At 43.8% G+C, this 72,089-nt stretch overlaps 1 protein-coding gene and 1 pseudogene across 1 annotated transcript; both read left to right on the forward strand.

The window, feature by feature from the left end:
- Positions 1-34,388: 34,388 nt before the first annotated feature.
- Positions 34,389-40,656, forward strand: LOC123104547 (uncharacterized; annotated as a pseudogene).
- Positions 40,657-43,661: 3,005 nt separating this feature from the next.
- LOC123104548 (uncharacterized) lies at positions 43,662-50,543 on the forward strand. The gene is made up of 2 exons (XM_044526418.1): positions 43,662-46,579; positions 47,937-50,543. Exon 1 carries the CDS (start codon positions 43,680-43,682, stop codon positions 45,249-45,251), a length of 1,572 nt encoding a protein of 523 aa, XP_044382353.1. The 5' UTR covers positions 43,662-43,679; the 3' UTR covers positions 45,252-46,579; positions 47,937-50,543.
- Positions 50,544-72,089: the final 21,546 nt, after the last annotated feature.

Here is a 72,089-nt window from a genome sequence, read left to right on the forward strand (position 1 = left end):
TACTTGCTGCGGTAGCTGAACCCCTTTATCCTTTGCATGACCTGTCATTCCACAGTAAATAGATGAAACCCACTAGCATGGGTAGGAGTTGTTTGAGCCCTGTTGTGCCTACTCATTCTTGCTTGTTTGTCATGCCTGCTACTGCTTAGAGTTGAGTCAGGTCTGATTCATCGGGGATGAATCAGAGGCGTGTGAACATGTCCTACTGTGTGTGAGCTAAGTGTGTGAACACGTTTTGGTAAAGGTAGCGGTGAGAGGCCATGTAGGAGTACATGGTGGGTTGTCTCATTGCAGCCGTCCTCAGGAACTGAGTTCTGTGTTTGTGATCCATGATTCAGCTACTACCACGCATTGGGCCCGAAACCAATGGACCCTCTCGGCTTCTTGATCACCCTTGTCCTCTGTCCAGGAGTTGCAAGTAGTTTCTGGTGTTTGTAGTATGCTGGAGGCCGTGGGCAGCGCTGACCGTAGGGGTGGGCTGTGATGCGGTAGGCACGTGGCACGGTGTACCGGGCGCCCGTTTGGTGTCTCGAGAACCCTGTTCACATCGTTTGGGGCTGTGAGCGAAACTCTGGCCGGATCTCCTCATGGATGGAACCCGAATAGGCGATAAACCTGGACTAGAGACTTAGGTGATTAGGTAGGTCGTGGCCGACACCCACGTTGGGCTTCCGCTTGAAGGTTGCCGAGTACATGTCGTGTAAACGACGGTAAGTGGTGAGAGCGTGTATGAAGAAGTACACCCCTGCAGGGTTAACCTAATCTATTCGAATAGCCGTGTCCGCGGAAAAGGACTTCTGGATTGCTTATATCAGTTCATAGACAAGTGAAAGTGGATACTCTAAAATACGCAAGATAAGCGTGAGTGCTATGGATGGCGTTCTCGTAGGGAGACGGGAGCGGATCCATAGTGGTGTATTGATATGGTGAATATGTGGACTCGTGTGCGTCACCTCAAAAGAGTCGCTTGCAGTCGTAGTTTAGGATAGCCACCGAGTCAAAGCTGGCTTGCTGCAGTTAAACCCCACCACCCCTTTGTTGATAATGATGCATATGTAGTTAGTTCTGATGTAAGTCTTGCTGGGTACATTTGTACTCACGTTTGCCTATTTTATGTTTTTGCAGAGAGACTTCAGTCTCACTAGTAGTTCCGCTTGGACTTCGACGTTTAGCTTGTTACCTCAGCTACGATCTTGTGCCCTCGGCAGTATCTGGTAGATAGTCAGGCTTCTCAGACTTTTTCATTTATAGTTGTCTGTACTCAGACATGATAGCTTCCGCTTGTGCTTTGACTTGTATGCTCTGAATGTTGGGTCATGAGACCTATGTTTGTAATATCTCGCTCCTCGGAGCCTAATGAATAAATACTTGAGTCATAGAGTCATGTTGTGATGCCATGTTGTGTTTGCACATATCGAGCATATTGTGTGTATGTTATTGAAATGCTTGGTATGTGTGGGATCTGACTATCTAGTTGTTTATCCTTAGTAGCCTCTCTTACCGGGAAATGTCTCCTAGTGTTTCCAATGGTAGCTTGCTACTGCTCCGGAACACTTAGGCTGGCCGGCATGTGTCCTTCTTCGTTCTTGTGTCTGTCCCTTCGGGGAAATGTCACGCGATGAATACCGGAGTCCTGTTAGCCCGCTACAGCCCGGTTCACCGGAGTCCTGCTAGCCCAGTGCTACAGCCTGGATTCACTCGCTGATGACCAACACGTTCGATGCTGGGTCATGGATGCCTATCCCTGTAAGTTTGTGCCACTTTGGGTTTACGACTAGCCATGTCAGCCCGGGCTCCTTATCATATAGATGCTAGCGACACTGTCATATACGTGTGCCAAAAGGCGCAAACGGTCCCAGGTAAAGGTAGGGCGACACCCGTGGGAATACCGTGCGTGAGGCCGCAAAGTGATATGAGGTGTTACATGCTAGATCGATGTGGCATTGAGTCGGGGTCCTGACACTCCCTCATATTGATCAGATCATTGATGCAACGGTGGGTTGTGACCGTTTATGTTTTCTGGATGCTTACTCTGGTTATCATCAGATCAAAATGGCAGTTAAGGACCAGGAGAAGACAGCCTTCATCACTCCTTTTGGAGCCTTCTGTTATGTCTCCATGCCCTTTGGACTGAAGAGCGCCCAGGCAACTTATCAGCGCTGTGTTCAGAATTTCCTTCATACACAGATTGGGCGTAATGTTCATGCATATGTGGATGATATTGTGATCAAGTCCAGAAAGGAGGAAACATTGATAGATGATTTGAGAGAAACCTTTGACAACCTCTGGGTTTACAAGATGATGCTCAATCCGGAGAAGTGTGTCTTTGGTGTTCCGGAAGGCAAGCTCTTGGGTTTTTTGGTGTCAAACAGAGGCATTGAAGCTAATCCGGAAGAAATTTCAGTAATTACATCTTTGGTTAAACCGGCGTGTATCAATGATGTTCAACGCCTGGCCGGCCGGATTACAGCTTTAAGCCGGTTTATCAGTTGCCTTGGAGAGAAGGCCATCCCTTTATATCAGATGCTTAAGAAAATAGATAATTTTGTCTGGAGCGAGGCAGCTGATAAAGCGTTTGAGGATCTGAAGAGGCAGTTAGCTAAACCGCCTGTGCTTGCAGTGTCGACCGATAAAGAGCCGTTATTGCTATATGTGGCTGATAATGATCGAGCTGTTAGCGTGGCCATTGTGGTAGAGCGCAAGGAAACCAGCAAGGAATATCTGGTTCAACGGCCGGTTTATTATATCAGTGAGGTGCTCATTGAGTCAAAGCAGAGGTATCCACATTGGCAGAAGCTGGTGTATGGAGTGTTTATGGCAAGCTGAAGCTTAAACACTATTTTCAGGGCCATCCCATCACAGTGGTCAGTTTAGCCCCTCTGGGAGATATCATTCAAAACAGAGAAGCAACTGGCCGGATTGCCAGGTGGGCTATTGAGCTTGGACCTCATGGGCTCAAATATATACCCCGCACAGTAATCAAATCCCAGGCACTCGTGGACTTCATCAATGATTGGACGGAGTTACAGGCACCTGAAGAGAAACCAGGTAATACATATTGGACTATTCATTTTGATGGGTCCAGACAGTTGGAGGGCTCGGGGGCTGGAGTCATACTAACTTCCCCACGAGGTGACAAATTTTGTTATGTCCTCCGTTTAATGTTCCCTTGTACTAACAATGCAGCTGAATATGAGGCTTTTCTCCATGGTCTTCGGATGGCTAAGGAGATGAACTTAAGTCGGGTAAAGTGCTTTGGGGATTCAGATCTGGTGGCTCAACATGTGTCTGGAACTTGGGATTCTAAAGACCCACTCATGGCTGCATATCGGCGAGATGTGGACACAGTGGCTGGTCACTTCAAGGGTTATCAGGTGGACCATATAGACCGGCGAAAGAAGGAAGCGGCGGACGCTTTAAGTCGTCTTGGTTCTCAGCGTAAACTGGTTCCGCCAAATGTCTTTCTTGACGTATTGCATAATCCGTCAGTCAAGGTACCAACCGAAGAAGAGTTGGCTATTCCGGATCCGGAGGCTCAATTGCTGGCAGCTCTGCACGTCATACCGGATTGGACAATCCCATATCTGGCTTACATGAACCGGGGCGAGTTGCCAGATGATGAAATGTTGGCTCGACAGATAATCTGGTGTTCCAAGTCCATGACCATACTCAACGGGGAGTTACATCATTACAGCATTTCAGGAGCAATTCAGCGTTGTGTTTCTCCTCAAGAGGGTTGTGAGATTTTGCGAGAAATCCATGAAGGAGATTGCGGTCACCACGCCGGTTCAAAATCTTTGGTTGCTAAAGCTTTTCGCCACGGTTTTTACTGGTTGACAGCGCATGCTGATGCGGAGGATTTAGTCAAGAGATGTGACGGTTGTCAAAAATTTGCCCACCGTGCGCACATTCCGGCTCAAGAGTTGAGGATGATTCCAATAACTTGGCCGTTTGCGACTTGGGGGCTTGATATGGTTGGACCCTTCAACCGATCCAAGGACAAAAAGACCCACCTGTTAGTAGCAGTTGATAAATTTACCAAATGGGTGGAGGCAGAACCAGTCAGTAAGTGTGATGCGGCCACGGCGGTTAAGTTCATCAAAAAGGTTATATTCTGGTTTGGCTTTCCACACAGTATTATAACGGATAATGGTACTAACCTGTCAAAAGGGGAGATGGAGGAATTTTGCCAACGTGAGCACATCCGGCTCGATCTAGCATCAGTGGCTCACCCCCAGTCTAATGGTCAAGCGGAGAGGGCAAATCAAGAAATTCTATGAGGTATCAAACCCAGGCTTATGGTTCCTTTAATGCGGACACCGGGTTGTTGGGTTGAGGAGCTACCTTCTATGTTATGGAGCATCAACACCACACCCAATAGGTCTACGGGTTACACACCTTTCTTCATGGTTTATGGAGCGGAGGCAGTTCTTCCTAGTGACATCCGTCATGACTCGCCCCGTGTGACAACCTACGTTGAAGCTGATAATGAGAAGGCATGTCAAGATTCCCTGGGCCTGTTGGATGAAGAGCGTGATCTTGCAGTAGCACGTTCGGCGATTTATCAACAATATCTCCGACGTTATCACAGCCGGCGGGTTAAGACCAGAACCTTTCAAGAAGGCGATTTGGTGCTCCGGCTCATCCAGGATCAGACTGATATGCACAAGTTATCCCCACCTTGGGAAGGACCCTTTGTGGTCAGCAAGAATCTGCACAACGGGTCTTACTACCTCATTGATGTTCGAGATCACAAAGACTCACGTAAATCAGAGGAGGAGACTAGGCGGCCATGGAACATAGCTCTTCTTCGGCCATACTATACTTGAAGCCATAGGCTCTTCATATGTACATATTTATGACGATGTATATATTATATAATAAACCGGAGCCTCTGTTACAGTGGGGTATCTGTTCTTTTTACATCTTGTGTGTGCTTACAAGAGTTTACTGACAAAGCGGAGTTTTTTGTTAATCCAGACTCAGCAGCCGCATGGATATAAAGAAAATCACTAGGGGGCTTGGTCATATCTGAACCATAGCTACACCTCTTGATTGGTTTGAAGCCACAAAGGGATATCACTAGGGGGCTTGGTTGTTGTCACACCATAGCTACACCTCTTGATAGGCGTTTAAGCCACAAAATAAAAATATGTGGAGCCAAAGAGAGTGTTGCACAAATCACAAACTCAAACATGGGCACACACTGAGCACAGCTCACAAAGTTACTTGGGGGCTCTTTTTGCAAAGCAACAAAGAGTTTGAAAGGACCCTTGTAATTGGCTATCAAGCCACGGCTTGGAAGCCTGGTGTATTCACCTAAAACCCCGGGTTAACCTGCCTTCATCAAGTAAGACACTCCTATCCAGGTAATCCTGGTATGACCCGCCGAACGTTTGACAAGTCAATCTTTTCCAGACCCTGAACTTGTCAAAGTTAAAACAACGATTGGTTAATTGGAGGCCCATCTTAAAAGGATTTGCTAAATGGTTCAACTTAGAGGCCTGGCAGCCCATGAAAAGCCTCGACTTGGAGCCTGGCAGCTCATAAAAAGCCATGAATATTTCCTTTTTTAATTTTCTTTGTTAACTCTTTCGCCCTTATTGCGGTTCATCCTATGTTCTAATAATCTGGTGTCCTTGACCCAGCTTGGTTTTCAACTACAGGTTGTTCATCCATGATCAGTTATAAACCGGCATTTTGTTGCTCCGGTCTGGTTTGACTAAATCACCAGTACTATAAAGGAAACCTGGTGGTTATTATATCCCAGTGCGGTTTATTATCATAATCCGGCATAATAAGGACAGGGGTTATCAACGTTCCGGATTGGTATTAACACCTTTGTCGTATACGCCGTTGGTCAACCAATGAGGTATGATGTACATATTGCTTTTTATACAAACACTTCGATTATTCATCTAAGTATTGTATACTTGTTGGGCATCATGACCCGTCTAGCGGTAAACCGCTAGATACTTTTAAGTTGTTGTACCCAGGAACATAATTCATCATGGGCTATGCATAAATATACCCCAAAAGGTGGAACAAGTTGTCACGAGGTATTACAAAACATGCTCGATGGCATGACAGATAACGGAGTTTTGGCTATCCTATTACAAGAAGTTTTCAAAGTGGCTCCAATTACATAATTGTTTTTCAAAGTATCGGTACGTAATAGCTAGTAAACCGGCGACCGGTTTAAGACGCTTCGTCTGGACGGTTTGATGGTTGAGGGTCAGTTGGTGTGGGCACCTCTTCATCCCTCCCCACACGCTGGAAATCAACCGTTGACCAATCGATTCCCGTTAAAGCTTGAAATAGTGCCTCTTCATGGATAAGACTAGATGGATTAATATCAGGAGCATAAGTATGCTTACGAATCGGAGGCACAAGTTCTTCAACTTCATGGATTTCAGCAGGCCATCTTTTCCCTTCAACGTCATAGGCCGGTTGAAAATGGGACAAGTCTGTGTCTTCGGCCAACTTGCTGGCTATTGGCCGCATCTCTTTGGTCAGCCGCCGGAGGTCATCATTGTCGAAGTTTGAACCATCCTCCTTCACGCCTGGGTATCCTTTAATGATATCATCCGCTTCAAGGTCTGAAATCCAGGCTTTGGCTCGAATAAGTGCGGTTAAAGCTCCTGCTCTTGCGGCTGCCTTCTTCAATTCGGCAATCCGGGCTGGTAACATGGCCAGCTTCTCAAGTGTTTCTTTTATCAGGGTTGGTGCCGGTTTGTTGTAAGCCGCCGTGCAAATAGCCCACTGAGACCTAGAGTATAAATGTTCAATCAAAGTATACGCCGCTTTGAGCTTCATCCGCATGTCTGTACCAAGATGAGCAATCCGAGTGCCTGCCAAGGATTTATGTCAACATTCTGGTCAATGATAAGGTTCATTGCATTGCGCAAAACACATAAGGAGATACTTACCAAAGATAGCAAAAGTCATAGCGTTGATTTGCCGTTTCAAGCCAGCTAGTTCATCTACAATTGGTTTCAGGGCTGCCTCGGCGTCTTCAGCTCTTTTGGTTAAACCGGATTTTTCGGTTTCCCAGTCAGCACGATCTTTGTTGAAATATTCTTTCAGTTTTTCCATTACGGCCAGGGCTTGGGTCAGCTCCTCTTTGGCTTTTGCAGCTTCTGCCTGTTGTGACTTCACATTCTCTTACAAGTCAGCGGTTCGGGCATCTCTATTCCTCAGTTCAGCCTGCAACATTGAAGATATGTCAAACAACAAGATATATATGTTCTAAGTACAAAGCATATAACAAGTTATGCACTTCGTACTTGGGGGCTAATGCCTACTTGCTTTAAATTGTTACATTTTATACAAGTCTCCAGAACAATGTAAGCATTATCCTTGACACTTGGGGGCTAATGTACGTCTGTTTAAAAACAGATGCATGGATTAAAACCCGGATTAACTTGTCAAGTTAAACCGGCCTTTGGGGGCTACGCTGCGGAAAGCTCTCCAATTATTAAAGGATGAGTTTTGGTTCTTATTAGTGACCGGACATTTTGAGGATCAGTGAAGAGAAACTGAAAGTGCTACAAAGACCCGGTTTATGATTAACATCATAAAACAGCCCTTGGGGGCTACTTGGGCTCGTATTTCAGCTATGAATCAACAAACAAAGGGAGATGAAAATACCTCATATCGCTCCTTCATCAAGTTCACCAAAACGGCTTCATAGTCCCGGTTTGAGTGTAGACGGTTCAAGAAGCCAGAGTGAAGCTCTTCGGCGTTGAGATGAGTATAACTTGATAAATCGCTACTCCACTTGCCTTTTTCCCTAGTAACCCGTTCTTCTTTGGCACTATGTTGAGCCAAGACTACGGGGTGGCTAGGAGAGCTGTGGCCCATTCCGGTAATGATAACGTCCTCTCCTTGGCCTTCAATGTTTTTGGCTGGTGATAATGGAGTCTCAGCGTCTTTCACCGGACTAGCCCGGTTTGGTTCTGCCAGTTCAGCATCAGGTGCGGCAGGCTCAGTGTCTGTTGGTTCATCGGTGTTTTGGCCTTGAAGGGGCAGTTCATCATAGGCGGCTTCAGGATGAGGGCCCTCCGGTTCACAAGTCTGGTCCGGGTCACCTCTTGGTTCTTCTTCAAAAGTGGTTGGGTCCTTAGGTGGATTGTTGACCCGAGCTTTCTTGCTGGGTCTGGCTTTGGCTCTGCAGGCAAAATTAAAAATAGGGTTAACATTTTATTCCAAATTTACAACACATTAAGAGGTAAGGTTACAAAGCTTACCCAGCCACAGTTTTCAGAGGGGGGAGTTGAGTTGCTGTCGGTTCACCAGAGGATGAGGGAGGTGTCACCTGATAATTCAAATCGGACGGATTAAGAGGTTGTCTGAAATAACCTTCCTTCGGGTAAGAATTGTCAGGAGTAGGAGAGACCTCAGGCCGGTGCTTCCGAACCGGGGTGTCAGGTAAACCGGTTGAAGTAACCTGTTGGCCACTGTGCCGGGTTGTCCGGCGAGCTTCATGCTGCTGAGTCTTCAAAATAAATGTTGGATCCAAATGAGCAAGAGGATGAGAAAAGCTTACTTTCTGGACTACTTGACGGGTTTTTTGTGTTGTCTTAGAGTCTGAACTGGAGGAAAGGGTAATTACCTCTACATCATCAGCTTGACTGCCTTCTGCGTCCTCCTGAGGAAGATCATCATTAATGAGATGCATGAAAAGGGAGCCAAGTGAGTCAAGTTCTACCTCAACTTCCAGATCATCAGTATCATCATCAAGTTCCATGTTGATCCGGTCAGCCGTTTTCCGTTTTGACGTCCGTTTGACGGCTTTGGTTTTGGGGCGAGATGGTTTGACCGCTTTATCCCCAGTTGGCTTTACTGCTTTTTCTATGAATTTCCGTTTCCAGAAGGGATCATCACCCTATACATACATACACAGAAGAAGGATTACAAGTTGAACAAATTAAAGATATCAAAGATGAAAGGGAAGTATAGTACTTACAGCAGGCGGTATGTTCTTAGTATAGAAGGGGTTCAGGCCGGTTTGACTACAGACTAGTTCCGATTCATTCAAAATTTTCTTTACACCTTCAGTGACTTCTTCATCAGTCACTTGAATGTTGCAATGGCGTTTAAGGTCGTCAACCTCACCGGTGTACTCACACATTAAACTGGGATGCCGGCTTAGCGGCAAGATGCTCCAAGATATCCAACAGCGCACGAAATCAACACCTGTTAAACCGTTGTCCATAAAAGCCCGGAGTTTGGCGAGTTGAGGGGCATATTTTGCCCTTTCTGCGGAACTTAAGTGTTGCGGCATCAGATGGGTGTTGGAAAGCCGGTGATCACGAAAGCCTGGGAGGGGATTCTCATCTTCAGGAGAAGTGTCTCTGCAGTAAAACCAAGTCTGGTTCCATTCCTTTGGGTGGTTGTGCAGTTTGGCATGAGGGAATTCAACTTCTTTCCACTTCTGAATTGAGACACCACCAAGTTCGGTTTTGGGGCCATTTACAAATTTTGTGCGCCGATTTAAGTGAAAAAAGTCCCGGAACAGCTCCGCGGTTGGTTCTTCCTGTAGGTACACTTCACAGAAGACCTGGAAGTTGCATAGATTGGATACTGAGTTGGGCCCGATTTCTGGAGGATGAAGTTGGAAACTGGCAAGCACATCTCGGTAAAACTTTGACCCTGGCGGTTTGAAGCCACGGCTTGTGGTCAACAAAGACCACCACCTCACCCTGCCTTGAGGTCGGAGGATTTTCTGCTCTTGGAACTCGCCATTTAATTTCAGTTTTCTTAGGCAAGGAGCCGATGCTGACCATATCGTTCAATTGTTCCTCGGTGACCCGGGAACGAGCCCAGTTGCAAGCGGTAAATTGTTTGGCCATTGTGAAACAAACAAGATGGAAACGAAAGGCCGGTTGATAAATCACTCATGATGATATACAAGATGCAATGGAGTAAAAGATATACTGATATGTGAAATTGCATAAACCGGAGACCAATGCAATAATGGGTAAAAAGGCAATACCAGAACAGGGGTACCCAGACACTGTTAAACCTGAGTATAACTATGGAGGTAAAAGGCTCCTCCGGTTTATCAGAGGGCTAATGGTATAGATTGCTTATACAAAGTTAAACCGCCTATATTGGTGTGAGGAGTACATATCCAAAAATACCAAAGTAAGGGGAAACAGATTTCACAGAGTTATATGAAAATTTCGGATCTAAGGTATGACAGAAACTGGAATATATTCAGGTTCAAGCTTCGGATATTTAGACAGTTCAGCAGATTCAGATAAGTTGTTCTTCGTATAAAGAGAGAGTCTAATAAGGAGAATATGATTATGGCTATGGTCGCGCAAGGATAACAGATCCAACCTATCCTGGGATGCTACAGAGAAGAAAAGAGAAGAATGGCACTGAGTTTTTCGATGAACTCCGACGAGCAGTGAAACCCTAAAAACAAGATCTAGGGTGGAAGGGAAAGGGTTACCAGTATCACAGGAACGGCGGAGAGATGCCGCGGTATTCTGGTGCGTTCAGGGTGATGTAGCGGCCGGGGTCGGAGCAGAGGCGACGGTCAACGGTGGTGGCGGAGCTCTGGAGGTTGAGCAGCGCAAAGAAGACGACGCGAAGAGGCATGAGGGGGAAAAGTGAAAATGACCCCTCGGTCTTATTTATAAAGGCAAGGGATAGGTGTCAGGCGTGAAAATCGAGGAGCCAAAACATAGAAGAGAGGCGGAGCTGTCGCCTCGATTGTCGGAGGACCATTTAATGAAGATGTGTCATATGCAGTTTTACAGATGACGTCACGATAGTTTACCACGATCTGAGAAGATGACATCACGGCGGTTTACCAAAGTATGAGAAGATGTGGAAGACGAAGTTTTTACTAAGGATTGACATGAACCATGTTCAAATCAATCTGGGGCCTGATGTTGGGGATATTACTACTGGACGTAAACCGGCCAGGAGTAGCCGGATTAACTTTATGAAGATGTGAAGATGATGACGCTTTACGAAGGCCCAAGGCCCGGAAGTGAGTTAAGGCATGTAGATGTAAACCGACTTAATCATGTAACTTGCTTTGTAAGATAGGAAGTGTAGAGACCGAACCAGAAACGTTTATGATCCGGCTTCAGGACTCTATAAACCGACGGGCGCCACCCATGTATATAAGGGGAAGACCCGATAGCGGTTCAAGGGACAGACAACAACTCTAGAGCCAGACAAAGCGGATTTGCTCCCTGGCCTTTGAAACCCTAGCAATACCAATCACAACTAGACGTAGGCTTTTACCTTCCTCGAAGGGGGCGAACTAGTATAAAACTCCCCGTGTCCCCTTGTCCGGTTTAACCCCTTTAAGCTAACCCGTTGCGATGGCTCCACGACTAAGTCCTTTCACAAGGACATCTGCCGTGACAAACCCACGACAGTCATCACCGGGAGTGGTCCCGATTATTGTCACTTCGGGGTTGCCGGATCATAACACATAGTAGGTGATTATAGACTTGCAAGATAGGATCAAGAACTCACATATATTCATGAAAACATAATAGGTTCAGATCTGAAATCATGGCACTCGGGCCCTAGTGACAAGCATTAAGCATAGCAAAGTCATAGAAACATTAATCTCAGAACATAGTGGATACTACGGATCAAACCCTAACAAAACTAACTCGATTACATGATAAATCTCATCCAACCCATCACCGTCCAGCAAGCCTACGATGGAATTACTCACGCACGGTGGTGAGCATCATGAAATTGGTGATGGAGGATGGTTGATGATGATGATGGCGACATATTCCCCTCTTCGGAGCCCCGAACGGACTCCAGATCAGCCCTCCCGAGAGAGTTTAGGGCTTGGCAGCGGCTCCATATCGTAAAACGTGATGAATCTTTCTCTCTGATTTTTTCCTCCCCGAACATGAATATATGGAGTTGGAGTTGAGGTCAGTGGAGCTCCAGGGGGCCACGACGCAGGGGCGCGCCCAGGGGGCAGGCGCGCCCTCCACCCTCGTGGACATGTGGTGCGCCCCTTGGCCTTGATTCTTTCGCCAATATTTTTTATTATTTCCAAAAATAATCTCCGTGGAGTTTCAGGTCATTCTGAGAACTTTTGTTTCTGCACATAAATAACACCATGGCAATTCTGCTGAAAACAGCGTCAGTCCGGGTTAGTTCCATTCAAATCATGCAAGTTAGAGTCCAAAACAAGGGCAAAAGTGTTTGGAAAAGTAGATACGACGGAGACGTATCACCCCCCAAGTGACTTGTTGATGTAGTAGTCGTAAGGGGATCCAAAGTACATCAACCAAATCGCCGGACCGAAAGTGGTGGTGCAACGATTGAGAGCCTCATTGTGTGGCACAAAAGTGATGAGTAAATCCTCATCTTCAAGCTCAAGAGGTGTGGAAATAGCAGTGTCCCGCATGAAAGAATCGACGAAACTAAAAATCCCAACGCCAAACGGATGGTCGCTAACCTCAGTAGTGAAGAGTTGCGCTTCCTGAAGCAGACCTTGGATGGTATGGCAAATGGCCGCTCGCCGGTGTAGAGGGACATACTGGCTTGTCTCTGTGATGGCCAGATAGTCATCGTTGAGGGGCGGAATGGGCCCGATCACCATCCCGCTGCGGACGACTCGATTCGCCGGACCTGGTGCACTTAAGTAAGTTCCCCGCATTAGTTGAATAACCATCTTTAATTAATGAGCTAGTCTGGTAGAGGCTTACTAGGGACACGGTGTTTTGTCCATGTATCCACACATGTATCAAGTTTCCGGTTAATACAATTCTAGCATGAATAATAAACATTTTATCATGATATAAGAAAATATAAAATAACAACTTTATTATTGCCTTTAGGGCATATTTCCTTCAGTATTTTGTCTCTTCAAGCCCACAGGTTTGCTCGTCTCTAGTGAGTTGGAAATGAAGAGAATGAAGTGGGAGTTCGATTGAGGGAAAAAGTGAGCCAGCATGAGAAGGTATAACATATGCATAATCCCTTGTCTCGCATTATTATTGGAGAAAGAATTTTCAGTTGACTGGCTGCACTTAAGTAAGTTCCCCGCATTAGTTGAATACCATTTAGTCATAATTCCCTACTTTATATTTTGCTACCAGAACCTTGTGGTAAAGCATGTTTTTGTTCCAATAAAAAGTTAGGGAAAACTTAGGGGTTTGAATTTTCGAAGAGAACGAGCACTCAAGTAGATCAACTCCATATGCTGAATTTGATTGACTCGATGGCACCTATCAATAGAGTTACTTGGAGGAATGAATATTTAAAGTGATTGAGGTTATGACAAAACTTATTCGCAATACTAAAATCGTGGAGCTCTAGCCCTAGGTTGGTTTCATGCCCTATTGGTATATGTGAAGGAAATATGCCCTAGAGGCAATAATAAAGTTGTTATTTATATTTCCTTATATCATGATAAATTTTATTATTCATGCTAGAATTGTATTAACCGGAAAATTAGTGCATGTGTGAATACATCGACAAACAAAGTGTCACTAGTATGCCTCTACTTAACTAGCTCGTTGAATCAAAGATGGTTAAGTTTCCTAGCCATAGACATGAGTGATACGTCTCCGTCGTATCTACTTTTCCAAACACTTTTGCCCTTGTTTTGGACTCTAACTTGTATGATTTGAATGGAACTAACCCGGACTGACGCTATTTTCAGCAGAATTGCCATGATGTTGTTTTATGTGCAGAAAACAAATATTCTCGGAATGACCTGAAACTCCACGGAACATCTTAGAAAAAACAATAAAAAATCCTCGCCAAAGATGAAGACCAGGGGGCCGACACCCTTCTCATGAGGGTGGGGGGCGCCCCCCCTAGGGCGCGCGCCCCTACCTCGTGGCCCCCTGGAAACCCTCCGACGCCAACTCCAACTCTATATATTTTCTTTCGGAGAGAAAAAAATCAGAGAGAAGAAATCATCGCGTTTTACGATACGGAGCCGCCGCCAAGCCCTAAAACCTCTCGGGAGGGCTGACCTGGAGTCCGTTCGGGGCTCCGGAGAGGGGGATTCGTCGCCGTCGTCATCATCAACCATCCTCCATCACAAATTTCATGATGCTCACCGCCGTGCATGAGTAATTGCATCGTAGGCTTGCTGGACGGTGATGGGTTGGATGAGATTTATCATGTAATCGAGTTAGTTTTGTTAGGGTTTGATCCCTAGTATCCATTATGTTCTGAGATTGATGTTGCTATGACTTTGCTATGCTTAATGCTTGTCACTAGGGACCGAGTGCCATGATTTCAGATCTGAACCTATTATGTTTTCATGAATATATGTGAGTTCTTGATCCTATCTTGCAAGTCTACAGTCACCCACTATGTGTTATGATCCGGCAACCCCAAAGTGACAATAATTGGGACCACTCCCGGTGATGACCATAGTGTGAGGAGTTCATGTATTCACTATGTGCTAATGCTTTGTTCCGGTTCTCTATTAAAAGGAGGCCTTAATATCCCTTAGTTTCCAACAGGACCCCGCTGCCACGGGAGGGTAGGACAAAAGATGCCATGCAAGTTCTTTTCCATAAGCATGTATGACTATATACGGAATACATGCCTACATTACATTGATGAATTGGAGCTAGTTCTGTGTCACCCTATGTTATGACTGTTACATGATGAACCGCATCTGGCATAATTATCCATCACTGATCCGGTGCCTACGAGTTTTCCATATAGTGGTTTATGCTTATTTACTTTCCCGCTGCTACTGTTACAATCACTATAAAATACCAAAAACATTACTTTTGTTGTCTTTACTTTTGTTGCCGCTACCGCCACTATTATATTACTTTGTTACTAAACACTTTGCTGCAGATACTAAATTTCCAGGTGTGGTTAAATTGACAACTCAGCTGCTAATACTTGAGAATATTCTTTGGCTCCCCTTGTGTCGAATCAATAAATTTGGGTTGAATACTCTACCCTCGAAAGCTGTTGCGATCCCCTATACTTGTGGGTTATCAAGACCAATTTCTGGCGCCATTGTCGGGGAGCATAGCTCTATTCTTTGAGTCACTTGGGATTTATATCTACTGGACACTATGAAGAACTTGAGAGATCCAAAAACCAAGATCTATCCCTCAACTACGAGGGGAGGTAAGGAACTGCCATCTAGCTCTACACTTGATTCACCTTCTGTTATGAGTAAGTTTGCGACACCTACACCTGCTTCTGCTATTCGTTCTGACATGCCGCATGTTATTGATGATGCCACTTCTGCTATGCATGATACTTATGATGAAACTGCTTCTATGCCTGATACTACTCTGCCCCTTGGTGAATTTCTTGATGAAAAAATTGCTAGGGCTAGAGAAAAAGAAATTATTGAATCCGAATACGATGATGATAGTGATTATGAAAATATGCATGTTATTCCTGAGGGCTATCTTTTTGATATGGAATCTTCTGCCGCTATTTTAGCTTGCAAGGATAGATATGAGCTTAAGAGGCTATTAGTTAAATGGAACAAAGAATCACTTAGAGATAAAATGAGGCCCGACCCTGCTTTTGCTACTTCACCTATATGTGTTCCTGATAAGGATTATGAATTCTATGTTGATCCTGATATAATTACTTTGGTTGAATCTGATCCGTTTTATGGCTATGAATCTGAAACTGTTGTGGCACATCTTACTAAGTTAAATGATATAGCTTCCATGTTTCACTAATGATGAGAGATCGCGTTACTTCTATATACTCAAAATATTTCCGTTCTCATTAAAGGGTGATGCTCAGTTATGGTTTAATTCTCTTGATCCTGGTTGTGTGCGTAGTCCCCAGGATATGATTTATTACTTCTCTGCTAAATATTTCCCTGCTCATAAGAAACAAGCTGCTTTGAGGGAAATATAGAACTTCGTGCAAACTAAAGAAGAGAGTCTCCCACAAGCTTGGGGGAGGCTTCTCAAGTTACTTAATGCTTTGCCTGATCATCCTCTTAAGAAACCTGAAGTACTTGGTATCTTTTATAATGGACTAACCGATGCTTCCAGAGATTACCTGGATAGTTGTGCTGGTTCTCTTTTCAGGGAAAGAACACCGGATGAAGCTGAAATTCTATTGAATAATATGTTGACAAATGAAAATAATTGGGCACCTCCTGAGCCAGCTCCTGAGCCATCTCCTGCTCCAATTACTGAGTTTATTCCTAAACCAACTTCGAAGAAGAGAGGTGTTCTATTTCTCAGTCCAGAAGATATGCAAGAGGCAAAGAAATCTATGAAAGAAAAAGGTTAAGCTGAAGACATTAAGAATTTACCTCCTATTGAAGAAATACATGGTCTTAATTCACCGCCTGTTGAAGAAACATATGATCTTAATTATTTATTTACTGAAGAACCTCCTGATCCCGATATCCCGACACAGGTAGTAAAGGTAAATTCTCTCTATAGATATGATAAAGCTGAAATTCCTCTTGCTAAAATTGCTAGTCAGTGCTTGGATGGGTTTGATAACTTTATGTTTAAGCAAGACGACTTCAATGCTTATTTTGGTAGACAATTAAAAGAAAATGCTTATATGATTAGACGCTTGGGTGATTATATGGCTGATATTAAAGTTGAACTTAAACTTGTTAGCAAACATGCTTCTATGGTTACCACTCAAGTAGAACAAGTACTTAAGGCTCAAAAAGAAGTGCTTGATGGAATGAATAATAAGAAAAATGATCATGTTGTTAGAGTGGCTACTAGAACTGGTAGAATGACTCAGGAACCTTTGTATCCTGAAGGCCACCCTAAGAGAATCGAGCAAGATTCTCAAAGAAATAATATTGAGGTTCCTAGTTCTTCTAAAAAGAAGAAGAAGAAAAATGATAGAACTGTGCAAACTTCTAGTGAACCTATTGCTGAACCACCTGATAATCCAAATGATATTTCTATGTCTGATGCTGAAACACAATCTGGTAATGAACCTAGTAAAAATATTAATGATGATGTTCATGATGATGCTCAACCTAGTAATGATAAAGACGTAGAAATTGAACCTGTTGTTGATCTTGATAACCCACAATCAAAGAATCAACGTTATGATAAAAGAGACTTTGTTGCTAGGAAACATGGTAAAGGAAGGGAACCTTGGGTTCAGAAACCCATGCCTTTTCCTCCGAAACCATCCAAGAAAAAGGATGATGAGGATTTTGAGCGCTTTGCTGAAATGATTAGGCCTATCTTCTTGCGTATGAGATTAACTGATGTGCTCAAAACAAATCCTTATGCTAAATATATGAAGGATATCATTACTAATAAAAGAAAGATACCGGAAGCTGAGATTTCCACCATGCTTGCTAATTATACTTTTAAGGGTGGAATACCAAAGAAACTTGGAGACCCCGGAGTACCTACTATACCTTGCTCCATTAAAAGAAATTATATTAAAACTGCTTTATGTGATCTTGGAGCCGGTTTTAGTGTTATGCCTCTTTCTTTATATCGTAGACTTGACTTGAATAAGCTGACACCTACTGAAATATCTTTGCAAATGGCTAATAAATCAACTGCTATACCTATCGGTATTTGTGAGGATGTGCCTGTTGTGGTTGCAAACGTTACTATTTTAGCGGACTTTGTTATACTTGATATTCCCGAGGATGATAGTATGTCTATTATTCTTGGAAGACCTTTTCTTAATACTGCAGGGGCTGTTATTGATTGCAACAAAGGCAATGTCACGTTTCATGTTAATGGTAATGAGCATACGGTACACTTTCCGAGGAAACAACCTCAAGTACATAGTATCAACTCTATTGGAAAAATTCCATCGATTATATTTGGAGGTTTTGATTTTCCTCTTCCTACTGTCAAGAAGAAATATGATATTCTTATTATAGGGGATGTGCATATCCCCGTTGAGGTAACTTAGTGTTATTCGAAATTTCTCCGGTTTCACGATTATCGGAATGAGTTTGTTAACAAGACTTGATCAACCTTGTTAGTGGATTCTTTTTGATGAGCATGAGACGGATGAAACTAGAAGCACAAACTTCTATACCCCACTTTTACTTTCTGTTATTTATATTAAATAAAATAAAAATAGTATTTTTCTGTCTGTTTCCTGACTTATCCGTGCAATATAAAAATATCCCGAAAATAAAAGTCCTCAGAATGACATGCGAATTTAATATGATTTTTTCGGGAATATTTGAGGATTTACTGTGCAAAAATTACCGCGAGAGGAGCTGCCACCTAGCCACGAGGGTGGTGGGCGCCCCCCTAGGGCGTGCCCCCTGCCTCGTGGGCCCACGGTGGCCCTCCTCCACTTATCCCAGCACCCATCTTCTTCCTCTGTCTCACACAAACCCGAAAAACCAACTCAAGCACGAGTTCCAGCCACTTTTGCTGCGATTTTCGATCTCCTTGCTCAAAGCACCTCTCGCAAAACTGCTTGAGGAGATTGTTCCTTGGTACGTGACTCCTCCTTTGGTCCAATTAGTTTTTGTTCTAGTGCTTTATTCTTTGCAAATTTGTGCCGCATAGGTGACCATGTTCTTGAGCTTGCATGTCAAATTTATATAGTTCTAAGTAGTTCTAATGCTTGATATAGGCTCTAGGCACTTGTAGGAGTAGTTGTTATCAATATTATTGAAGTTGGTTCATTTTTGTTTGAAGTTACTAAAAATTTCAGATTGTTTCAGAAAAATAACGAGGAGATTTTTGAGGGGCTTGTCGAGCCAAAGCTCGAAGGAAAAGGCACCGAAGCCTAAGTATAATTTGCCGCGCACCACAGAGATTCGGGCGTGTGAATGGACTTCTGAAGACTTCTTGAGAGCAGACGGTATCTATGAAGATTTTCATGAATTGGCTCACAATGTAGGCCTCACCGCTTTCCTCCACGACCAATGCGATCAGTATCTCTTACTCACAAATACTTTGTGCAAAATTTTCATTTTCATTCTAGGAACTCACCACCTACGGTGGAGCTTCATTTATATGATGAGCATAAGGAGATGTCACTTTATGATTTCTGTCGGATTTGTTTAATCCCTTTTGAGGGCAAGACAGAAGAACCACATCATGATGATGTGGCTGGGTTTATTGATACTATCACTGTAGGAGAAACTAGAAAGGTTTCCGATGCACGAATCACTAGCATACATTTTCCTGTTTTACGCTACTTTGCATTATTTGCTAGTCGTTGTTTAATTGAACGCAGAAACAGTGGAAACCTGAGTATCCCTGATATAATTATTCTGCACCACGGTTTATACAGTGATAACACTTTTAGTATGGGCGGTATTATTGCTAGACGGTTAAGTATGAACCGTACTAAGGATCCCATCTTTGGAGGCGTCTATGCCACACGCCTAGCTGCACATTTTAACATACGTATTAGGCATGCTGAGAAGGAAGAAAAGGTGTTGTCCCGTGTTTATCTAGATCATAAAAGTATGGTGGCACATGATTTTATTGTTAAGAATAGGGCAGGAGAGCTTAAATATCAATTGTTCTTTAACAAACATCATCCTGAAACTATTACGTTGCCTGCTCCTTCTTTGTTTAATTTTGTAGGACCCTACCTCGTTACGTGGGCTGCCGTCCAAGCTTACAAGAATCCTGCACCAGCCCCAGAACAGGAGCCACAAGATGAGCCTCCATGACAATCTGTTTATTCTTGGGATCCAGAGATGACTGTCAGCCAGTGGCAGTCAGAGTCTTCTTCTTCATCACAGTATGATCCCAACTATTCCTCCTCATCACGGTACGACCCCAACAACTATTATTATGGATATCCGCCAGGCCAGCCGTGGCCATAGACCAACTTAGGCCAAAAGCCTAAGCTTGGGGGAGTACGTATTTCTCACCGACATTACATTTATGCTCACACACACTCATTGCTAGATGTCGTTGCTCATACTTTTTCACTGTAATATACATGCTAGTTTATTTTCTTTTTCCTGCTTTCTTCTTGTGTGTTTGTTAAACCTTAAGAAAAACCAAAAAAATTAGTAGTAGTTTATTTTTCTATTGTAGTAGTAATAATTAAAAAGAAAACCCAAAAATATTTCTCGTTCTTCTTTTGCTTGTTGGGAGCTTTCCCGTGTAAATAGTTTTATTTCTTTTCTTTTATTTGGGGGTCAGTAGGAGAAGACCATAATTAAATTGTTGAAGTGGCCCTTATATGCATTATTCTTGATTTAACCAAGAGCCCACATTGCCTTGTCTTCTCCTGTTTATTGAATGCTCGCAGGTTCCAGCTTAGTCCAATGCACGTACACTCTTATTATTATTCACAATGTTCGGTCGTGCAAGTGAAAGGCAATTATGATGATATATGATGGACTGACTGAGATGAGAAAAGCTGGTATGAACTCGACCTCTTTTGTTTTTGTAAATATGATGAGTCCCTCGTTCTTGATTCAGCTTATTATGAATAAACTTGTTTGCAATGACAATTAGAGATCATAGTTGCTTGTGCCATGCTTGATTAGCTATGAGTTACAATGATTTACCTTGTATGCCAACATGCTATTGAGATGATTATGATGTGGTATGATGGGGTGGTATCCTCTTTTGAACGATTTAAGTGACTTGACTTGGCACGTGTTCACGCATGTAGTTGAAACAAAATCAACATAGCCTTCACGATATTTATGTTCATGGTGGATTATATCCTACTCATGCTTGCATCCAATGTTTATTAATTTTAATGCATGTACATGGCTGCTGTCGCTCTCTAGTTGATTGCTTCCCAGTCTTTTGCTAGCCTTCACTTGTACTAAGCGAGAATACTGCTTGTGCATCCAATCCCTTAAACGCCAAAGTTATTCCAGATGAGTCCACCATACCTTCCTATATGCGATATCTACCTGCCGTTCGAAGTAAATTTGTATGTGCCAAACTCTAAACCTTCAAATAAACATTCTGTTTTGTATGCTCGAATAGCTCATGTATCAACAAAGGCTGTCCTTATTTTCCGTGTTAGGCGGGTTATTCTCAAGAGGAGTGGACTCCAATCCTCACTCACGAGAAAATGGCTAGTCACCGGGATACCCAGTCCCATGCTTTATGCAAACTAAATCAAAATTAATTGCAAACAAAACTCCCCCTGGGACCTGATGTATGTTGGAGGCACTCGTTGTTTCGAGCAAGCCATGGATTGATGCTTGTTGGAGGAGGGGGAGTATAAACTTTACCATTCTGTTTGGGAACCGCCTATAATGTGTTTAGCATGGAAGATGTCGCCATCTCTTAGTTGTTATGTTGCCAATGAAAGTATACCGCTCAAAATACAATTTATCTCTATTTCAAAACTGAGCTCTCGCACCTCTACAAATCCCTGCTTCCCTCTGCGAAGGGCCTATCCATTTACTTTTATGTTGAGTCATCACCCTCTTATTAAAAAACACTAGCTGGAGAGCACAACCGTCATTTGCATTCATCACTGTTAATTTATATTGGGCATGACTATGATTGGATCTCTTTTACCATGAATTACAATGTATAGTCAGTCCTTGATATGAGTAATTATGATCTATGCTGAAAACTTGAATGCTGGCTTGCCATAGTTACAACAACAAGAGCAAACATAGTTTGTAAAAGTTTCTCTTTCTTTCTTTCAGTTTGTCAACTGAATTGCTTGAGGACAAGCAAGGGTTTAAGCTTGGGGGAGTTGATACGTCTCCGTCGTATCTACTTTTCCAAACACTTTTGCCCTTGTTTTGGACTCTAACTTGTATGATTTGAATGGAACTAACCCGGACTGACGCTGTTTTCAGTAGAATTGCCATGATGTTGTTTTATGTGCAGAAAACAAATATTCTCGGAATGACCTGAAACTCCACGGAACATCTTAGAAAAAACAATAAAAAATCCTCGCCAAAGATGAAGACCAGGGGGCCCACACCCTTCTCACGATGGTGGGGGGCGCCCCCCCTAGGGCGCGCCCCTACCTCGTGGGCCCCCTGGAAACCCTCCGACGCCAACTCCAACTCCAACTCTATATATTTGCTTTCGGAGAGAAAAAAATCAGAGAGAAGAAATCATCGCGTTTTACGATACGGAGCCGCCGCCAAGCCCTAAAACCTCTCGGGAGGGCTGATCTGGAGTCCGTTCGGGGCTTCGGAGAGGGGGATTCGTCGCCGTCGTCATCATCAACCATCCTCCATCACCAATTTCATGATGCTCACCGCCGTGCGTGAGTAATTGCATCGTAGGCTTGCTGGACAGTGATGGGTTGGATGAGATTTATCATGTAATCGAGTTAGTTTTGTTAGGGTTTGATCCCTAGTATCCATTATGTTCTGAGATTGATGTTGCTATGACTTTGCTATGCTTAATGCTTGTCACTAGGGCCCGAGTGCCATGATTTCAGATCTGAACCTATTATGTTTTCATGAATATATGTGAGTTCTTGATCCTATCTTGCAAGTCTATAGTCACCTACTATGTGTTATGATCCGGCAACCCCGAAGTGACAATAATCGGGACCACTCCCGGTGATGACCATAGTTTGAGGAGTTCATGTAGTCACTATGTGCTAATGCTTTGTTTCGGTTCTCTATTAAAAGGAGGCCTGAATATCCCTTAGTTTCCAATAGGACCCCGCTGCCACGGGAGGGTAGGACAAAAGATGTCATGCAAGTTCTTTTCCATAAGCACGTATGACTATATACGGAATACATGCCTACATTACATTGATGAATTGGAGCTAGTTCTGTGTCACCCTATGTTATGACTGTTACATGATGAACCGCATCCGGCATAATTATCCATCACTGATCCAGTGCCTACGAGTTTTCCATATACTGGTTTACGCTTATTTACTTTCCCGCTGCTACTGTTACAATCACTATAAAATACCAAAAACATTACTTTTGCTGTCTTTACTTTTGTTGCCGCTACTGCCACTATTATATTACATTGCTACTAAACACTTTGCTGCAGATACTAAGTTTCTAGGTGTGGTTGAATTGACAACTCAGCTGCTAATACTTGAGAATATTCTTTGGCTCCCCTTGTGTCGAATCAATAAATTTGGGTTGAATACTCTACCCTCGAAAGCTGTTGCGATCCCCTATACTTGTGGGTTATCAATGAGTTGTCATTTGGTTGACGGTATCACATCATTAGAGAACGATGTGATTGACTTGACCCATTCTGTTAGCTTAGCACTTGATCGTTTAGTATGTTGCTATTGCTTTCTTCATGACTTATACATGTTCCTATGACTATGAGATTATGCAACTCCCGAATACTGGAGGAACACTTTGTGTGCTACCAAATGTCACAACATAAGTGGGTGATTATAAAGGTGCTCTACAGGTGTCTCCAATGGTGTTTGTTGAGTTGGCATAGATCGAGATTAGGATTTGTCACTCCGATTGTCGGAGAGGTATCTCTGGGCCCTCTCGGTAATGCACATCACTATAAGCCTTGCAAGCAATGTTACTAATGAGTTAGTTTTTTTGATATAGAAAGACTGTAAGGGAACCCCCTACAGTATAATTGGTGCAACAAACCCAAATTGCAAGTACTATGCCTAGAACCTGGGTGGGTGGGAAGGCATCAGCCCCTTCCCACCACTAGGTTACGCCTTAGTCTGCAACTAATGAGTTAGTTACGGGGTGATGCATTACGAAACGAGTAAAGAGACTTGCCGGTAACGAGATTGAACTAGGTATGGTGATACCGATGATCGAATCTCGGGCAAGTAACATAACGATGACAAAGGAAACAACGTATGTTGTTATGCGGTTTGATTGATAAAGATCTTCATAGAATATGTAGGAGCCAATATGAGCATCCAGGTTCCGCTATTGGTTATTGACCGGAGATGTGTCTCGGTCATGTCTACATAGTTCTCGAACCCGTAGGGTCCGCACGCTAAACGTTCGGTGACGATCGGTATTATGAGTTTATCTGTTTTGATGTACTGAAGGTAGTTCGGAGTCTCGGATATGATCACGGACATGACGAGGAGTCTCGAAATGGTCGAGACGTAAAGATCGATATATTGGAAGCCTATATTTGGACATCGGAAAGGTTTCGGGTGAATTCGGGAATTTACCGGAGTACCGGGAGGTTATCGGAACCCCCCCGGTAAGTGTATGGGCCTTAATGGGCCATAGTGGAGAGAGAGAGAGAGGAGGCCAGCGCAAGCCGCGCGCCCCCTCTCCCTCTGTCCGGATTAGACTAGGATTGGGGCAGCGCCCCCTTTCCTTCCTCCCTCTCTCCCCCTTCCTTCTCTCCTAGTCCAACTAGGGAAGGGGGAATCCTACTCCCGGTAGGAGTAGGACTCCCCTTGGGGCGCGCCTAGGAGGCCCGCCCTCTCCCCCTCCTCCACTCCTTTATATACGGGGAGGGGGCGCCCCATGGAGACACAACAATTGTCATTGATCTCTTAGCCGTGTGCGGTGCCCCCCTCCACCATAATCCACCTCGGTCATATCGTCGTAGTACTTAGGCGAAGCCCTGCATCGGTAACTTCATCATCACCGTCATCACGCCGCCGTGCTGACGGAACTCTTCCTCGACACTCTACTAGATCGTGAGTTCATGGGACCTCGCCGAGTTGAACGTGTGCAGATCACGGAGGTTCCATATGTTCGGTACTAGGATCGGTCGGGCCGTGAAGACGTACGACTACATCAACCGCGTTGTCATAATGCTTCCGCTTACGGTCTACGAGGGTACATAGACAACACTCTCCCCTCTCGTTGCTATGCATCACCATGATCTTGCGTGTGCTTAGGAATTTTTTTGAAATTACTATGTTCCCCAACAGTGGCATCCGAGCCAGGTTTATGCGTAGATGTTATATGCACGAGTAGAACACAAGTGAGTTGTGGGCGATAATAGTCATACTGCTTACCAGCATGTCATACTTTGATTCAGCGGTATTGTTGGATGAAGTGGCTCGGACCGACATTACGCGTACGCTTACGCGAGACTGGTTCTACCGACGTGCTTCGTGCACAGGTGGCTGGCGGGTGTCAGTTTCTCCAACTTTAGTTGAATCGATTGTGGCTACGCCCGGTCCTTGTTGAAGGTTAAAACAACACATACTTGATGAAAAATCATTGTGGTTTTGATGTGTAGGTAAGAACGGTTCTTGCTCGGCCCGTAGCAGCCACGTAAAACTTGCAACAACAAAGTAGAGGATGTCTAACTTGTTTTCGCAGGGCATGTTGTGATGTGATATAGTCAAGACGTGATGAGATATAAATTGTTGTATAAGATGGTCATGTTTTTGTTAAAGTTATCGGCAACTAGCAGGAGCCTTATGGTTGTCTCTTTATTGCATAAGATGCAAGTGCCATGTAATTGCTTTACTTTATCGCTATGCGATAGCAATAGTTGCAAAAGCAATAGCTGGTGAGACGACCATGTGACGACACGTTGATAAAATATCAAGATGATGGAGATCATGGTGTCATGCCGGTAACAATGGAGATCATGACAGTACTTTGGAGATGGAGATCAAAAGCACAAGATGATGATGGCCATATCATATCACATATTTTGATTGCATGTGATGTTTATCTTTTATACATCTTGCTTAGTTCGACAGTAGCTTTATAAGATGATCCCTTACTAAAATTTCAAGGTATAAGTGTTCTCCCTGAGTATGCACCGTTGCGACAGTTCTTCGTGCTAAGACACCACGTGATGATCGGGTGTGATAAGCTATACGTTCACATACAACGGGTCCAAGCCAGTTTTGCACGTGCAGAATACTCGGGTTAAACTTGATGAGCCTAGCATATGCAGGTATGGCCTCGGAACACTGGAGACCAAAATGTCGAACGTGAATCATATAGTAGATATGGTCAACATAGTGATGTTCACCATTGAAAACTACTCCATCTCACGTGATGATCAGACATGGTTTAGTTGATATGGATCACGTGATCATTTAGATGACTCGAGGGATGTCTATCTAAGTGGGAGTTCTTAAGTAATATGATTAATTGAACTTAAATTTATCATGACTTAGTCCTGATAGTATTTGCATATCTATGTTGTAGATCAATTGCTCACGATGTAGCTCCCTGTTTATTTTTTGATATGTTCCTAGAGAAAACTAAGTTGAAAGATGATAGTAGTAATGATGCGGACTTGGTCCATGATCTGAGGATTATCCTCATTGCTGCACAGAAGAATTATGTCCTTGATGCACCGCTAGGTGACAGACCTATTGTAGGAGCAGATGCAGACGTTATGAACGTTTCACAAAGCTCGGTATGATGACTACTTGATAGTTTAGTGCACCATGCTTTACGGCTTAGAACCGGGACTTCAAAAATGTTTTGAACGCCACGGAGCATATAAGATGTTCCAAGACTTGAAATTGGTATTTCACACTCATGCCCATGTCGAGAGGTGTGAGACCTTTGACAGTACTTTGCCTACAAGATGGAGGAGAATAGCTCAACCAGTGAGCATGTGCTCAGATTGTCTAGGTACTACAATTGCTTGAATCAAGTGGGAGTTAATCTTCCATATAAGATAGTGATTGACAAAGTTCTCTAGTCACTATCACCAAGTTACTAGAACTTCGTGATGAACTATAATATGCAAGGGATGACGAAAGTAATTCCCGAGCTCTTTGCGATGCTGAAATCGGCAAAGGTAGAAATCAAGAAAAGAGCATGAAGTGTTGATGGTTAACAAGACCACTAGTTTCAAGAAAATGGGCAAAGGAATAGAAAGGGAACTTCAAGAAGAATGGCAAACAAGTTGTCACTCCCATGAAGAAGCCCAAAGCTAGACCCAAGCCTGAAACTGAGTGCTTCTACTGCAAAAGAAATGATCACTGGAAGTGGAACTGCCCCTAGATACTTGGCGGGTAAGAAGGATGGCAAAGTGAACAAAGGTATATTTGATATACATGTTATTGATATGTACTTTACTAGTGTTTATAGCAACCCCTCGGGATTTGATACTAATTCAGTTGCTAAGAGTAGTAACTCGAAACAGGAGTTGCAAAATAAACAGAAACTAGTTAAGGGCGAGGTGAAGATGAGTGTTGGAAGTGATTCCAAGGTTGATAAGATCACCATCGCACACTCCCTTTACCTTCGAGATTACTGTTGAACCTAAAATAAATGTTATTTGGTGTTTGTGTTAAGCATGAATATGATTGGATCATGTTTATTGCAATACGGTTATTCATTTAAGTCAAAGAATAATTGTTTTTCTGTTTACATGAATAAAACCTTCTATGGTCATACACTTAATATAAATGGTTTATTGAATCTCGATCGTAGTGATACACATATTCATAATATTGATGCCAAAAGATACAAAGTTGATAATGATAGTGCAACATACTTGTGGAACTGCCGTTCAGGTCATATTGGTGTAAAGCGCATGAAGAAACTCCATGTGGATGGACTTTTGGAATCACTTGATGCTTGCGAACCATGCTTCATGGGCAAGATGACTAAGACTCTGTTCTCCGGAACAATGGAGCGAGCCACTGACTTATTGGAAATAATACATACCGATGTATGCGGTCCAATGAGTGTTGAGGCTCTCGGTGGGTATCATTGTTTTTTGACCTTCACAAATGATGAGCAGATATGTGTATATCTACTTGATGAAACACAAGTCTGAAACACTTGAAAAGTTCAAAGATTTTCAGAGTGAAGTAGAGAATCATCGTAACAAGAAAATAAAGTTTCTACGATCTGATCGCAGAGGTGAATATTTGAGTTACGATTTTGGCCTTCAATTAAAACAATGTGGAATAGTTTCACAAACTCATGCCACCTAGAACACCACATCATAATGGTGTGTCCGAACGTCATAATCATACTTTATTAAATATGGTGTGATCTATGATGTCTCTTACCGGTTTACCACTATCGTTTTGGGGTTATGCATTAGAGACAGCTGCATTCGCGTTAAATAGGGCACCATCTAAATCTGTTGAGACGACACCGTATGAACTGTGGTTTAGTAAGAAACCTAAGTTGTCGTTTCTTGAAGTTTGGGGTTGCGATGCTTATGTGAAAAAGTTTCAACCTGATAAGCATGAACCCAAATCGAAGAAATGCGTCTTCATAGAATACCCAAAAGAAACTGTTGGGTAGACCTTCTATCACAGATCCGAAGGCAAGACATTTGTTGCTAAGAATGGATCCTTTCTAGAGAAGGAGTTTCTCTCAAAAGAAGTGAGTGGGAGGAAAGTAGAACTTGATGAGGTAACTGTACATGCTCCCTTATTGAAAATTAGTACATCACAGAAAATCAGTTCCGATGATTCCTACACCAATTAGTGAGGAAGCTAATGATAATGATCATGAAACTTCAGACCAAGTTACTACGAAACCTCGTAGGTCAACCAGAGTAAGATCCGCACCAGAGTAGTACGGTAATCCTGTTCTGGAGGTCATGTTACTTGACCATGATGAACCTACGAACTATGAGGAAGCGATGATGAGCCCAGATTCCGTGAAATGGCTTGAGGCCATGAAATCTGAGATGGGATCCATGTATGAGAACAAAGTGTGGACTTTGGTGGACTTGCCCAATGATTGGCAAGCCATAGAGAATAAATGGATCTTCGAGAGGAAGACGGACGTTGATAGTAGTGTTACTATCTACAAAGCTCGAATTGTCGCAAAAATGTTTTTGACAAGTTCAAGGTGTTGACTACAATGAGATTTTCTCACTTGTATCGATGCTTAAAAGTATGTCCGAATCATGTTAGCAATTGCCGCATTTTACGAAATCTGGCAAATGGGTGTCAAAACTACATTCCTTAATGGATTTATTAAAGAAGAGTTGTATATGATGCAACCAGAAGGTTTTGTCGATCCTAAAGATGCTAACAAAGTGTGCAAGCTCCAGCGATCCATCTATGGACTGGTGCAAGCATCTCAGAGTTGGAATATACGCTTTGATAAGTTGATCAAAGCATATGGTTTTATACAGACTTGCGGTGAAGCCTGTATTTACAAGAAAGTGAGTGGGAGCACTACAACCTTTCTGATAAGTATATGTGAATGACATATTGTTGATCGGAAATGATGTAGAATTTTCTAGAAAGCATAAACGAGTGTTTGAAAGGAGTTTTCCAAGGAAAGACCTCAGTGAAGCTGCTTACATATTGAGCATCAAGATCTATAGAGATAAGTCAAGATGCTTGATAAGATTTTTCAATAAGTACATACCTTGACAAGATTTTGAAGTAGTTCAAAATGGAACAATCAAAGAAGGAGTTCTTGCCTGTGTTGAAAGGTGTGAAGTTGAGTAAGACTCAAAGCCTATCCATGGCAGAAGATAGAGAGAGAATGGAAGTCATTCCCTATGCCTCAGCCATAGGTTCTATAAAGTATGCCATGCTGTGTACCGGACTTATTGTATACCCTACCCTGAGTTTGGCAAGGGAGTACAATAGTGGCCTAGGAGTAGATCACTAGACAGCGGTCAAAATTATCCTTACTGGAATAAGGAAATATTTCTCGATTATGGAGGTGATAAAGAGTTCGTCGTAAAGAGTTACGTCGATGCAAGCTTTGACACCGATCTGGATGACTCTAAGTCACAATCCGGATACATATTAAAAGTGGGAGCAATTAGCTAGAGTAGTTCCGTGCAGAGCATTATAGACATAGAAATTTGCAAAATACATACGGATCTAAATGTGGCAGACCCATTGACTAAACATCTCTCACAAGCAAAACATGATCACACCTTCGTACTCTTTGGGTGTTAATCACATGGCGATGTGAACTACATTATTGACTCTAGTAAACCCTTTGGGTATTGGTCACATGATGATGTGAACTATTAGTGTTAAATCACATGGCGATGTGAACTAGATTATTGACTCTAGTAAACCCTTTGGGTATTGGTCACATGATGATGTGAACTATTGGTGTTAAATCACATAGCGATGTGAACTAGATTATTGACTCTACTACAGACTGAAGGAAATATGCCCTAGAGGCAATAATAAAGTTGTTATTTATATTTCCTTATATCATGATAAATGTTTATTATTCATGCTAGAATGTATTAACCGGAAACTTAGTACATGTGTGAATACATAGACAAACAGAGTGTCACTAGTATGCCTCTACTTAACTAGCTCGTTGAATCAAAGATGGTTAAGTTTCCTAGCCATAGACATGAGTTGTCATTTGATTAACGGGATCACATCATTAGAGAATGATGTGATTGACTTGACCCATTCCGTTAGCTTAGCACTTGATCGTTTAGTATGTTGCTATTACTTTCTTCATGACTTATACATGTTCCTATGACTATGAGATTATGCAACTCCCGAATACCGGAGGAACACTTTGTGTGCTACCAAACGTCACAACGTAACTGGGTGATTATAAAGGTGCGCTACAGGTGTCTCCAATGGTGTTTGTTGAGTTGGCATAGATCGAAATTAGGATTTTCACTCTGATTATCGGAGAGGTATCTCGGGGCCCTCTCGGTAATGCACCTCACTATAAGCCTTGCAAGCAATGTGACTAATGAGTTAGTTACGGGATGATGCATTACAGAACGAGTAAAGAGACTTGCCGGTAACGAGATTGAACTAGGTATGGTGATACCGACGATCGAATCTCGGGCAAGTAACACACCGATGACAAAGGGAACAACGTATGTTGTTATGCGGTTTGACCGATAAAGATCTTCGTAGAATATGTAGGAGCCAATATAAGCATCCAGTTTCCGCTATTGGTTATTGCCCGGAGATGTGTCTCGGTCATGTCTACATAGTTCTCGAACCCGTAGGGTCCGCACGCTTAACATTCGGTATTATGAGTTTATGTGTTTTGATGTACCAAAGGTAGTTTGGAGTCCCGGATATGATCACGAACATGATGAGGAGTCTCGAAATGGTCGAGACGTAAAGATCGATATATTGGAAGCCTATATTTGGACATCGGAAAGGTTCTGGGTGAATTCGGGAATTTACCGGAGTACCGGGAGGTTACCGGAACCACCCGGTAAGTGTATCGGCCATAGTGGAGAGAGAGAGAGGAGACCAGGGCAGGCCGCGTGCCCCCTCTCCCTCTGGTCTGAATTGGACTAGGAGGGGGTGGCGCCCCCCTTTCCTTCCTCCCTCTCTCCCCCTTCCTTCTCTCCTAGTCCAACTAGGGAAGGGGGGAATCCTACTCCCGGTAGGAGTAGGACTCCCCTTGGGGCGCGCCTAGGAGGCCGGCCCTCTCCCCCTCCTCCACTCCATTATATACGGGAAGGGGGGCACCCCATGGAGACACAACAATTGATCATTGATCTCTTAGCCGTGTGCGGTGCCCCCCTCCACCATAATCCACCTCGGTCATATCGTCGTAGTACTTAGGCAAAGCCCTGCGCCGATAACTTCATCATGACCGTCATCACGCCGTCGTGCTGACGGAACTCTCCCTCGACACTCTACTAGATCATGAGTTCATGGGACGTCGCTGAGCTGAACGTGTGCAGATCGCGGAGGTGCCGTACATTTGGTACTAGGATTGGTCGGGCCATGAAGACGTATGACTACATCAACCGCGTTGTCATAACGCTTCCGCTTACGGTCTACGAGGGTACATAGACAACACTCTCCCCTCTCGTTGCTATGCATCACCATGATCTTGCATGTGCGTAGGAATTTTTTTGAAATTACTACGTTCCCCAACAATATGTTGAGATAATTCGCGTAACTGCGACATCATCACAAACTTGGAGATTGAGTGGTAGATGATCGACCTTATCAAAGAGAGTGTGTATGTGGTAAATAAGAGCACTGATCACTAAGCTCGAAAGAGAAAACCCATTCTGATCCATAGTGCACAAAATTAAGCCACAACGGAACCAACTGCTTCTTGTTTGTTCCAAAGAATTGAAGTTCCAAGGAGTAGCGATAAAGAGAAGTGTTTGGAAGCCATGACTAGGAGGTATTAGTGGTGGTCAATGAAAATTTTGAGTTCTCTGTTGTCTTTACATTCTAAACTCCCTGATGCTTTTGAATAATGAGTTTGAATTGAAATGTCCATCTAAAGATAAATGCTCTCGCTTGCCTAAACACTTGGTTAGCAAAGAAAAATTGGTTTGAGAAATTATAGCTAGTGATAAGAGACTACACGTGGATAGGCAACGAGCTTAAGTGCAGTTATTCAATTGCCAATACTCTCTTGAATGATATTGCATGATAAGAGAAGATGCATATGATGTATCCTCTCGAGCCGATAAAACTTCTTTCTATCCAATCAAGCTCCTGTTCACTCTCTTGATTTCTTTTTTGTTTGAGGATGAGCAATTTCTAAGCTTGGGAGAGTTGATGGCTCGAGAATTTGTGATGTTTTAGTAGTGATTTTTGCTCGGTTTCACTTGAATTCTTATTACTCTTCGGATATTCCTAAGACTAATCCCTCATAAGAGAAGAAAATCCACTTCATCAATGTTTGGCAGGAAATATCATCTATGGAAGGAAAAAAGGAAGATTGCTGCAAATCAAGCCAAATGGAGCAACTTTCGTGAAGAAACTGGAGTCATCTAACAAACCAGAGTAAAAGACGGCGTTCCATACGACCGCAAGCGCTCGCATGGGCGGTCCTATGGACTGCCATAAGCTTCACCACGTCTATACAAGCAACTTTCGTAAAGGGCCCGAGGGAAGAGGAGAACCCTAGCCCCGCCACACCACCAGAACAGAAGGAGGGAGGATCTGAAGAACTTTCGAAGATCTTCTTAGTCTTTGGTTCTTTCATCTCCATCACCATGATCACCCATTTCATTATTGTAAGAGGAATTCCAATATGGAGAACAATTGTAATATTACTCAATCTTGTTTGGAGATCAAGACTATTTGAATTATCCATTTCATCTTATTATGGACCTTCATGGTATTATCGATATGGTTTTCATTGGATCTATCTTTTTGGTGATTGATTCCCCTCTTATGATGCATGAGTAATTCCTCCTAGGTGTGGGAGAAGTAGGTGAGTGGTAAGATTAATTTGTGCCTAATCTATATGTCGTCATTTGCATTCATAGTAGTATGATCTACTTAGTAGATTGTTATGTTGTGGTGAACTCTATGCGTGTTGTTTAATTTAAGGGCCGATGCAACATGATTTCAAGACCTACACAGGGTAACACATATTGTTTAGAAAATCTGTAACCTCTGACATGACAGGTGGAGATATCTAGGAGGACCGAAGACAATATGAGATAATAGTGATCCATTGAACTTAATGTCTGGTTCCGGTCTAAGGACATTAATTGTGGACATGACCACTCTGTGGCAACCAAGAAGCAAGACTAGAGAATGAGATACAATCCCTAGAGGAGGAGTTTCGTTATCTTAGGGAGAACCGTCTACAGAACCCTTATATCAAATGCTATGAGTACAATACGAGGTAAATGGTATTACCGTCGCACTAGCACACTTTATAAACTCTTACCATGAGCTGAAATATCTCCGCACCTAATCTCTTCATTGCAGGAAACACAAACGTAGCTTTTATTCATGCTATTTACTTTTATTAGCTCTCTTAGTTGTTATTACAATTCTCTTTATATTTGTCAAACTGGTTTATTCGTGATTTAGGATAGTAATGATATTTGCAGAAGCTCCAACAGTTACTTCACATAAGAACTGTGACACGTTGTGTGTAACAGAAAAGTTACCTATAAATACTCTCCTCCGGTCTTTGTTGGGATGATTACTCATTAGGATACTTCTGCGGAAGTGCTACACCACCCTGTTTGACTTGCAGACATCAGTGTTGCACGAGGGAGGAAGGGGGATTCCGACATGAGGGAGGAAAGCTTCTCTGTGGAGCGACGAAAGAGTCGCACGAGGGAGGAAGGGGGGCAATGAGAGGTAATAAAAAAGCCGGCCCAAATCGGGTCGAGGGGTGTGCGGCGCCTCGACAGTTCGACCCAGAATACTTTCAAATACGAGTAGGATATTCCTAAACATATCACAAAATAGTGGAGGTCTTGGTCTTGGGCTGTTACAACTCAGCTCACGCGACCCAATGAAAATAAATGTGGCCCACGCGCTAGCGGCCCACGCGGCCCAACGAAAGCAAAAACTGATCTATCGGGCCGCAGAGGTCCTTCTGCTGGATTCTCCGGGATTCTGCTGGATTCTGCAGAGGTCCTTCCGTCGACGAATCCAGCGGCGGCCGGTCAGCTTGTTTCGAAGGTATACCTTCTCCACCTCCGGTGGAATTTTTGGTTGATTGGATTGTCCGAGATCTAATTCAATATCTTTCTTCCTTGGTTGTATTTGGATTCTTCAACCCGCCCAGTTTCCTAGAGCGATTCCGGCCCCGTTTCTAGGTTTTTTTTTTGTGTCGATCTATTGTATATGGATAGCCCTCCGTTTATTTAGCAACCATATCGATCCACTATTTCTTTGAGCAGATCAATCAGTGTTAGTTGAATTTTGTTCCTTGCTGTTCAGGCTGGCTTGGAAAGATCAATGACGAAAAACAAGCGACGGCTGATGAGAGGCGATGAAGAGCAACAACGCCCTTACAAAAGAGCAACTAGACCAAGTGAGAACATGCTGTTTCCCTTTTCCTGCAGCCACACATTCATAATAATAAAAACTGCGGTTATGTTAGCTCTATCACATATGATTTTATTTCAATTAACTAGCTTTGAATGGTCTCTCATTAGCAGGAGCCTTGAGTGAACTCAGTGAGCAAGTGGTTTCAAGATTGCGGAGGAGTGTTGTGTCGCTCGCTTCATTTGATGGTTGGTGATTATACTTACCGTTAATACTTGCTCATATTGCCTTTTTTCTAGTGACCAGCTATTCAGTCTACCTGTGCGACTCTCTCTCTCTCTGTCGTAGGTGACACCAAGTTACGCGAATGCACAGGCATATGCATTGAAACCTCGTGTTCAGATTCCGAAGCTACAATCCTGACATCGAGACGGTTGGTTCCACCTACTTGGCCTGCAAGTTTGACGGTAATTAACTATTTTCTCTGCTCCTTTGCTGCATTATTAATATATGCCAATATATACATGCTGCACTTGTAAAATCATTAATTCACCTTGCACCCATTTCAGATTAAAGTAGCCTTCCAAATGATCAGATTGTCACTGGGTGGATTGAGGATCCTGGGATATATGTTGATTTTTTCATTGTCAACATCAAGGAGGTGTCTAGAGTTGATGCCACAAGTCTTGACCGTGACATACAGTTTGAGCCTCATACGAAGGCAGCAGCTGTATGCCGCTGTTTCAGTTCTGGATTTTTAACAGTCACAAGCGGACTAAATCTTGCTTCCCAACCAGTGAGACAATCGTAAGCACGTGCTGGATCCACAAGGTTAGCTGCTTTTGTACAGTTCAAATAACCAACTGTATGATGGTGTCTGTGTGTCATTGTATGTATGCACTGACGCATTTATAGTTTCGGGCAATTATGAATTGCATTTTCTCTGTGTAACTTCATTGTCACTTTTGTGCTAGGCGGGGATTGGAGGTCCCCTTGTTGACTTTGATGGGAACTTTGTTGGGATGAACTCCTCCCGTACCAAAATGGAAAAGACTGCCTACGTGCGAAGGAAGCAAATTCTTCGATTCTTGGTGTTTCACAGGATGGTCAGGTATGTACACTTTCAGTATTGATGAATTGCCCTTCTCTCTTTGGCTTACTATATGCGTCTCTCTTACTGCATCCTATTCTACATATCCCTCCTATCTTTATTTGAGTTTGTGTGCAAGGTGTACCGTTCTCAAAGCCAAACAGCAGTCTGAGGTTTACGAGTTTATCCCAAAAACTGTCCCATTAGCTATTTTTGTACCCATATTTTTAGTTTCTTAAATTGTTTAGATCTGCACTTTACTAGATTAAGGTTGTTATTTCCATGCCTGTGCTATCTACGCTCGAACTTACAATTAAGAAGACTCATGGGGATTTTTTATAAAGATTTTCTTAAATTTCTCTGCTGTGAAATACCTGCACCTACTTCCTCCGTTTCTCATATAAGTCCTTTTAGAGATTTCAATACAAACTACATATGGATGTATATAGACATATTTTAGAGTGTAGATTCACTCATTTTGCTCTGTATGTAGTGTATATTGGAATGTCTAAAATGACATATTTAGGAATGGAGTATTTAATTTGGCTCTTGTTTAATAGCTCATCTTGTGTATGTGGTCTGCAATATCTTGCCTTTGTGGATTTATCACGGTGAGTTTTCTACGTTGAGCTGCAGTGTTAAGGAAGGGGTTGATGATGCTACACAAGCAAGAATCAACAGTGAGATGAAAGCAATTAGGCCAAGTGAGTCCATTTTTGCTTCCCTTTTCCTGAGTATTCATACTTGAACCGTTCTACTAACTATATCACACATGATTTTATCTCAATTAACTAGGTTTGGACGCTACCTCCATAGCGAGATTGAGTGAATCCAGAAAAGGTGCCTTGAGTGAGCAAGTACTTGCCAGATTAAGTAAGAGTGTTGCAGCGCTGGCCTCATTCCATGGTTGGTGATTATACTGCTAATAATTCCTCATGTTACCTTGTTTCTGATGATCAGCTATTCAGTTTGCACGTATACTCTCCCTCTGCAGGTGATACCAAGTTACAAGTTTCCTCACATCGATAAATTTGATTCAGTACAGCCGTGCTCATTTCAGATTAAAGTACGCCTTCCGAATGATGAGACTGTCACTGGGTGGATAGCGGATCCTGAGATATATGTTGATTTTTTCATTGTCAACGTCGCTGGTGTTAATGCCACACATGTCAGTCTTGACCGTGACATACAGTTTGAGCCTTATAGGAAGGTAGCAGCTGTATGTCGCAATTTCAATTCAGGACTATTAATGGACACAAGCGGAGTAGATCTTGCCTCTCCAAGTGCTCGACCTGATCAGACAATGTTCAGCACATACCAGATCGACAAGGTGAGCTAGCGCTTTAGTTTGTATAGTGCATGTATTGCTTAATCTGCATTCTATCATTGTTGTGATGATGCATATTCTTAGTATCAGGCATTATAAATTGCATTTTTCATGCTTAACTTCATCCTCAATTTTGTGCTAGGTGGGGATTGGAGGCCCCCTTGTTGATTTTGATGGCAACTTCGTTGGGATGAACTGCTCCTGTACCAAAGAAAGAAAGACCCCCTATGTACGAAGGGCTGCAATTCTTCGATTCTTGGGGGTTAACGGGATGGTCAGGTATGCGCACTCTCATTATTGATGAAGCACACACTATGTTTGGCTTGTCAATGCTTCTCTCTTACTGCATCATATACTGCATCTCCCTCCCCTATTTCTATTTGACATTGTGTAAGGTGTATCATTCTCAAAGCCAAACAGCAGCTTCCGTGGTTTATGAATTTATCCTAAGAAGTGTCCCATTAGCTATTCTGTACTTGTGTGTTTTTTGGCATCTCTTGTTGCCCTGCATCTGTGACAATCTCTTCCTGTAGCCCAACAAGCTGCAGTTGCACTGTACTAGATTAAAGGTTGTTATTTCAATCCTGGCGCTAATACATATTTCTGCTACACTGTAAACCTAGATTTAAGATGACCAATGGAGAAATTGTTTAAGATTTTCTTAAATTTCTCTGCTGTGAAATATCTGCAACTATTTTGCTCCCTTCTTGTTCTATATTTCCCTTGTTATAGCTCATTTTGTGTATGGTCGATTTATCACAGTGAGTTTTCCACATTGTGCTGCAGTGTTAAGGACGTGGTCGATGATGCTACAAGAGCATTCCTCAAAACAATGGCAGGAGCACCATGTTACAATATTCGAGGAGGTGAGCGAAATTATCTCATAGGATGTTGGCTGTAAGGCTAGCATGGTGCAGCCCTGGACCAAAGAGGCGTGGCTGTGCCTTTGAGACAGACGTCGAACCCCAAAGTCTCAATAGTGGTTCCTCCTTGTGTGGAGGTCTAACAATCCAAGCAAAAGACCAATCGAAGGTCTCAGCTCTAATTGGCTACATGGCCAAGCTGAACGACATCATCCAATTTTATGAGATATAAACGACCTAGCTGTTTGTACATAGCAAAAACATACTGACTAATTAGTAGTTTAGTACTAACATATGGTTCACTTATGTCCTCACCTTGCATTAGGCAGCAATTTTTTTTTGGATAAACTAGGTGAATGCCCACTTGTTGGTATGGAACTCATAAAAATAAATGTAATCATGCATGTGGCACATCAGTTTCAGTCTCTGCAAATCCGCTGCCACAAAATTGACTTGGAGTTAGCAAAACAAGACAACGTAGTAGCATCAAAACTGTGAGGAATACTCATATGACATAATTAGCAAACAATAAAACAAGATGTGGAAATGGTGGATTGATGACCCCACTAGTCAGGAAGTTACTTTTTAGTGGAGGGCAGGTGTCGTGGAAGGAAGATGGACCGTCACCATCTAGTCTAATATGTCTAGGATTACAGATTGAAACTACAAGTGTACCCGTTACCCCTTGGCAGCCAATGTACATTGCACCCGTTTTGCTGAGTAGTTCCTTATGTTGCACATGCACACTTGAAAAACCCTGTTTATTTACCGAGTATTTTTAACTTGTGTATCATGCTAGAAAACCATATTATTAATCGTCTCGAAGATACATTCGACGAGGATATCTTGCATAATCCATGCAAAGGTGTTGTTTTAGAAATGAAGGGAAGTGATGGCTCTCTTCTGAAGAAAACTGCTGCCCAACTTGCTTCAGAATCAAGCAAAAGTCTTGCTTCAGAAATGAATCGAAGTGTTGTCTCACTTGCTTCATTCAATGGTGATGACTCTGTTACATAGTCCTTACAGTTTCATGTTTTAATTGATCATTGATTGATAACTGAAATAACTATCTCTGTAGGATTTGCAAAAAAAAGTTGCTTGCACAGGTGTATTTATAGAGTGCAATGCATGTTCTGCAACAATTCTGACTTCGGCAAGTTTGGTTAGAGTTCCGGGTGATGCACACATGATTGATGATACCTTGAGGGTTGTTACTGCTAATTGCTATTATTGTTGTTATTATTATTTTTGCCTTCTCATTTTGGATACTGGTTAACATAACCTTATCATTGCAGATTGAAGTTTGCCTTCCAAATAAATTTCGAGTTGTAGGGATATTGAAGGGTTACAATTTACATTATAAGTTGCTCTTGTTGACATTATTGGATGCTGGGATCCTCATGCAATACAAATCAGTGGGCGTCCAGTTACCTCATCTATGGACGTAATAGCTGTAGGTTGTCTTTTTGCGTATCGCAAACTAATGGCTGTCGAGGGTAAGGTGTTGATTGGCAAACAAAGCAAGTTTGATTGTACAGAACTTTGTGTGTCCACCTGTAAAATCACCAAGGTATTTCTTGTGGACTTTCCCTGTACTCCCACTGTAAAGAATTATAAGAGTGTTTAGATCACTACTTTAGTGATCTAAACGCTCTTATATTTCTTTACGGAGGGAGTAACTTTTAACATGGCAAACAATTATTAGCATTGGAATACTAACATAAGAAATCACTACATCTATCAAACGATATGTGTCTAATCATTGTATGATGTTATTGTTGTTTTGCTAGGCTGGGATCGGGGGCCCTCTTATTGACACAGATGGGAATTTTGTTGGAATGGACTTTTATGATGAGGAAGAAACTCCGTTCCTGCCGAGGGATCTTATTTGCCGCCTCTTGTTGAACATAAATAAAGGATGGTATGCCTTTTCTTAAGTAAGAAGTTTATACGTTTTAGGAAATTTATCCTGTGAACATTGTTCAATCATTTTCACTTAAACATTATTGGGTTTGGGCTGATATAACAATGTGTATGTACTATGCAGTATGCACTTAGTGTGCCAAAGTGTATTACTATTCTCTGATGTGGTGATGTAATGGTGCATGATTTGGATAAATCAATTCATAGTTGTGTTCTGGTGTTATCTCTTATTATCATATACTTTATACTGTACTTGTCCTTGCCCTCATGGCTATTGCCTTCTCCTACTTTCTCTGTTTTTTTAAATGCATTAAGCTGATATGTCATTGGTTTAAAGTTACTCGGTTTCTTGGGGTAATTTTCTTTGGGTGTGCTTGCAGGGCTAGTGCAGATGATACTATTATGGAGGGTGACAAAAACAGGTAATCTTTCTTACACACCTTGAAACTATGAATATATTGTTTCAAATAAATGTATTCAGTAACTCATATGCTTTTTGAAATGTTTGATAAACAACAGATGGATGTTGCCTGGCGGGACACACAGAAATACTGATGGAAACAGGTATTCTTCCTGACACACGTTAATATTATGTATCTATACATTGTTTAAAATAGATTTCTTCATTGACTTGAACTTTTTTGCTCATGACAGATGGCCGTTGCCTAAGCCACGTCTTGTTGGTGTTAGAGATGTCTGCCTGTACCCGATGTTATGTTCTAGTACTAGGGATCAGACCATCAGATTCGGCAGTACAGCCTCAAGCGGGATTGCTTCCTTAAAAAGTGTGACCCATTAGTTAGTTTGGGAAAAAAAATTATATGAGACCAGGTCTTTGTGATTTGTAAATGCCACGTGTCATCCATCAGGATGGGTCTCGCGTGAGACCTGCTCTCGCGTTGCACTAAATGCAATCAATTTGTTTCCTACCAACTACTAATAATCAGGGCATATCAAATTGATTGGGCGCAATGCTGTGTGTTTTGCTTGTGACTTTCTTCCATACCATTTGTTTTCAATCACTATTTCGGGTCTGTATTGTACACGTGAGCCTATGAAGTCTTTCCATGGGGAATGCACTTTGCTTTCATCTATTTTTTTGGCTTCCATCTAGTTAGAATTTGTTTGGTAATGGAGATTCCTTCCGTAATGTTAGAATTTGTTTGCTTCAATCAGCCAAACAAATTGCATCCATGGTAACTGACGACCGCTTCTATCAAGTTGATCGTATTTGTGTCTACTACGCAAACAAAAACATGCTTCAAGCGACTAGAAAATTATTTCGAGTGTGCCATAAAAGAGCACTTAGCATGTTTAAAATTTGTTTCTGAAAGCAATGCTTTAAAAAGATTAGAATTTTCTTCTGGGGCAATTACTTCCATCTAGTTGATATTTGTGCATTGATCGATCACGCAAAGTGCTTACATGGCAATCGGCGGCCCATGAATATTGCTTCCGTTGTAACCAAAGATTGATTCGATTTAGAGTATGATAGTTACAACAGGTCATAAGTTGGGACTTTGCTTCCAAAGAATTATGTTTTTAGGTCCAAAGAAATTGGAAACTTGCTTCCAAAGAATTTTGAACCTGCATCTTTAAAAAAAAAAGAGGATTTGCTTCCATACAACAAAAAGACGCATATGCTCAAAAATCCATTTCTGCACCCGAGCTCATCTGCACCCGCGCCGACGAAAAAAATCAAAACAAATACTAGAAAAATTCAAAAATTTCCAAATAAAATTTGTGTGGTAGAAAATTTGACGCGTGAGGCCCGCTCCAAATTTCAATTCATTTGGACATATGAGCAACTCTCAGCAAAAAAGACAAATCGGGCCAAAACAATATATGAACAGTAAACATTTTTACAGACCCCCAATTTGTTTTGGCCCGATTTGTCTTTTTGCTGAGAGCTGCTCATATGTCCAAATGACTTGAAATTTGGAGCGGGCATCACGCATCAAATTGTCTACCACATAAATTTTATTTGGAATTTTTTACGAATTTTTTTCTAACCGGGTGCAGATGAGCCTGGGAACCAAAACGCCCTACTCGCATATGCTCAGGTTTTGCATCGCCTGGCCACAATGGAGAACCCACCCCCAAAGATATACATTCTGCTTCTAAGAGCAACTCTAGCAGACCCCGCATTTTGCCGATCTGTAAAATGTGTTTGCAGGTCGCACGGGGACGGTTATGCAGGCCGAATTTTGCGGCGGCAGACTAGAAACCGCAAACAAACCCCTAAATTTTAAAAAAGTTGTTTCGCACGAGAAATTTAAGCAGCAGCTCGCCAGAGCTCGCTCGCATACATGGTTCTTCTTTGCATAATAAGTTCGTACACGCCACATACATACATAAAGGTTAGATATGCTCACAGGGCCTACGCTACCTCACCACTACAACAAAATTGAGCTCACCGGAGCTCCTGCGTAGCTGCCCACCGGCGGCAATCAGTCGGAGTCGGAGGAGTCGGAGTCGAGGTCTCCACCTTCATCACGCGCAAGTCGGCCTCCTTCGATGCGTGCGCCTGCGATGACGTGAGGCCCGTCTCGAGGAAGAGCTGCTCGTACTTGAGCTCGCTCCGGATGCGCTCTTCCATCTCCTCCTGATCCCTCGCCGACCGCTCGAGAACGACGCGCGAACGACGCGCTCGAGGAGCTCCTCCTGCCCCGGTGGGAGGTAGTCCTCGGGTCCGATGACGCCTCGGCGCGGTGGCGCATCGGGCACGGCCTCCTCCGGCTCCCTCTTCACCGAAATGAGCCGCGAGCTCGATGCGCCCGCGGATGAGCACCCCGCGGACCCGTAGCCGGAGGAGCTCCCTGCGGACCAGTTGCCGGAGGAGGCGCGGCGGCGACGGGCGCGCTCGAGCTCGAACTCGTCGAGCTCGCGCCGGTTGAATGTCGGCGGCGGCCGGGCACCGTGGTTGAGCCACCGACGCGCCCCCCGCTTGCGCGCGGCGTCAGATCTGGCGCGGCGGCGGCGCTCCGTCTCATCCCCCGAGTCGGCCATGGTGGTTCAAGGCTCGCCGGTGGCGAGAAATCGAGCGGCGCGGTGGGGAATTGGAGGGAGGCTGCGGGAGGATAGGGTTTCAGCCCGCATCTGCCCCCGCAAACCCACAGTTATAGTGGCTCGGGGGTTGCGTTTGCGGGCTGCGGCAAAAAGTTTTACGGGGCGGACACCGATGCGGGCTCTAGTCTGGCTAGAAAAATGGGCCGAGGCCGTATAATCGCCGGAATTACGCGGAATGATTATAAACACCTTATCTCTCACACCATGACCTTGTGGAAAGACGTGCTACATCTTACTACATTTTTCTATATTTCCTGCAATCCCAAACATAATCATGGGACAAATTTAACAAATATCGATGAACAAATCCAAGAGCTATGGAGAAGAACTCCATCATGCTTAAATAATGGAGATGTACCAATGAAAAAAGAACAATACAAACTATGGTTCTTGCATTGCATTCATTAATGATGAATAAACAATACGTGCAATCAATTTCAAACTAGTGCATCAATCGGGACTCACATGTGCTTCACCCTCGTCGTACGTGATGTTGAGATACAACATCGCCTAGTAAGTCAGCCTCCATGGCGTGAGAACCTATCCCTGCTGGCCTCATTCCCAAACCCTGACGGCCCTCCGGCAAGGTTACAGGCCAAAACTGCAGTTAGAGCAGGGCACAATCCTGGTGGAGCGGCTACAAGCTCGTCGGTGAGCTGGTGGTGGAGTTAAGCACATGCGATGCCTTCGGGTGGTCGCATCGGTCAGGAAACTAATGATGCATGGTTCGCATCGCGTGCGCAATACATCTATACAACGGAAGCACATATGAGAAATAAGAGACAGTTTAATCTATGTACAACATAAATGGAGCAAGTTATCTAGACCATAGAAGCACATGTATTATAATTAGGAAGCATGGCAGGGAAGGAAATATTACTACCCGAAGCCGAGATATCTAAATACTATAAGATCTTTTAGAGAAACGAAGGCGCTCCCCACGCTCAAGTATTATGTGATCTGCTAGAATCGTCTCAAGATGGCGCTCCCCACGCTCCCCAACCATGCGACTCCACGCCTCCCGCTCGCCATTGCCCCCACCGCAGATCTCGCCGCGCCGTCCTCGCGGCATGCCTCCACGGCGTCGAAGACCGGATCCGGCGGCCGAGGCCGCTCCCCCTCCCCCTCCCCATTCCCCCACTCGATTCCCTCCCCAAGTCCAGGAAGCCTTCGCGGAGTTGGTGAGACTGATTTCACGGCTCCCGCATGCGATTCTCATGGCGACGGGGGATTGGAGGTGGGTGGAATGGGCGACAAGGATTCGCGACGCTGCGGCGTGGATTCGGCGGGTTCAGGAATGGAAGGCGGCGGATCAGGCGGTGGCGGCGGCGAGAGATCCAGATACGCGAGCCGCGGCGAGCAGATATGCAGAGACTTGTCGTTTGAGAGCAGAGGGAGAACAGAGGATCCTGGCGAAGCGGATCTACGACGAGGCTACAGTGGCGGAGAGGATGAGGATGCCTGCCTACCCGCACTCCCCGTCGGCCGAGTTCGTGAAGTGGGCGAGGACGGAGGCAAAATCAGAGGATCCTCGCAGGGTGCTGAGATGGGAGGGCATGCTGGGAGTGATTCCATCAGGTGCGCCGCTGCAAAACATCTCGTCCTGGCCGCCGCCGTCGATTCGAGATTGAGCTCGGCTGGTGTTCAAGTATCCACGCCCCCTGGCTCACCTGTGGCGTGCAGAAGAGGCAGTGATGCCAAGAGTAGGCGTGCTTCGCCGCCGCCGATGCTGTTATGTTCGCCGGTGAAGAGAGTTGTGGGTCGAAGAGCCACTGCCAGGAGGGCCCTCCAGGTCAGTGTGCAGCTGTCGGCGGACCCCGCTTGTCCCGTCCCAAAACCAGCGGGTGGAGTGGTTGCGCCTCTTCAAAAGGCGCCTCCCCTTCCGGATCCGCACCAGGAGGGCCCGGGTCGGGGGGAAGCTAGGGTTCGTCCTACCCCTAGCAGTTTCTTCATATCCAATCTGGTGTGGGTTCGAAAGGATAAATTCACTTCTGGAGAGTTCACTGAAGCGGATTGCCACCCAGTCGGTAAATCAGATCGTCTGTCAGCTCCAAAATCTTTCTCCTTCTCTCGAGATTACTGGGCAAGGAAATCCGGCAAGATTCCTTTTGCTTCCATTGTCAAGATGGCGGGAGGAGGAAGAGATGCTAGCAACCGTGGAGGAAGATATGGCTCGGGGAGGGGCCGCAATGGTCGTCCTCCTGCTCCCACTCCGTCGGGGCAGGATGGGACCGCTCCACCGCAGTTGGTTCCTCAGGCGCCTCAAGCTGCTCCGCTGCATATGTCGATCTACACCAAGCCCTCTCTGTTTCCAGTTGGTTCTGCTCAAGCTATCATGCAGGCAGGGGGCAGATGTATGGCTATCAGGGGGCTGGAATCCTCAGATGCAGCAGATGCCACAGTGGGCGAATCAGCAGTAGTTCCCCTTCCAGTATGTGCCTCCTACTCAGGTTTTTCCTCAACAATTCAGTCCTTAGATGCAGCAGGTTCAGTTTGGAGGCAGTGGATCATCTACTGGAGGAAGTGTGCAGAACAACCAGCCGGAATCTAGCAAAAATAAGAAAAAGAAGAATCAAAAGGTCAAGCAGGCAACTCCTACTACTGCTAGTGATGAATCCTCCTCCTTTAATGTTGATCCTAAGTTCATTGGGGTGATTTGCTACAACTGTGGTCTCCCAGGTCACTTTGTGGGCATGTGCCCCACCCCAAAAGTGTGTTTCAGCCGCAAGACCCCTGGCCACCACATGGATACATGTCCCACTTGGTACAAACCCTACCCTGCTGCTATGTATTGGGGGAGTGCCAATAATGGTCTAGGATTTTTTCATATTGAAACTGGTGGCAAGGAAGACTGTGAGTGGCTAAACTTTGGGAATGTTGGCCTAGTCCTAATTGAAAAAGGAGAGATCACTGAGAAAGAGTTGGGGCTTTGTTTCTCTGATATGTGGAAAACTAACTGGCCCTGGTAGATCAGAAGATATGATGAGAAAAAGTTCATTGTCAGGTTTCCCCCTAACAAGAAGATCAAAGATCTGGTAGAATACCCATCCATTAACCTGAAGAAAGAAGGAGAGACTATATCTTTTAGTGACTGGAATGGAGAAATGCCAGCCTATGTTACTCTGGAGGAAACTTGGATTGTGATTGAAGGACTGCCTCCCAAGTGGATATCCTGGAACATTATCTCTCAAATATCTACTATGCTTGGGGTCCTTGTTAATGTTGATTGGCACACTATCTTCAGGAGCTTCTATGAGAAGGTGAGGATCCAGGTAGCTGTGAGAGACTCTACTAAGATTCCCAGGGATAGGATGGTGGAGATACACCATGAGCTGTATTTGCTGAAGTTTACTGTGGAGTCTGAGGCTGTTAGTGGTCATGAGTCAGATAATCCTCCAGGCCCTGATGACAACAATCCCTCTCAGAACAAGCATACTGAGGACGAATTTGATTCCAGTGGTGATGACTTACTAGGAGAAGATATGGATACTGGAAATAACGACACTAATACCAAAGACAAGCATCAAACTATTGGATCCAATGGAGCCAGGACTATGCAAAAGTGCTCTACACCTGCTCCTAGAGCCAATGAAGAGAATCTTGTCTCCTCTAAGCTCCTGGGTGAACCTATGACCAAAAGCTACTTAGAGGCAGTGAAGAAGAGACACTATGATACAATGGTCACCCCTCTCCTTGAGCAATTTGAAGCTGCTGCTGACAAGCCTATTTCTCAGAAGTGCACTAGTACTCAGCAGAAGTGGGGCCCTATGGTGGCCTCTAGGGTTAGCACCAGAAACAATAGAGATAACAGACCAGCTCTTCAAAAAGCTCAGGAGTTAAAGCAAATTAAAAACCTGAAAAAAACTACAATAAGAAAAGGTACACATAACTCTTTTGCTTGCTTAGATGATTCTCTCCTAATTAAAACTGCAGAGTGCTCAGGTATTAACTTGGGTGATAGCAGGGATAATACCAGAGATAACATTTGCATTATTAAGCAGATTGAGTTAGATAGGCTTGCTAAATTTAATTCTGAGAATCCTGTTGTATTTTTACCTACTAGTATTGATATTACTGGTGAGGAATTTAATGATTCTACTGTCAATCATGGGATTAATGTTGAGCCAGAGGAGGGGACACATATGGATGTGATCCCTAAATCAGACTCCCCCTAGATTGAGGTCAATAGGAAAACTAACTCATGTAGAGGGAGAAGGAAAATTGACTTTATTATTAAATGATAGGTATTTTTTGGAACATTAGAGGGCTGAATGGCCCCATTAAAGTTGACAAATTGAAAGAGCTCATTAGAGCCAATAGTCCTGATTTTATTTGTATTTCTGAGACCAAGAAAGAAGAATTTACTCTTCTTCATCTTGAAGCTTTTGATCCCAGATCTGATTTCCAATGGAAATGGCTCCCTGCAATTAACACCACGGGAGGGATTTTGATTGGATGTAAAGTGGATCTATTTGACTTAATACAATGTGATTTGCACAATTTCAGTATTTCTTGCTTGCTCAAAAACAAACAGGATCTCTCTGTTTGGAGGCTTGTTTCTGTCTATGGTTCTGCCTATGACCAGTCTAAAATGGATTTCATTAATGAACTCCACAACCTACTGACTGACTGGACAGGGCCCACCCTGGTGGGTGGTGATTTCAATCTTATTAGAGAGGCTAGTGATAAAAACATTGGTGTTATTAATCAACACTGGGCTGACCTCTTTAATGACTGGATTAATAGATATGGGCTATTATAGCTCAAGATTAATGGGAGGAAGTACACTTGGGGCAATAACCAAGAAAAATTAGTGATGGCTACCATAGATAGAGTTTTCATGACCACTGATTGGGCCTCTACTTCCCCTGGTGTATACCTTAAAGCCCTCCCTAGATTAGGGAGTGATCACACTCCTTTGGTGATTAATACATGTGCTTTCTCCATTCCCAAAGACAAGCATTTCAGATTTGAAAAGTGGTGCTTGGAAGTAGATGGGTTTAGAGATGTTGTGATTAAAGCTTGGACTGCTAAATGCCCTTTTAAAAAGGCAATAGATGTTTGGCAGTTCAAGATTAGAAGTTCCAGAAAAGCCATTAAAGGGTGGATGGCTAACTATGAGGCAGAGCAGAACAGGAACAAATAAGCCTTGGTGGCTGAGTATAACTGTCTGGATATTTTTTCTGAATCCAATCCTCCTTCTCCTAACACTAAGAGAAGGATCAAAAAAATGCAGGGGACTTGGAAGAAATCTGGAGGAAAGAAGAAATCAAGGCCAGACAGAGATCCAGAGAGAGAGACATACTAGAAGGAGCTTAAATGCTGGCTACTTTAAAGCTGTAGCTAATCAAAAGAGGAGAAAGAAGCAGATCATGGCGCTCGAAGGTAATGAAGGTACCGTAACTGACCCTGAAGGTATCATGAATATTGCTGTGAATTACTACAAAAAATTATTTGGTTTCCAAGATAAAATTAACATTAACCTAAAAGATGACTTTTGGGAAGATGGAGAGAAGGTTACTGATGCACATAATTGCATCTTAGACACCCCCTTCTCTGAAAAGGAAATCAAGGATGTTGTGTTTGGCTCATATGCTGAAGGAGCTCCTGGGCCAGATGGATTTCCTTTTCTATTTTATCAGCAATTTTGGGACCTTATTAAAGGTGACTTGTTTGCTTTGTTTCAGGATTGGGAGAAAGGTGATCTAGACTTATTTAGACTCAACTTCTCCCTACTTACTTTAGTTCCTAAAGAGGCTGATGCCACTAGAATGGAGAAGTTTAGGCCTCTTGCTATGATTAATTGCAGTTTTAAGATCTTTGCTAAATGTGCCACTAATAAGTTTGGCCCTATTTGCAAAGAATTAATTTCTTTGAACCAGACAACCTTTATAAAAGGTAGATTTATTGCTGAGAGCATTATTGCAGCTCATGAAGTTATTCATTCTTTACACTCCAGTAAGCAATCTGGTTTTGTGTTTAAGTTGGATTATGAAAAAGCTTATGATATGATCAACAAAGAGTTTCTGATGGACATGATGCATAAGAGAGGATTTAGTACTAAATGGATGAAAAAAGTTGAATCCCTTTTATACAAAGGCTTTGTTGGAGTCAATATTAATAACAGCAACATCGATTTCTTTGTTGCTGGTAAAGGAGTAAGACAAGGGGACCCATATTCCCCCCTGATTTTCAACTTAGTAGCTGATATTTTTACTAGAATCCTTGTTAAAGCCTCCAGGAACAATATCCTTGAAGGACTTTTCCCTAGCTCCAATTCAGCTGGCATCATAAGTATGCAATATGCTGATGGCACTTTACTTCTCCTTAGTAATAACACATCGCATGCCAGAAACCTTAAATGGTTACTTTCCTGTTTTGAACAATTATCTGGTATGAGAATTAATTTTCACAAATGTGACCTAGTGCCCATTAATATAAATGAGGATGATGCCAATATATTTGCTCAAATCCTTGGTTGCAAGCTTAGTGAGTTCCCTATTAAGTATTTAGGTGCTCCTTTCCATCACAGAAAACAAAAAAAAGTGAGCTCCAGCCTACTGTTGATAAAATTATCAAAAGAGGAGCTGGGTGGAGAGGGAGATTACTGTCTTCTGGCAAGAGACTCACAGTAGTGAAGACCTGTCTGGCCACTATTCCTGGATACCTTATGGGGATTATTAAATTCCAAAATGGGCCATAAATCTAATTAATTCTCAACTATCTCACTATTTTTGGGATGATTATGAGGGGCATCATAAATATCACCTTGCTACCTGGGGGAATGTGACCCTACAAAAGCAACATGGGGGCCTAGGTATCCCCAATATTGCTGACATGAATCTATGCCAGCTTCCTATATTAAGAGATATTTCCTGGATGAAGGCAAGATTTGGAAGCAAATCATTGATGCCAAATATAAAACTCATAGCCCTAACATTTTTACTTGCCCTAGCAATGGTGCTTCCCCCTTTTGGAAATGGATCCTTTGGGCTGCTAAAGCCACTAGTATGGGATATTCCTGGACAGTTGGAAATGGCAATAGTGTTAGATTCTGGGAAGACCAGTGGATTGGGCATACCACCCTAGATACCCAATACTGGGACTTATACACTGTTGCTAATGACCATAATATTTCTATCACTGAAGTTTGGGATGGCACTAACCTTAAAATTACTTTTAGGAGGTGTTTCACCCAAAAAATGTTAGCTGATTGGAATGATCTGTTCAGCCGCATTAGTAATGTTAATCTGGAGGACAAGGAAGATGCCATTCGCTGGAATTATGAAGCGAAGGGTGTCTACACTGTAAAATCTTTTTACAACATTGTTAATTTTAGGGGGATTAGGCCGGGTAACCTACCAGTTATTTGGAATATCAATGTCCCCCTGAGGATTCAGATCTTTTCTGGCTCATGGCCAAAAACAAATTATTAACAAGAGACGATGTGCAAAAAAGACAACATGTAGAAGATACTACTTGTCTTTTCTGTGGTGAATCTGAATCTATTGAACATCTGTTTTTTGGTTGTGTTGTTGCGATAGAACTATGGAGAGTGATTTTTGATATATCTAATAAGAACACTGGAATGTCCGTTGATGACATGCTGGCCTGGTGGTTTAATAACAAAAATCACTCGGCAGACTGTCTGCTACATTTTGCTGTCCTTTGGACTCTATGGAAATATCGTAACGACATTTGTTTCAATCATGTCCCCTGGCTTGTGATGCAAGTGCTGTGGAGGAAAACTGCTACTACACTAGGCAGTTGGATGGTTCGATGCTCTGGCCTTGTCAAAGAAAGGGTGATGCACTTGGTGAGAAAGCTGGAGCAGGAAGCGCCCCCCCCCCTCCTGATGTGGCCAGACCCTGGCTAGGACTTCTGCAGTGCTCGGAGGTGCTGCACGAACCGTGACACTGACTGAGAGCTGGGTGGTCCCCCATTGAGTCTCACTTTCTTTTAGTCGCGGCTCCTGTTTCTCTTTCTTTGGCGGTTGGAGGTATCTTTAAGACTAGCTTTTATCGCCTTTAGCAGTTAAGTAATTGGCGTTCCTGCCTTTTGTGGCTTGGACAACTCTATTTGCTGGGGCAGTGTGTGTGCTGAATATCTCCCTGCGTGCTTGTAACAGGATGATGGATATCTGGGGTTTCATTTGGTAATACAAGTGGAGCCAGGGCTGAGAGCCCTTTTCCTCTAAAAAAGCGTTCCTTCAGGTATCATTAACCTGTTGTCCCTATCAGAGGTGGCCATTCGTTACAACGTACGGTACACCAACAGCCCCAGCGTGAAGATGACAGAAGCGGCGGTGCGGAAACAAGTTGCCGGGCACTGCGACTTCTTCATCGGCGGCATGCAAGACCAGCCAGAGGAGGCTGTCCAGGAGGCTAGAGACGGTGTAGCCATCATCGATGACATTCAAGATCAAGCCGAGGATGCTCCGGAGGCTGAAGAGGGAGCGACCGCAAGTACAAGCGAGATTGAAATTGTTGACGCCGCCCAACTGTATGACCATGACCAGGTAAAGTCCATAAGCCTGCTCACTAATCACAGTACTACTTTTAGTTTTACTATGCCAGTTTTCTCACACATTTCATACTTGCTGCAGAGCACTGCCTCGGCGCATTCCACTGGTATCCGTAGGTGAAGATCGACGGCGGGCCACAACTTGGAAATGGGTGTTTGTTCTACAATGGTGCTATCACTCCTGCCGCTCCCGCAACCTATCCGTCCGTGAAGATGGTGTCACTGTCAGGTCGTTCATGACTGTCCAGTGCATTCGATTGGTCATGCCATGCCTGTCTTATGGTACTTCCAAAAAACTATGTATCACGTAATGTGTTCATTTGGTCGTGCTGGTATGTTACTTTCATGCCATGCTTGTATGTTGCTTTCAAAATTGTCCATTTGTTTGTTGTAATCCTTATTTGTAAGGCTGTCAGGAACTACTTTATCATTCATTCGGTCCTGCTGCATCAGTTAATTTGGTGTGCTGTTGTTTGTAAGACTGTTGTTGTCAGGCACTGTATTCATGTTCTGACAGTATTTTGCGTGTAAGACTCTCAGATAATGTGTCCATCATGGGTGTTTGCAAAAATGGAATCTGTCATGAACTCATGGTATACGCGTTTGTTTAAAGGCGATGTATTTCTCTCTGTTTACCCCTTTGGTGCGAGTGTTGTCTGTTTTGGTGATATATGTTCCTTCTGCCATGTCCCTTCTTTACGGCGCCTTTTCTTTTACGGGTGCTTCGGTGCTAAAATTAGCATTCCATTGCCATATAGATATAGGAGTATTTAACTTGTTCTACTTTCATCAAGTGCGATTTATCTAGTTATCATTATCTACTCCCTTCGTTCCTAAATATTTGTCTTTCTAGAGATTTCAACAAGTGACTACACACGAAGCAAAATGAGTGAATCTACACTCTAAAATATGTCTATATACATCTCTATGTGGTAGTCCATTTGAAATCTCTAAAAAGACAAATATTTAGGAATGGAGGGAGTAGTTTTTTAGGGATATTTATCATTATCTAGTTTTTTAGTTGGAAATGTTGCATTTATTCAGAATCCTCGGCAAACTCCGAGTTCAAAGCATTCATAATAGAAACTGGAGGGATATGAAGCCATGTTTTGCATAGTTCGTTACCGCAACCTTCCTTAGCTAAAAAGTGAGCAACATAGTTCATTCCAACAACCTTCCTTAGCTAATAAGTGAGCAAACGCCGTTAATTGAGCGTCTTACCCATGAAACCCTATACTCAAGTACAAGTCTGAGTGTGCCCCTAGCCTTAGGCAAAACAGTGAAGAAAATATACTATGCAAGTCTAGCTCTGTCACTTGTAAGGAGCAAGCCTTTCACCTCCTTCACAAGTGGTTCATATAGGGAGAGATCCGCTTGAGTTTGTTCACCACCACTTGAGAGTCAGATTCTAGCACCAACTGTTGCACTCCATCTCTATTGCAAGCCTACCACCCTCCGACATACCAACAAGTCCACCAACCCGAGGTCCGAAGGAGAAGGGAGAAACTAGCAAGTCCCGCCAAGGACCCTGCCATGGTGGTCTCTACAGACCAACCCCTCCTCCTTTATATGGGGTCTTCGACATCGCACCGTCCATGTTAGTTTTAATCCATCCCTCTCTGGCGGGAGCCAGCGCTCCGCCACCTGGGACAACGTGCCTCACTTGGTTCCTTTGCTGATTGCCACTCCTTGATGAAGAATCGTACATCCATAGTTATAGCTGTCGGGTCGCTTATCGGCCGTCGTACATCAGATCATTTCTAGCGAGCCACATTTATAGATAGCTTGAAGCATCATGATTTCTCCACGTCTCCGGCCTTACCTGGCCACTCTACCAGCCAGTTACACAAGTGCACATATCCTGAATCACCTTTCAAAACCTAGGTGCATGTGGGCATCGCCAAAACCTATATGTGAAATGATTCCTCCCGCCACACGCCATGCAGACCATCCCTTTCTTAATGTTCACTAGTGGTGGCGACGATGTCGTGTGGCGCCGCGGACCACCCCTCACTTCCATCTAAAAAAAGAAGTAGAAAAAAAGAAAAAAAATTACCACCACAACCTACCAGCGAGCGCCACTTTGCACAGCCCTCCATTTAAAAAAATATGTGGGGTCCTCACCTTCATCTAAAAAAATAATATTTCAAAAGCTTTCTCACCACGGCCAACTAGTTTGCGCCATGTGGCATAGCTGGTTGGCCGCCATTCTATCGACGCTTAATGGGTTTAATTTGCTCGAGTTCCGCCCCAACAGCTAGGCCATTTTTCAAATCTGTCCATGCATATTGATCTTCACTTTGTCTGAAACACCAGCCGCCCATAGCGCGAGCCTAGTAAATGGCTGAACGATCTCTCATAGAGGGTCATGATATACACCTGCTAGTTTCTTTATGGTTTTCCTCTTTTCACTTTTGCTTCTCCAGCCCTTTTACCTTTTTAGAAACTAGCCGGTGTGTCTAAATGAGAAGTTGATCTCGGGTGTGCACGAATGAGCACAAAGTTTGCACGAAAGACTACTGTTGGTCCGTGGCCAGGGGCCAAGCTAGAGCTAATGTTACCCTGATGCACCACTTAACTGTTGGGAATTAGCACACAAATGCACTTGTGGTTAACTGATAACTGCAGCGGAAACAAGTAATCTCAACACCACATCATGTACTAACTCAAGGATCGTTGCTTAGCACGGAAGGAAACATATGCAACAACATATATGGAGGCGGAAAATGTTACTCATCAGGCAAGACACTCCTCAGCCAAGTGTCTTGTGGTAGGAGTAAGTTTCTAGATAGCAGCAATCATCAACAAAGAGACACCAGATTTTTACGTGGAAAACCCCTCAACTTGAGAGGAAAAACCACGGGCCGAAGCCACCCAAATCCTCTTCCACTATTATCAAATGTGGGATACAACAAGTTCTTCTCTAGACAACACTAGAGAATCTCATACATTAAGATTTCTAAATCTTGGATGAACACAACAAGATTTGGGGCTCAAGAACTAGGGATTGGAACAATCTCATCAAAGATGGTGGAACCGAAGCTTGAAGGAGACAAGGTAGTGGATCTGGACCATCACAACCTTGGGGAGGAGCTCCCTTTTCTTCTTCCTTCAATCTTCCTCTTCTTCCCTTGCTCTCTTGGTTTTCTCTCTTCTTCTCTCTTGGAGGATGAACTGATTTTCATCACTCTTGGTGGTGGCTACTGGATGGAGGGTAAAGCATCCCCATCCTCTCATGTGCAAAGTCCAAAATGACCCTAGGTCATAACCCTAATGGGTAGTGGGCTTCTGCACCTCTTTGGGCTGCCTAAAAGGCCTCAAACGGTCATCTCCTCATAGCCCACATGAGGAGGATATCCCAACAAATCTCCCCCTCCGACTCATGAGGGGGGCACCGCCATGCCCGCTACCTTGATTGCCATGACACTGCTCCCCCTGCATAAGTCATCAGGTATCCGCACTACAAAAAAATACACTTCCGTGATGATACGTGTTTGTCACAGTAGGTCATGTTTTCTGTCATGCATGTACATCCATGAAAAATTTATGACAGAATTAAGATAGTCATACCTGTGCTGTCGTAGAAGTGTTCCATGACATTACCAAAATTATCATCACGGAAGTGTCCACTTCCATGACGATAAATCGCACGTCATGGAAGTGCTTTCGTCAAGGGTGACCGACACATGGCATCCACCGTAACGGGGCGCCGTTAAGCTATCGGGTCCGGTTTTGGATCCGATAACCCGCTAACAGCTCGGACCAATGAGGATTTTCCACGTGTAAAATTCGCATTGGCCAGAGGAAACACGTGTTGGCTCATCGTTGGGACAGATGTCATCCATTCATTGGACAGGAGGCGCCTATGATACGTCGACACGTGGCACGGCCCAACAGAGGCCCATTCTAGTGAAAAGGCTGGCCCGTTTGACTTGGTCAAAAGGTAACGGGCCGGCCCACGAAAAGCCTGTTAACGGCATGTTCGTACTAGCCCATTACGGCCCGCTAACTCACGACCCGTTACGGCCTATCCGAATTAAGCCAGTAGCTTCATCTGGGCCTTCCAATATGATTCCACCCCGTTGTAACTTCCGGCCCATGTATGGCCCATGATGTCTTTCGGCCCATACGAGACCATTTGTAACTCTTGGCCCATTAATGACCCGTGGTGAATCTGGCCTGCAATGAACAGTGTACCCATTTATACCCATTAACGGCCCATTATTTCATTGGGCCGTTTCCAACCCGTGTTATCTTTCGGCCTTCTCAGGGCCCATTTATTCTTGGTCTCATTTCCAGCATTCGGTTACTTAAGGCCCGTCATTGGCCTTTTCTTCCTATGGGCCAAATTCAGCCCGCGGTTACAATCGGCTCATTTGTGGCCCGTTACTCCGTTGGGCCGTTTTCATAACGTCATCAAATACGTCCGATTAACGACGGCCTGTTATTGTCGGCCCATGAACGGATGATTCCAAATCTAGCCCGTTTACGACCCATAATGTGGTCTGTTATTGGCCCATGTTTGGCCTATCGATCATACGGCACGTAGAAGGCCCATTGATGCTACGGCCCGTAGAAGGCCCATTCTTTCTATAGCCCTAAGAAGGCCCATTGTTTCTACGGCCCGTAGGAGGCCCATGGTAACTACAGTAAATATGTAGCCCATGGTTATTGTGGCCTAGTTTTAAACAATAGGTTATTGCGGCCACTAGCAAACCGCGGAAAAAGAACTGCACTGACTACAAGGAAAGAAATATACAAGAAAACATGGAAATAAATAAGCAAGCAACTTACGCTAGGCTATCACGGCTATTACACATATTATATCCACTGGGCATCAAAGTTTGCCACCAGCGCAAATATAGGGAACAAATCAGCATATCATATAGATTGGTTGTCAAAGTTGACGACCAGTGCAAATAAACGGAGCAACAAAACACGTCCAGAACTAAAACCACTTCAGAAGAGCTCAAGAAACAATATCCTGGGTACCCATAATGCTGGCAAGATGCTTAGGAAGCTTATTAACTTTCTCTTGTTTAGCGCTTAAATCCTCCAGCACTTGTTGTTGCACCAGAAAGTATGCATCTAAATTCTGCAGGGACTTCCTTAGTCCTTCGGCTTCCTGTCGCATAACATCTTATCGATGTCTTTCAACTTGAAGTTGAGACTCAAGAAGCCGAACTGATTCAGGCAGCAAGTTCGAAGAGTTGGTGCCAGCAGTAGTAGCCAGTAACTCGAACACTACATCAAGACAGGACTTTGGGGTTGTCTCAATGTCTTCAATATAGTTTTTATCAGCTTTCTTGGAGACCAACAGGGATGTCTCACTATCTTGAACCTTATCTGCATTACTTCCTTTACCATTGCATAACAGGGTATTTTTCTCCAATATTTTATCCGTGTTCTAAAAGAGAAACAAACAAACACATCACATGTTTACAATGTAGCATATGAAACTCATTTTGGTAAACTAGTTCAGTAGTAAGGTGGACAGGATAACAGCATGAAACAAACATATATCTATGTAGTATGGTCACTGTATGGTCTATATCATTCTAGTTTATGTTGCCAAATCAAGATAGATACAGTTTGAATCATATCTATTTAAGACAAAGCAGCATAGACAGAATATAAGTGTGGGAAACTACACAACAATAACAACACTTGGAATGTGCATGGCATGAGAGCATAACTGTTTATTCAATTGAAACTGAAATCAACATAGAGCAAGTTACAACAGCAAACATGTGAAACAGGTTTAAAACATACTTGTTGCGCCATTGGAGTTTCAATTGCATCCTTCAATTTGAAATTAGTTGGTATGAGTAAATATAGTGATGCAAGAGCAAAGTAGTATGAACCATAGCTACGGAACCTGACCTGAGAACAATTCTTCTTCTGCTTTAAGCGTTGACTTGGGGTTCAGAGTGGTGGTCCTCGTGCTTAATTTGGGCACTACAGTTGCCTTACTAACTGCTTGTGTTTGGGTGCTCTGTGATGGAGACGGTGCTGTGTCAACTGGAACTGGGTTACTATCTGCTGGGGTTGGGGTTAGAAAGGGTGTAGATGGTTCTCTGTCCAACTGGGTAGGGGTACAATCTGCGTGAGTCTGAGTTATGTGTGGTGGGGCTGGTTCTTGGGAAAGTACAACCGTGTTTCTATCTGCATCGACAGGTAGCACAATCTTTTCTGAAGACCGTGTTTTTACTCCCACAAATATTGCCATCACCCCCTCCAATTGAAATGGCTGATAAACAAGAAAAGTAATTGAATGTACATACATTGTAAGATAGATAGGTGCAATGGATAGTAGGGAAGAAAACATGGCATGAAATAATTCACATTTATGTTGTCTAACCAAACAGAATAGCAGGACATAATTTTACATATATGATGGCTAATTAAACAGGATAGCATGACACAATTTCAAATGTATGATGGTTAACTAAATAGGATAGAATGACATAATTCAAAATATGATGACTATTAAACAGGATGAGATGATATAACTATATTATGTCTTTAGAAAATGGGTTGGCATGCCATAATGCAGATACATGATGTCTATGTAAACATGTTGGCATGGTATAATTCAAGTATATGATTTATATACTAAGCAAGTGAGCAGAGGGCAATCGCATATATGATGTGTCAACTAAGGAGATGGCATTTAATATTGTGCATATGATGTAAAATCTAAGCATTGCAATACAACATATGCATGATATGAGTAATATAACCCTGCCAAGTTTGAGCATACACCTCAGGGGGGTAATAGGACTGGTCATCTGCCTCTGAATCCTCCTCTGAAGAGCTATCTATAACCAGCAAGATATCTGCTTCAGCAGGTAACATTGTCTGCTTTGAAGACCTTGTTTTCACTCCAGATTTTTCCATCACCAATTCAAATGGCTGATGCACAGGAAGAGCAGTTGAATATACAAACATTGTCAGCAAATGCAACGAGAAATACAAAAAAAGGACAACATGATATAATTCACATATATGACGCTTAGCTAAACAGCATGGCATTGCATAATTCACATATATAATGCCTTGCAATAAGATAGCATTGATAATTCACATATATAATGTCTTGCAACAAGATGGCATCGCATAATTCACATATATGGTAATTAGACACTAAACAAGTGGCATTCACACAAAGCATGTCTAAACTAAGCAAATGACATAGCAATGCAAGATACCATACGCACGATATGAGCAACATAACCCTGCCAAGTTAGAGCATGCACCTCGGGGGGGGGGGAATAGAAATGGTCATCTGTCTCTGAATCCTTCTTTGAGGAGCTATCCGTAACCAGCAATACATGCTCTTCTTCAGATAGCATTGTCTTCTTTGAAGTCCTTGTTTCCACTTCAGATTTTTTCCATGACCGTGCCGAATGGTTGATGCATAAGAAGAGTAATTGAATGTACTAAAATTGTTGACAAATTTAACACGTAATAAAAAAATGATGACGTGATATAATTCACATATAAGATGACTGGCTAACCAGGGTGGCATTGCAAAATTCACATATATGATGCATGGCTAAACAAGATGGCATTGCATGATTCACATATACGATAAAGAAACTAAACATATGGCATTGACACAAAGCATGTCTAAACTAAGAAGATGACATATTTGATGTATCCAGTAAGCAATGTAAGGCACCATATGCATGATATTACCAACATCAGCATGCCAAGTTAGAGTGAAGACCTTAGGGGGTAAATAAGAGTGGTCTTCTCCTTCTGAATCCCCCTCAGAACAGTTATCTTCCTCTTGATTACAATCTGAAATGGGTGGAGGGGGGCTGCCTTTGCACCCACCATGGAGCGAGGTCTGCATGAAGTTTTATTGCCACACAAGGCTCGTCTCTTTTGCTCTACATGTTCAGTTAGATTGTGTACAATAACTGACATGCATAGGAATAAAACATAGTGAGATTATGTAAGGAGTGCATGCACAAATCCAGAGTGATGATAGCAAACTGTGGATAGACCCAAAACCAATGATAGCAGGCAGATAATAGCTTTAGTTAAAAAATACAGATAATGACTCCTTTAATGTTTGTTTGCACCCAACATGAAACTCATAGTAGACACCCGAGATTAACTAGATAGTAGACAGATAGTACTGATTGCTGCCCCAATATGTACCCCACAACCATTTAAAAACTCAAGTTTCAGCATTAGTTTGGACCTGACTCGGAGTCTAATAGGTGAACACGACGATAAAGTAGCATGTCATCATATTAAGCGATGCATAACGTAAGCAGACACGAAGAGTGCGACCTCTCTTGCGGACCCATGTAGTCCTCAAGGTCATCTGCTCAGTTGATGATGGTAATGCAGTTGTCGTGGCTGCCGGCGGCGGGGAAGAAGATCTGAGGCGGCGAAAGACAGTCTGGAGAGCGGATCCCTGCTGTGGTGAACCCTTCCGTCGTTGGAGCAGCTGAGCTGGGGTGGAACACAGCGCAGCAGGAGCAGGACAAACCACACAAGGTTTTCTTTGACACATATCTGTAACAGAAGTAATTGTGTAAGGGCTTGTTTGAATTTGAGGATTCTAACAATGCAGGGATAGGAAATAGACAGGAATAGGATAGGAATGCACGTGCAAAATAGAGAATTTAAAAACATAGGATTTATGCCAATCTGGGTGTTTGATTCACAAGAATTGGAAGATCACAGGATGCAAAGAAGCAAGGTGAGATTAAGTCAAACCACAAGAAAATGTACGGTTATAATGCTATTATGCTACTATCTCTTAGTCTTGTGCTTCATGAATAGGAATTTGAAAAGGAGGACAAGTGGAAATTAAAATTCCTACGGTTTTTCTTTCAAGGAGACACTAAAGGAACAAATCCTACAGTTTTCCTTTGCTCCATTCCTTTGAACCAAATTCATGAATAGTAGTACCATAGGAAACTTTCCAATTCCTATGTTTTCCTTCACTTTTCCTTTCAAGCACTGGCGATTCTAGTAGGCAGGCTTGAGCAAGGAAAAGCCTACACTCAAAAAATGTTTTTCTGCTACTTCTATTACTTTGGACCCAGGCCACTGCCCTACTAACTCAACTCCCAGGCCCATTGACAAATGCATAGCTCAAACACACAGAGATTAATAATGATGGCATTCAAGAGAGTCCATCACGGATAGCTAAGTTGCCTGGTACCTCACTGCTTGTCATATAGTAGGAGAAACTACTTATATTTCATGTTACTGTGTGTGCTCAGTGGACAATATATATAACATGTAGAGTAAAAAAGAGATGCAACAAGTGTACAACCTCTTTAACAAAGCCATGTCGATCTCAGCGTGATTGGGTTGGTCGGTGAGGATGATCCGGCTGACTTGGCTATCAGAGGAGGGGAAGAAGATCTTAGGCGTCTGGAGATGGAGCCCGGGGTACTGCTCTGCTGTGATGGAGGGTTTCGTCGTTGGAGGACCTCCGGTGAGTTGTATGATGCCGAGGCTGAAGCAGGACAAGAGAGACAACGTTAACCTGAGTGGAATTCTAATAGCATCTCCAATAGATGACGTAAAATACATAACCAGATAGTGCTAGATGTAAAATACATCAGCCGCTCATCTCTGAACTTAACTGTCGAAACTGAATTTAACTGTCGAAACTGAACTTAACTGTCGAAACTGAATGCACCAGTAGCAGAAAAGCAGTAGCAGTAGCAGCAGCAATGCGTGCGGGAGCCGGAGCAGCTGGTCATGTAGCAGCATCAGGTGAGGCTACCCTGAGCCGCCAGTCACCACCGGCCAAACAGCCGCCCCCCGCCGCCCATGGCCGGCGGTGCGCCGCCCCGCCCGCCCCGAACCACTCCCCACCGCCGGTCCGCCGCCGCCACGGCCATCCCTCTAGCCCCCCCCCCCCGTGCCGAGCTTTTTCTCCGGCGATCCCCATGCCACCATCCCACCACCGCCGGCGATCACCGCCCCCACCCTGAACCCTAAGATAGATAGTGGGGTACCTCTCCGGCGAGCCCCCCTCCCCGCTGCGGCTGGTTCTTCCTTAACTCCGGCGAGCCCCCTCTCCCCCACCCCCTAAAAATTGACTGGCCCAAAAGTCGATTCAGTCGACTGAAGTGTAGCTAAATCGGAGCAGCATCGCAAGCAAGAGCAAGAGCGAGAGCAGCAGCGCGAGCAAGAGCAATAGCAAGAGCAGACCAAGCAAGGGACCGAGAGCAACAGCAGAGCAGCAGCGCGAGCGAGAGCTAAAGCAGCAGCAGCTCCTACTGATGTGGATGTTGCCGCCGAGGGAGTGACGTCGTGGTGGAAGTGGCCGGCGACGCTGCCGTGGATGGAGCCGCGCCGTGTCGGCTCAGGACCGAGCGCCGGCAGCACCGTGAGATCGAATCAAGAAGAAAATGTGGCGATTAGTGTACAACCTCTTTGGTGGCGCCCATTAGGCCTCAGCTTCATCCGAGGAAACAGTGATGATGATGCTCTTCTGGTAGTGCAGGTGAAGACGGCGGTGTGGGAATGGAGGTGGCGCGAAAGACGAGGGAAATGTCGGGCAGCTCCTTGGAGGTGAAGGACGGGGTGGCTGAACCGGCGGGACGACGAGATCAACGACGGATCATCATCCGGTACTATGGATGAGGGACGTCGAGGTGTTGTTGTGGATGACATCGTCGGGGAAGAGGCTCCGGCTGGGTGGCGGATGGAGGAGGGTGTGGGGCTTCGTGGGTTTTCGCGGCCTCAGTGTACGAATGGGTGGGAGGATGGGATGGGAGCGGGGAACCATGGCTTAGGGACGCGCTTGTCCGAAATGTGGGGTAAGTTACGAAAGTACCCCCACCGATTTGACCTAGGCAGTTCTTTCGGTTCAGGGGTATCACGGGCATTTCGCGTGTCAGGATTCCACAAGAGGTGAGAGTTTTCGCGCGCGTTGTAATTTTGGAATAGCAAGGCGCGGGTTGAGATGGAGGGAGTTGTCAGAGCACAACGAGACAAAGATATATCTTAAATATTTCGGGGTAACAAGGCGCGGGTTGAAGGGGCGGGAGTTTCGCAGCACGATAGACAGAGACGCTAGCTTGTAATTTCGGCATAACAAGGTGCGGCTTGAAATTTCGGGAGAACAAGCTTAACGTGTACCAAAAAAAGACAATTCACACCTCATCACTAGAGAGAGCTATGTCCCGTTTTACTATATTACTAGAAATGCATTCAAATACAACAAAAAAACTTAAAAAATCAGGACAACAAACATAACGTATATAGTACCAAAACAATTTGCACTTCCCTCAACAATAAAAAAACAATGTGTGTTGTCTAGCATATGGACTAAATTTGAGTACATTTTCCCTGTTTGAATGGGATTGTACTCAGGTTAGTTATACAACCATCTAAATATTATCTTCACAACACATGACATGAATATAGGAGAAGTAAATTCCTACATAAATATGAACTACATGTACATATGATCTCAAATTCAAATATATGTATAGATTTTATGTTGAATTCAAATCATAGTACATGTATGCTCTAGCTAGATGTTCGGAATCTAAACCATATATGATATACTATATACAATGTGTTTAACAAGCATAACATACACACAAACACCATTTAGACTAGTAAGGTACACGTGCATTGCACGCATGAGATTTGGCAACCAAATTATGAATAAATACCACATTATAGCATGTAAGCTTTGAGTCATATATGCATGATGTAGATGTTCGTTTAATTCTTATAGTTCATGCATATGTGACTCAAAGCTTACATGCTATAATGTGGTATTTATTCATAATCATTCAAAATCATCTAGTTTTTATAAGAAATCTAATCTATTTTAAGATTCATGGAATTGTGCGTTGTAAGGCATAAAGTAAAAACAAATAATGGCAAATCATGTCGAAAAACATTTGGGCAATTCTGATACGGAAGATTCTAGAACAAAGAAGAAGTGCTTGTGTTTTGAGGTTTGTGCATTATGCTTAAGTTCAACCATAGAGTCTTCTAGATTGTACATGTGGCAAAATCTGGTGGAATCTAGATGATATCCAACGGCCAGTTGTGCTCAAATTTGCCATCTCTGCACCATCGGATTGGCCTCATCCAACGAACATTTTTCAAAGTCAAAGTTATCCGCACACTATATAAATAATATAAAATATAATATATATAGGGGTATAGATATAGATATGTGATGCGAAAGCCACCCATCATCTCCAATTAGAATAGTGTGTCCATGCACGGATTCAATGTGGCCAAATGATGTCTGCCATCGATATCTCAAATACAAATCAGTCTGACCTTGTTCGATGTGTATACAGTACAACATGCTCGTTTCCAAACCACACCACACATATCTCAGTTATATTCATGCATGCATGGGTTTCAAACATCATGATCTCTTATTCAAATATTTGAATTCTACTTTACATTGATTATGACGTCACCTAGTCTTTTACACCCACACAGTCATCTTCTCTTTATAACTGTACCATTAACTTTCTCTCGTGCATGCATGCACACACAGTACCACTCGGTATTATCCATCGCACACATGCAATCTTTTTCTTCAGGTCGGTCTCCCATGCATGCACACACACACACACACACCTCCCCCTTCCCATCATATCGGGCATTCTTTATATCTCACGTGCATGTGCAACGATCGATGTTCCTCTATATGTGGGTATATATAGCTAGGTCTTTCACAGTTTTCCACACAAACCGATCAATCTGTATATTTAGTGAGGTCTCACCCTCTTTCCCACGTCCACATCGATCAATCTATACCTTTCTATATAGGATTACATAGCTAATACACCCACACTAATTATATATCCAACGTCCCCCTCTCATCATCCATGCCTCCGCTTCATCTCTCAGACGCGTGCACAGTGGCAAAGACAGGGGGCGGCAAGGATCTTGCCCCCCTAACATCACTATATATCGAGGCTAATATGAATGTGATCATTAGACAATTGTTGGTAAAATGGTTTAAGTTGATTAATTGGCCCTCCTCGTAAAGGATTAGCAATGCTTGGCCCCCTAGCTCATTTATTTTTCATGGCTCCGCCACAGCGCGCAACAGCGTACGTTCTCGCCCCCTCTCTTCAAATATCGATCTCGCACTTGTGCACTCCTTCATAGTCTCCCTCCACTTGGCCCCTCGCACCATCTTCTAGCCCCCCATCGGATTTTTCCACATGTACAATCTAGCAGACTCCATGGTTGAACTTAAGCATAATGCACAAACCTCAAAACACAAGTGCTTCTCCTTTGTTCTAGAATCTTCCGTATCATAACTGCCCAAACTTTTTTTCTAATTGAATTGCCATTATTTGTTTTTACTTTATGCTTTACAATGCACAATTCCATGAATCATAAAATAGATTAAGGGCTTCTTTGATTCAAAGGATTCTCAAAGAAATTTTGGAGGATTCTAATCCTTAGGATTTTTTCCTATCTTGGTTGTTTGATTCGTAGGATTGTAAACCATAGAAATTTTTCCATAGGATTCATTTGCAATAGATTTCATAGGAAACATCCCATCCACTCAAACCACTTTGAAAGAATCTTGCGTTTTTTCTATGCACAATCAAACACTCGTACAATCCTGTAGGAGTCAAGACGACATTCCACTCTAATCCCATGTTTTTCCTATTCACGCATTTTGGAAATCCTACAAATCAAAGAGGCCCTAGCTTTTTTATAAAAACTAATTTATTTTGAATGAGATGAACTATAAGAATTAAACGAAGGTCTACATCATGCATATATGACTCACAGCTTACATGCTATAATGTGGTATTTATTCATAATTTGGTTGCCAAATCTGATGCACATGTACCTTACTAGTACTTCGAGTATGTGCAAACACGTAAATTAGAATTCCAATGGCACGCTACACAGTGTCTCTCTTACAGTTCATGAAGCTACGTGGCACATGTGGAGGCGTTGTCGCGACCTCCATGTGTGCATTGATCACAGTGACATGCTGCTGCTTCCAGAAGAATGTACTCGTCCTCTCTGAGCCACACTGATGGTACATGCACGAAGCGAAGATGTACACGCACGCCACGCACACACTCATTCCCTCGCACGCACACGCGGGTACATGGGGCGATGCATTTTTGTATGAAGATCCACCCCATGTGATAATTTGACACGTGTAAAGTCCTTCATTTCATTGATGGTCAATTAATACAGCGCATGCAAATTGAGTGGACGTGAGGGCGGAAGAAAGACATTACTACTCCACTGCGCGCATGCGAGTAGTTAAATCATTGGGTGCCAGTACTTCCATTGGTCTCCTTCGTATTTTGTCCCAACTTTTTACCATATTTGTAAGTAACATAATATTTATGCATGACATAAAAAGTGGCACAAAAAAGAGGGCCGATAAACCAGGATGCAGGCAGCATGATCAATTTTGGCCGGGGCTATTGTTGGTGGCCTTTCTATTTAAATATGGACGGAGTGGAGTAGTACTATATTTATCTTATCCTCGTAGGGCTCTCCCAGCACCTACGCTCGCCTCCATGCCTCCAACCAAAAGTCAGTAAAAAAGGAGAAGTAGACAATCACTCCATCTATATGTATTGTTTTCCTGTAAAAAATACTTGGTCGTTTGGAAACAGATGGTAATTGATTCATCACTAGTTTTATAATGCTTGGTCGTGACAATCAACCGAAGCCACAACCAGAAGTCTCCATCGCGTAAGTACTTCATGGTCGGTCGCTGACGGTGTCCTGAACTAGGGGGTACTCATCATGTCATCTCCTGATCTGTTAGATTGGGCCGAGGACCCCCATGGCCATATACTCATGGGCCAGTTCAGACAGCTGCCGCATACAAGGAAGATTCCACAAGACTTGGCGATCAAGACAAGGACTCCTCCCCACCGGCGTATTCGGCTAGGACTCTTGTTATCCTAGGCCTCTGGTGCATTATATAAACCGAGGCCAGGGTAGTCGATAGAGGATATATAACAACAATCATACCATAGGCTAGCTTCTAGGGTTTAGCCTCTACGATCTCGTGGTAGATCAACTCTTGTAATATTCATATCATCAAGATCAATCAAGCAGGAAGTAGGGTATTACCTCCATCGAGAGGGCCCGAACCTGGGTAAACATCGTGTCCCCCGCCTCCTGTTACCATCTGCCTTAGACGCACAGTTCGGGACCCCCTACCCGAGATCCGCCGGTTTTGACATCGACATTGGTGCTTTCATTGAGAGTTCCGCTATGTGATCGGCAAACTGATCAATGGCTCGCCCGCAGGTCAACTGCGACGCCGACATCTTCGTCGCCGGCTCGACTGGTCACCTTGGCTCGACCGAGGACCGCGCTCCATCTCCAATCGTCATGTTCAGACGAGGGCCTTCATCAACATCAACTCCGATCTCTATCATGATCATAGAGGAATCGTCCATGGAGCTCGAGGGCTCAACGTCAACATTGCCCTCGGGCGGCCGTGCTGTTTTTCTGGACAGCGAACTTGTATCCGCCGTCACCGCCTCCTCGAGCGTCGGTTTGACGATTGCTTCGGTGGAATAGTGCGGAATTACGTCTACAACAGCCATGCAAAATTTCGTCGAGTTCCGAAGGAGGAATCTCTAACAATCTACGATATACCGGAGCCCTGTCAAATCTGGACGGGAATCTGGACGAGTTTAGGGCGTGGTCTCCAGATCCCAGCTCGGAGGTCCTTTGGAAGATCCAACCGTTCATCTACTGTGGAATTCCCATATCTACCACCCCTCCAAATTTCAGCTTGATCCGACGGTTAAAACTTCAGGAACCTTCCGATGAGTGGACCAGTTTTCGGATATGTTTTCTGCGCGAATACGGATCCGACCTGAATTCATATTTTTTTATGAACGTAATATTGGACAGCCTTTTTAGAGGAATTCTCTTCTAGGGTATTGTGCGTCATTTTTAAACACGTGCCCGTAAAATTTTAAGCCTCCCCTGAGGTCATCTTCATCATCATGCTGGTGTCAAACCAGTCCGGCAATGTTGCTCCAAGACTGCCGACCTGCGCTAGACACGTCGTCGCTTTGTTGAGCCAAGCTCAACTTTTTCGGATCATCATCTCGGCAAGCCGAACAAGAGTTCGGCATTGCGAAGGATAAATCATCACCAACATCGCCGCCCCACGTATTACACGGAGCGGGCACACCGCATCGCCGCACAGTCACTTCATCAAGTCGGCATTGACCACGTCACGACCTGCATCAGCAGGGCCGCACTGTTGCTTCTTCAAGTCGGTGTCCATCACGCCGACCTACTTCGACTCATCGGCTGACATCGAGGCTTCAACATCTCGGCTGGACCGGGGGCTTCGCCATCTCTTCATCAACCTACTCCGGAGACTTCGGCGTCACTAGCCGACCAGCTCCGTCACGTTAGCTGGACCGAGGGCTTTGCCTCGGCGAGCCAACCTTTGCCAGCATCGCCATGCCATTGCTCTATCGCCCATCAGGCAATGGGTGTGCGGATCGAGTCCCAATTTTGGGAATCACCTTTCTTCGGATTGCTACAACAAATAAACCAGGTGCTATTAATCCTAGTATTTTTTGCTTGTTTGGTTCATTTTTCCCAAGGAATTATTACTCTGATTTGTCCATCATATGTACACAAGTCTATAAAATGGTGGCCGCATTAACGAGGGTCGCATGGTGGTTCGGCCAGTTTCCGTACATAGTCCAGCGAATGCCGCATCCGGAACTCAGACCGACCTGTGAATTCAGGCTTTGCCACACCTTTACCGCATCACGCCGACGCCCTGCATCGACATTGACTTCGGCGCCGAGCCATATTTCTTTTATTACTCACTTTGCATAAATTATTTATTATGCAACGATTTTTTTAAAAATTATTATTATTACTATTATCTCCGGTTTGCACTATTTTTTGTGCACAGGAAAATGATCCGGGTTGGGCAGTATCGTCAACTCGGCGTACTGACATACCACGTCACCTCGGCTGGACGGGGGGCTTCGTCAACACTTCATCACCCCATGTCGGGGACTTCGGCATCACTCTACCGGCCTGCATTGATCATACTATGTCACCACTTCAGAGTGCCGAGCTCTTTGCTCCGCCACCTTGGGACCGGCTTGGGGGATGGAACCTTGTCCCGCATCAAGTTCGGACCGCGTCATCAATACCAAACACATTAACCAGCTAAGTTGCCTTCATGCTCAAAGTTTTAAATTTTTAACTTGTGTTCGGTTCGACCAAGCATTATACTTTTTTGGAAAAAAGTTGCTTGTAAAAAATTTCCTTTGTCAAAACTTTGTTTATGACACACAAATTCAAATACCCCGTTTACTTGGGGGCTTCCTTTATGAAGCCTTTCCTCTTACAAATGATTACACTTGTACGGCTTCGTTCCTTGTTCGTGTATTATGCCACAATATGCACCATGTTGACTTAATCGATTTGCAAGCTGGGTTGCCTCGCTTCTGTGTTTACCCCTACGTTCCCGATTGTTCGGCTAGGGAGTAAAGGGAGCACCTCTGTGATTGTCATGATCGGGTCATCCGAGCCAGACCTTAGACTGGGTGAAGCCGAAAGCTAGCGCTCTTATTGTTTTCAATTATGGTCGGCACACAACGGAACTCATGAGTACAAAAAATCTATTGCACAAGTCTCATAGTAGCAATGAGCAACCGAAGAAAGGTATCGGTGGGGGTACTATTTTCTTCGAAGATGCTTCTTACACTTCGTCGGTAATATAGCATAAGTTCCCTGAGCCCGCTTTGTCTGTTACAGTCTTATGGCCTGATTGCCTGGTTATCGGAAACACCGTCGATATTCTCGACAACTGGAGTACATAACACTTTTCGGCCCTTGACCGAAGAGGGAGAACCCTACGGTCGGTTAAGACGCGTTTAAAGTTCGGGTGAACACAGATATGATATAAGTACTTCGGTACATAGAATCATTATACATAAAATTCTTTTACCCAAGTCACTTGGGGGCTCTTAAATTTATATGAGTCGTTTTATAATAAGTTTTCTTCTTCTTAGTCGTTGCAAAGTTTTATTATTATTATTATTTATCACTCCTTTTTTCGACACGAGTGTGTGGTCACTAGTCGGGGAGCCTAATTTCTCTCTCAAAGCTGCTAGAGTTTAGTTTGCTAAACTGGCCTAATGAGAAGTACTCCGCCTTTGGGATAGGAGGTTGAAGCTGTAGGCTAGCCCGCATGAAGTCTTGAGATAGGATGTGTCATGTTAAAGCACGACATAAGCACTTTTTTTCTTCTATAGTCCAATTTTCAGATTGGCACCAAACACTTGATCTTATTCGGACGTCAGGTTTTCACTGACGTTTTTTGGTTTTCCAAGCCTGTGGCACTTTTAAACTATTTGTGTGTTTCCAGCATTAGTCTCGTAGTGCAACGCCGGACACCTTTAGAGATTCGGCAAAAACACTTTCGGATATTGCCATATATGCATCGGTTTCGAATTGTGTCTTCGGTCAATAGTTGGGTTGCCTGGCCCCTGTGCTTGCCTCCTACGTTCCGCTTTGTTCGGCTAGGTGTGCAAAGGGAGAACCACTGCGATTGTGCTTCCATCTCGCATGGTTAAGCACCTCAGTGGAGAAAGCCGAAAACTGACTGTCACAATAGGCGTAAACTGGTCAGCGATCCGATGACTATGTTAAATGACGGGCCGTTCATAACATTGGCCGAAGTGTTCACGGCTTGACCTCGGATGTCGCCGAACACTAACCGGGGGCTCATAGCTAGCTTCCCCGGTTTGAATCTCCTATGACTAAGCGAAAGTTATAAACCCCGCATATCTGATTGCCTCGTTTCCGCTAACACAACCGCCTTAGGGCACCGAGACGTCGGCTAAGGGTTGTTTTGTTATTGCGGAAACACCCTGCGTAGTATCTACTAAGGGATAGAGGTCGACGATGGGCCACTTTCAACTGATAAACGGTCGCAATGGAGTCAAAATAATGATGTAAAGTACTTGGATACATAAAATCATTACACATAATCTATGATTTTACTCTGGATATCGATCCTTAATTCGGCCACCCGTGCCCACATTAAGGCTCGGGGGCTACTGGGCTTTGCGCTCATTATTTACAAATATTAAAGGGGCACATCGATCCCCTGATCTGGTGTTGTCACCCAACCAGTGTCTCGGGGGCTACTGCATTGCCTATTCAATGCAGAAAATTCAAAGGGCTCAGTGTTCGGCTTGATCAAACTATGGGAAAGTGTGTCTTCGGACAACAATAAGTACCATCTGCACCTATTTGGCATCAAGCTAATATAACACGGTGACTTCTCACGACCCTCTATCAAGGGCCCATTCGTCGATCACTATTATCTCTAATATATTACACTACATTTTTATTCCTATGTATGCTGCCGAGCTAGGAGTTGATCCTCAGGCCAATTTCGCGCATCGACCAGAGTCTCAGGGGCTACTGGGAACATCGGTTTTATGCTTGCCTTCAGGTGCATCTCGGGTTTTAGACTGGTACACACCTTGAGGGCTACTGGATATACATCGGCAGAGAATAAACTGCACCAGTTAAAAATATTCACAAAAAATCAGCCCGCGGTCGGGGTGGTGCACCACCTTGGAAGCAGTCCGGCATAAAGCTCGGGCGCTAGCGGCTAGCTCCATAGAGGGCATTTCCAGCATTAAGCTCAGCTAAACTCCTTCAACTTTTTTGGACCAAGATGATCTATGACATCTTGGATATAGTCCGGCGTTGGAGCTTGGACACAGTCCGGCGTTGGAGCTCGGATACATTTCGGCGTTGGAGCTCGGAAGCAGTCCGACATTGGTGCTCGGCTGCAAAAGATACCTCGAATGCAGTCCGGCGTTAGAGCTCGGATGCAAGAGGACACTGCCTCCCGGGAACAACTTCAAACACGAGGTGTGGCATAAAAATAACAAGGCATTGATAAAGGCCAGAAACTTAAGGGGGCTCCTCGGATACCCGACGTGTAAACTCTTCGGATTCACTTTGGCGATCCTCAAGATCGAAGATTAGAAGATTTGTTGAACCAGTTTTCAAGACCGACGACCGAAGATGAAGAACAGTTCGGAAGAATCGAGGAACGTCCCTAACTTGAAGACTGGTTCAGGGGGCTATTGACGGTGTCCTGGACTAGGGGGTACTCACCATGTCATCTCCCGGTCTGTTAGATTGGGCCGAGGACCCCCCATGGTCGTATACTCATGGGCCAGTTTGGACAGCTGCCGCATACAAGGAAGATTCCACAAGACTTGGCGATCAATACAAGGACTCCTCCCCACCGACGTATTCAGCTAGGACTCTTGTTATCCTAGGCCTCTGGTGCATTATATAAATGGAGGCCAGGCTAGTCGATAGAGGATATATAACAACAATCATACCATAGGCTAGCTTCTAGGGTTTAGCCTCTACGATCTCGTGGTAGATCAACTCTTGTAATATTCATATCATCAAGATCAATCAAGTAGGAAGTAGGGTATTACCTCCATCGAGAGGGCCCGAACCTGGGTAAACATTGTGTCCCCCGCCTCCTATTACCATCCGCCTTAGACGCACAGTTCGGGACCCCCTACCCGAGATCCGCCGGTTTTGACACCGACAGTCGCACCAACAGATGGTCTGTCGGACCCGTGCCTCATCGAAGGGACACGCATCGGCTTGGTCTGACATGTACTACCAGTTACATCACTGACTTGTGCGACCGCATTTGAGCATTGTAGTACACCCTCTATCTCAGTTTACAAGTCTTGCATGTGTACCTAGGTCGTTAATTTGACCAACTTAATAAGAGCCATACATTACGAAAAATATATCATTACAAACTTCAAATATTCTATTTTTTAATGATATATTT

This window comes from Triticum aestivum, chromosome 5A (assembly GCF_018294505.1).
Source record: "Triticum aestivum cultivar Chinese Spring chromosome 5A, IWGSC CS RefSeq v2.1, whole genome shotgun sequence".
NCBI lineage: Eukaryota > Viridiplantae > Streptophyta > Magnoliopsida > Poales > Poaceae > Triticum > Triticum aestivum.

What these genes read in the sequence shown, in the direction of transcription:
- LOC123104548 (XM_044526418.1), top strand. Translation starts at nt 43,680, where the DNA reads ATGGCGCTCCCCACGCTCCCCAACCATGCGACTCCACGCCTCCCGCTC.